At 34.0% G+C, this 72,089-nt stretch overlaps 5 protein-coding genes across 5 annotated transcripts in view; 3 read left to right on the top strand and 2 right to left on the bottom strand.

The window, feature by feature from the left end:
• Nucleotides 1-12,732: 12,732 nt before the first annotated feature.
• On the top strand, nt 12,733-33,555 carry LOC126714381 (agamous-like MADS-box protein FUL-L). The gene is made up of 8 exons (XM_050414514.1): nt 12,733-13,243; nt 28,390-28,468; nt 31,234-31,298; nt 31,759-31,858; nt 32,000-32,041; nt 32,486-32,527; nt 32,654-32,775; nt 33,298-33,555. The coding sequence occupies exons 1-8, from the start codon at nt 13,059-13,061 to the stop codon at nt 33,392-33,394; spliced, it is 732 nt and encodes a 243-aa protein (XP_050270471.1). The 5' UTR covers nt 12,733-13,058; the 3' UTR covers nt 33,395-33,555.
• Nucleotides 33,556-34,250: 695 nt separating this feature from the next.
• LOC126714380 (uncharacterized) lies at nt 34,251-41,792 on the bottom strand. The gene is made up of 10 exons (XM_050414513.1): nt 41,778-41,792; nt 41,620-41,690; nt 41,038-41,337; nt 40,091-40,284; nt 39,911-39,958; nt 39,105-39,177; nt 38,698-38,869; nt 36,884-37,315; nt 36,611-36,802; nt 34,251-34,601 (listed from the first exon to the last, which is right to left on the bottom strand). Exons 3-10 carry the CDS (start codon nt 41,294-41,296, stop codon nt 34,535-34,537), a joined length of 1,437 nt encoding a protein of 478 aa, XP_050270470.1. The 5' UTR covers nt 41,297-41,337; nt 41,620-41,690; nt 41,778-41,792; the 3' UTR covers nt 34,251-34,534.
• A 1,473-nt stretch (nt 41,793-43,265) lies between these two features.
• LOC126714379 (uncharacterized) lies at nt 43,266-47,008 on the top strand. The gene is made up of 8 exons (XM_050414511.1): nt 43,266-43,425; nt 44,725-44,898; nt 45,008-45,127; nt 45,245-45,288; nt 45,400-45,525; nt 46,170-46,254; nt 46,598-46,654; nt 46,744-47,008. Exons 2-8 carry the CDS (start codon nt 44,749-44,751, stop codon nt 46,813-46,815), a joined length of 654 nt encoding a protein of 217 aa, XP_050270468.1. The 5' UTR covers nt 43,266-43,425; nt 44,725-44,748; the 3' UTR covers nt 46,816-47,008.
• Nucleotides 47,009-49,836: 2,828 nt separating this feature from the next.
• LOC126714378 (E3 ubiquitin-protein ligase At3g02290-like) lies at nt 49,837-55,971 on the bottom strand. Its single transcript, XM_050414510.1, has 5 exons — nt 55,662-55,971; nt 54,598-54,984; nt 53,481-53,910; nt 52,359-52,468; nt 49,837-50,195 (listed from the first exon to the last, which is right to left on the bottom strand). The coding sequence occupies exons 2-5, from the start codon at nt 54,715-54,717 to the stop codon at nt 50,169-50,171; spliced, it is 687 nt and encodes a 228-aa protein (XP_050270467.1). The 5' UTR covers nt 54,718-54,984; nt 55,662-55,971; the 3' UTR covers nt 49,837-50,168.
• An 8,219-nt stretch (nt 55,972-64,190) lies between these two features.
• Nucleotides 64,191-72,089, top strand: part of LOC126714377 (AUGMIN subunit 5) — a 19,497-nt gene continuing 11,598 nt past the window's right edge. Inside the window, exons 1-2 of the mRNA XM_050414509.1 lie at nt 64,191-65,100; nt 66,074-66,613. Coding sequence (XP_050270466.1) covers nt 64,526-65,100; nt 66,074-66,613 — 1,115 coding nt within the window. The 5' untranslated portion in view covers nt 64,191-64,525. The remainder of the gene's footprint in view (nt 65,101-66,073; nt 66,614-72,089) is intronic.

Here is a 72,089-nt window from a genome sequence, read left to right as displayed (position 1 = left end):
CTAAGTTCTGTCTAACATTAAGAGTGAAAAAAGGACTTAAAAGTGTGTGTGTGTATATATATATATATATGTATATATTAAACATCCATCTATATGGATTAAGATTAAAAACCTGCGCTCTAACTTACATCAAACTGGGACTTAAGTTCAATAAAATAATGTATACCAATTAAGACCCAATAATGAATTTGATCCTAACATACTAAAGCTCCCTCAGGTAAAATATCTGACTCACATTCAAACTTATATTACCACTAATTTCTGAGGCAGGGTGAAGGTGGATCTTAATTTGACTTGAAATTAACACTCATAGGAAGCTTTGTCCTTTTGAAGAGAAATAATATACCACTGCATATATATGCGGGTTCCGTCAAGCTTAGTAGCGTAACTTGTGAAAATTGAACATTAAAGTGTTTAAAGACTTGGATTTGAAAAGGATAGGAACTGTTTACCAAAAATTAAAAACAGAAATGGATTGGCACTGACTACTGAATATCAGCATGCCTTTTTTGACATGGGTACAAGAATTCACATGGGCTAAAAAATTTAGCTTTTAACCCACCAAAGAATTACTGTCTATTTTAGTATACCCCACCTAATTAACTATACACATCATGCATCTCATTTATTTATTTTTTTTTTGGATCATGCATCTCATCTTCTATTTTAACACAAAACACATTAAAATTATTATAAACAAACCATTAAAATAATATAAACGGCTTATTAATATCAGCCACACCATGAGAGAGTGAAAAAATATTAAAATACTAGTAGTAACTTGATAAATTTTATTTTTTATTTTTTTATTTTAGCACTTCGGTATGTAGCATAATATTTGGTATTAGAGCTACTTAAAATAGCATTTTTGTTAATTTAGCAGCACCAATATGAATGCTCTAAAGACACCTCCACTAGAGAAGTACCGATTCTTAATTGTTTTAATTAAGGATGTGTATATTCCAAAGAAAATGGATTAGAGTTAATTGATCTGTAGCTCATTCCCTTTAATTTAAGGAAGTATTTCAAGGAAGCACAGGCAGATTATGAAGAAAACAGATTAAGAGTTTGTAAGAGCTCTCATTCTATCTCATCCCCAGAATAAATTTTTTGGGTATGTGTAAAATCTAAAATGGTCCCCAACTCCCCATTTTTCAAGAGCATAAACAAGTTTTGTTTTCATCAAACTTCAAATAAGTATCCACACTAATATTAGTGTACCATATGGTCCCCAGCAGTTTCATATCCCAGGACTAGGAGTAGGGGTTGCATAGCTTTTCATATTCAGATGATACAAATATGTTCATAGTACTAACGGGACCACGTTTATGAAAATTTAATAAGTTTAGACCTAAATAGTACAGCACTATAGTGAAATAATAATAAATCACAAATAATAATAAATCACAACTACCAACAACATTTTCTTAAAATTTTCATTTCCCTTAAGGAAGGACCACAAGAGCAATTAAAAAAAAAACAAAACAAAGGGGATAGAAATATCCTAATCCCTTTATCCCATAATATGTGTTAGTTGGGTTAAACTTCAACCACAAAAAACTTGAAATTTATACATCGATCTTATAGATGAGATAGTTATTAATCTTTGGTACATAATACCACCCTAAATTATTTATCTGATTATATTTTGTACCATAAAATTTTCAAATGCACATTTTGCACCCTAAATTGTTACACTTATTATACTTTGCACTCTGACATCAAGTTTATTGTTAACTTGGACTTAAAAACATATGACACCATGTGAAAAAACTCAATTGTCAATATTCTCAACCCCTTAAAAACAAAAGAGAAATTACACTTACCTCCCTAAATTATACTCCCAATTACATTTTGGATCCTAAACTTTGAATTTTCGTCCAAATTAACAGTAAACTTGATGGCGGATACAAAGTGTAATATGAAGTATAGTTTATGGTAGTAATGTACAATTTTTCCTTGATATTTTATAGGCATAAAGGGCATAAATAAATAATGTAACCCAATGTTGGGTTTCAAAAAAAAAACATCTATTAGAAAGTTATTGAATGTAAAATATTGAGAAAACATCTCATAAACTCAATGTAACACAAGTAATCTTAGAAATTACTTTAGTTTTTGTTAATGCAATTTCCATATTACCAAAAAAATCTTATAAATTACGCACAAACACGTTAAATGCGTAGAGAACATGGTATATATGAACAACAACCTTATCAATACAAAGATTCCAGGAGCCTCTACAGTATCTAACTTTCAAATAATTGGCCTTTGTAAAGTGGCCTATAAGGTAATCTAAAAACCATAGCCTCAAAAGTGAGAAAGTTATTGAATGTATAATGTACGTTGAGAAAACATCTCACAAACTCAATTAATGTAACACAAGTATTCTTAGAAACCACGCACAAACACATTAAATGCATAGAAAACATGGTATATATGAACAACAACCTTATCAATCCAGAGATTCAAGGAGCCTCTACGGTATCTAACTTTCAAACAATTGGCCTCTGTAAAGTGGCCTATAAGTTAATCTAAAAACCATAGCCTCAAAAGTGAATTAATTCTTCCTAAAATCATCAATCACTCTGTAGCAGGGAGATTTTGTCCTAAGTCAGCTAAATAAAGACAATAACTCGATGTTCACGAGGTCATTCACTCAATGAGTAAAAAGGATAGGGAAAGAAATTATTCGTGGCAACTAGACTTGAAAAGGGCTTTCAAAAAACTGGAATGATTATTCATCATCAATATCCTTTGTTATTTAGGTTTCAATACTCGTTAGATAAAGATGATTGAATAACGCATCTCAATCCCATGCAGCCGCGGCAGCACTTGCTGTTCAGGGGATTCAAATGAACCCCTAGACTTCAAAAAAAAAAAAAAAGTTTATTCTATGCTTAAAAATATTTTTGCATATATTGGCTGAAATCTTACAAACCATAATCATATATCAATACAACTTAAAACTAAATAACAATTAGACATTTAGTGTATTATTTATGTTAGTACGTAATTGAAGAAAAAAAATAGTAAAGTTAGCAATTATTCAAATATTTAATTGGCTAAGTAGACTCTTAGTGTAATATTTATGAATGAATGAATATGAATGTGTGGGTTAATAAATAATATAGTATCAATGGGTTGCATTTTGTCATTTTAGTTTAAAATATTTTTATAAAAATAATGACAACGGCATAAAAATAAATAAATGTTATACAAACTTAATAAAATAAAATGGTCATACGTAACCACATTGACAATAGATAATAAAAACTAATAATGAACTATCATGTAATGATTTAAAAATATGAAAACTCATAGAAGTTGTAAAATTTCATATATTTGCATTTTTTTATGACTCGATATATTAAAGTTTTTTTCATTAAATTTTATTTAATTTAAATTTCTTAATGATTCTCTTGAAAAAAATTCCTAGAGCCGCCACTGACGATGTCTATCTAAGAGTGCCAATGAACACCAACAAAATCCAAAAGTGAAACCTTTGAAGGAGTGGTGGAGAGGATTAAAGGCAGAATTCAAGGGTGGTAGATGAAGGTCATGTCACAAGTTGCAAGGTTCTGCTTGATAAAATTAATGGTCACAGCCTCACCGTAAATACCTAATGTCTTTCTCTTAGCGAAAAGTATGGAATTTAAGGAATTATTTTGGAATATTCCTTTCATTCTCTTGTTTGAGAGTTTTAATGGAGAGAATGAAAAGACTATTCTCTTGTTTAGAAGTTTAAATGAGAGAGAATGAAATGAGTATAAATGAACACTAATTCCCTTCCATTCTCTTAAAACCTCAAATTTTTATTTGCTTCATGAATGAAATTAAATTTAATGAAATTTTCACTAAAACTCTCAAAATACCCCTATATATCCAACCATTTAGTCTAAAATATGGGTCTAACAGTAATTTTGTCATAAAATGATTTTATTTATTTCTCTATGTGTTGCTTCCAAACAAAATTACTTACTTTCAATTCTTTTATTTTAAAACATCCAAATCAGATTAATTACTTTCCATTTATTCTGAAATATGAGATCCACTTATTTTACTAAAACTAAAATTTTTTTGCTGAAAGTACTGTAGATAAAGGTAAAAGTTAGCTGAAATAGTATATTGAGACTCATGAATAGTATCAAAAAGTGCAGTGGGGCTCATAAATAATAACAAAAATAAGCTGAATAGTAAAATAAGTTAGCAAAATTAATCATGTCAAACGGATAATTTATATTACTTAAATACGTTTCATTCCTTTATAAACTCTCAAAATGAACCGTTAGATTTCAAAAGTCATTTTGCTCCAAGCTATATCCTCTAGGACTTCTGGTCGTGGAAAAGAACAAGGAGTGGGGAAGTTTTATTTGTAATCATGGGACTCGATTTGCTAAACTAATATATAGTAGATTTGGAATATATCAAAAAGTTCCAAAACCCACAAATCAAAACACAGTTTTGAAACCCACAAATTACAACAATTTTACCCGCAACAATTTTTTTTCTTAAAAATAAAATAAAATTAACCCATAGCAAATAATAAAATAATATTTTATATATTTTAATAAAAAATATATAATATTTTTACATATTTATAAATAGTTTAGTGCAATTTTTGTCAAAATCCTAAAAGCTAAACCAATAAACACACCACCCGATAATTGAAACATGCCAAAACAGTTGATCCCTTAATCGTCAACCGTTGGAAGCAGCCAAGAGCTATGTAAATTCGTAGATGGCTTGGCTCCGATCATTAGAGCATTCACATCAGTTCGTATAAAAATTCATGTTTATTTTAGCATAGAAGCCTACATTTTTGTATTTTAGACAATCATTTTTCAAAAAAACCCACATTAGATTATCAACTCTACATTCTATTTCATTAAAATATTAATTTTTCTTGATTTTTTAAATTGTGTCTCTTTCTTCACGCACAACAACCACAAAATCCACTCTCTTCTTTCATTTTCGAGATACGTAGAGAATAAAAAAAAAATTGTATGCAAAATAAATAGTGTCAGTGTAAATTTACATAGTTACTATAGCAACTTTGTAAATTTACACATTTTTTAGCTCAACTGATGTGGGTGAGCTTAGGGCTTAAATGTGTAAAATTGAGCACCTTTTCTTTTTTACATTGACTGATGCAAATGCTTTGATGATCAATTTCAGTTGAAACCTGAACAATAGCCCTAACAGTAGATACCTTCTCATGCTTCATCAAATCACATTTAATTCATCTCATACCTCTATGTTAGGATTGATTTGGACCTTACTTTTATCACTACATCTTGTTGGCCACTCTTCTTCTTGTTTTTCCTAGTAATCCATTTAGATTTTAGGGGATCACTAAATCTTGTTAGTCTTTTCAAGATTTCTTTCTTGCACCAACCAAGAAAATTATGAGTAGATTTATCTTTATTTAATGATTCAAGATAAGTATTACAAATCTAAAAGTGCATTTGGTGATATATTTCTTTGAAAATTTTTGATAATTATATACAAGAAATAAAATTTAAACCGTAAAATTGATTCTCTCCATTTATCCTTGAAAATGAGAGAATCATTATTTGAAAAATTGGGGATCTGCCAAGGCATAAAAATTTTGACTTTATCCCATGACGAGCACCATCCTTCACTACTTGAAAGAACATTAGAGCAATAGTAGTAGCTTACCTATATTTTTCTCCCTATTTGTTACTTTCCCTATTTTAGGTAACCACTTTTCCTTTTTGTCTACATCAGATTTTCTATTCTAAACTCTGTTTCATTTAAATCCACATTAAATTCCCCAAAATATAGGTAACTTTGTAGCTTAAATGGGTATGGGTAAGCTGATGTGAAAGGTTTTGGGTGTTTGGTTTCCTATAGTCACACTTTTACCCATTTTAGGTAATCTGCTACCAATACTCTTATTATATGGCCATAAAATTTGTTATTTTGTTAATTAATTTTAGGTAAAGTTGGGATTGGACTAGCTTTTACCCTTGAGTCCAATCTTGAAAGCTCCCACTTCCTTCATCCTAATTTAATTGCTAATAAGCTAATAAAAGAGTTATGTTTTTAGACAAAATGCAACATTTCTTAATTGCATACTTATGCAAATAGTGAGGTTAAGGTCCTTAAATAACAATTTCTAGCCATTTTAAAGTATTATGATCATCTCTATTTGAAACGGGTTAATTTCATAATTCACATCAAATATTACAAACTTAAAAATAGGAGTGTGCAGCCAATCCACCGATCCACAAAAACTAACCTAATCTGATGGGTTGGGTCAATTTTTATGGGTTCGTGGGTTGGGTGCAAGTCAGTAGATTCACAAATCTGCCTAACTCAACCCAACCCACCTAAATTTAATATACATTTAAAATATATATTATATGGTTTTGTTGCATACTCTTTTGCCCATCTCCCTTAATAAATAAATAAATAAACTCCTAGCCTAGTTTCTAATTTATTTAAATCTCATATTATTTGTGTTGGTTTGATATATACACTAATCAAATAGTTTGTGATGGTTTGGTGCTATGCTTAGATGTGTAAGGTTATAAATTTGTTGTTATTTGTGTTAATTTAGTACTATGCTCAAGTTTGATTAGTGCATCAAACCAACACAAATAAGATTATAAATCCTCTGTTATTTTTATTAATAATCTTATAAATTTGTTATTCTAATGCTCAATTTTGTTATAAAATAAAATAATAACAAAATATTGTCCAATCCATGGGTCTAACCCAATCCATGTGGGTTGGGTTAAGTTAAACCCTTGTGATGGGTTAGGTTAGGTAGAGTTTTTTTCAACCCAACCAAAATGGGTTGTATTGAAAAAATCCCTCAATCTCACCCACTCATGCACAACTAGAGTATATTTTGTACAATTTTGAAGAAGTTAATTTAGGCTATATTTGTTTTAGGTGTAAAGGAAATTGGAAAAATATTTTACACGCTTGGCTTAAGGGTGTTTAGGTATTATACATGAAAATACAATGAAACTGAAAATAAATTTCAATTAACCGTAAAATAACACCTTTAGACCCATAAATCATTTTACATATTCATTTTACCTTCATTTCATTTCCGGCCTCTTTCACAACAGCTACCCGAAGAGAGAGAGAGAGAGAGAGAGAGAGAGAGAGAGAGAGAGAGAGAGAGAGAGAGCACTAGAAGCTTCTTCCTCCATCACACTGACTGTCGTCCCTTGTGCACGATCCGTTTGCCGGTGAAGGTAACCTCTTCCTCCTCTCTATTCCTCCTCTCTTTTCTCTCTCCCTCATCTCTTCTTCTCTTCCATTTTGTCTGAGCTCTTCTCTTCCGTCTCTCTCAAACAAAACCTTTGACCAACCAAGGCCGAATCAGACACTGCATGTACCCAATCTAGTGCCTACCATCAAGACCCACACCTGAAACTTCCCAATTTCAAAGCTCCATCAACCTCCCTCGCCATTAATCCACTCTCACTGACCGATCTATCACTGATCATCACTCTCCCACACATTGCCTTTCCAGCCACTTCACTCTCCCTCTGTCTCTCAAGCTCATCCCTCAATCCCACCTTAGATCCACTATCCCTCAATTTTTTGTCTCATATTATTATACCGATTAATGTGTTTCTATTATGGCCAGTTGTTGCTGAATTTTTTGGTAACCCGATTATGGCATTGTTCCTATATTGGACTTGTTAATGGTAATATATATACATACATACATATATATATATATATATATGTGTGTGTGTGTGTGTGTGCGCGCGCGCGCACGTTTGGACTTGTTACAATATATTTTTTCATGTCTGATTAGTACTAATAATGGTAATGGTAGATATAATATATGTATGTGTATTTGGATAGTTGAACAACAATGATTGTGGAGGTATATGTAGACTATGATTTTTTTTGGTAAACCAATTATAGCATTGTTCTTGTATTGGACTTGTTAAAATATATGTTTGGACTTGTTACATTATATTTTTGTTGTCTAATTAGTAATAATTATGGTAATGGTTTATATTAATATGTGTATGTGTATGTGTATTGGATAGTTCAACAACAATTATTATGGAGGTATATGCAGATTGTGGTTGTAGGACCAATGTTGTTGTGTTTGTTGACAGGTATTGTTGTGCTATTTTGTTTGTTGATTGTGTGTTTTGTGCTGTGGATTTACTATGCTACTGTAAATGTTGTATTCTATATATTGACTATGTCTATAATAGCATGCTTGTTTATATACCTCTTATACACAGTATTTTTTATTTTTAAATGAAGAAAAAAAAATCAAAATAGCACTTCTTGTCTCTCAATTGCACCTGTCCTCATTGAGGGGTTGTAATGTTAAAGAAACTGAGGTGTAGAAGATTGGCTAGAGCACCTACTGTTAATCATGCAGCCGAAAGAGAGCACTGCATAAATAATATTCTTCATAGAAGTGAGAGGCATTGTGTAAGTCAGATTAGGATGAAGCCTATAGCTTTCCACAAGTTATGTAATATCCTCATTGAAAGAGAGCTTATATGGCAAACTGCTCACGTGTCCATTAGGAAGCAAATACTGATGTTTTTACACATCATTGTTCATAATGTGAGGTTCCATGTAGTTGGTTGTCGGTTCCATAAATTGATTGAGATTGTTCATAGATATTTTAGGATTGTCCTTAAAAAGGGGTTTTGAAATTATATATATTTCTAATAAGACTACCTAGTGAAAATACACCCCCAGAGATAAGGGAAGGCAGAAGGTTTTACCCATATTTTAAGGTAAATATTGGGAATTATTGAATTTTTGTATATTATGAAAATTTTATGTAATTTTTAAAGCATGATATCTGTCAAAAATTAGCTAGGACTATGTTGGAGCAATAGATGGTACACATGTTCATGCATATGTACCACCTGAAATACAAGGAAGGTTTCATGGTCAAAAAGATGGAACCACCCAAAATGTGTTAGCTGCCATTAGTTTTGATTTGAAATTCACATATATCTTGGCTGGATGGGAAGACAGTGCACATGATTCTCGTGTGTTAAATGATGCACTCACTAGACCAAGGGGATTTACAATTCCCGAAGGTATTATAGGAAGACTTAAAGTAGTTTTAGCATGTTGTGTCATTCATAATCACATTATGGGGTTGATCCTAGTGACTATATTATGGAAGCTGCAATGCATCAAGAAGATTCTAGAAGAAGAGAACTAGAAACGCGTTTACATCGGGACTCTACTCAAGAAAGTAGAGAATGGAATGTTATAAGAGATGAGATATGTCAAGCCATGTGTTAGGAACCCATGAATAGAACTCACCCTTGAAAACCGGCTTGCAAGGGGAGGGTGCCCAAGAGCTTATAAACATAAGATTAAGCTTATATTTAATCCATGTGGGACACTAGGATCATAACACCATGTGAACTGATTATACAATGAGTACAGAATAGTAGTATATGTGTGATTGAATTTTCTATATCTTCAATGTGTAATGTATTAATCTATGGTTGATGTTGTACTCTAATATGTTAACTATGTATTGTGTAAAGACAATATTTACTATGGTCTTGGTAGGTGGATTGAAGTGACTATATTGTAGTTTGCTGTAATGACAATTATCTTATGTTTTTGTTAATTATTACAAATATTGGTTTGGTTGTTTGTGCAACTTTGAAGGTTGATTGAAGATGATAACCCATTGTTAGTGTTATGCATATTTGTATATATGTTTATTTGCTGCAGTCATTGTTAAGTATTTAACAATACCTGTTTGGTTGTTTGTGCAATTCTGAAGCTTGATTTTAGATAAAAACTCTTTGTTAGTGTTATTTATATTTGTATACGATTTTAAATGTTACTCTCATTGTGAAGTGTTATGTTTATATGTAGCAATGTTGAAAGAGAATGTGGAGTCTAAGCAATTCCGATGGTTACCACCAATGTACACTACCATGCTTACATACTTGCCGAAGAGGCTATGAAAGGAAATAAGCCCTCCAATACTTTTAAGGCAGGCTCCTTTGCTATGTAGCTAAGACTATCTCTACGAAATTTGGAGTAGAGTGTTACCCTTCATTTGTTGAGAACTGGCTCCAGACTTTGAGGACTATGTGGTGTACCATCCAAGAACTTTAGAAGAAAAGTGGATTTGGATAGGATGACAACTTGAAGATGATTACATGCGATGCCAGAACATATCAGGAGGAAGTTATGATATGCCATTAAACTCTATATGTTGAATGTATGTTGCTTTTGCTATTCTTGAGATGTGTGATGCCTTAAATGTGAATAAATATTGAAATCCATATGTTCAACATATCAGGGGGATGATGGTTACAAGTGAATTTTGAAATATATATGTTTATCTTTTCTCTTACAGGCTCATTGCAAACATGCTGAGTTCTTGAACAAAAGGATTGAAATGTATGATGAGTTGGCAATTGTTGTAGGGAAGGATATGGCAATAGGTAGTTTTGCCAAGTCTTATGTTGATCTTGATTTAAAACAAGAGAACATTGATGACACTGAGAATGTTTCTGATAATGGCAAGGATGGTGTTGTGGATAAGGGGAAGAATGGTGTACAATCATCCACCATAGGATCAACAATTTCAAAGTCCCGCAAGAGAAGTCATGCACCTCTTAGTGATGACGGTGTTTTCACTGATCTCTCTGAGCAGTTAAGGAAATTGTTGTGGCCTTGAAATCTATCAACCAAGGGCCTGTTGATTACACTCATCTTTATGCTAAGGTAATTGGCATGTCGGCGAAAGGGTATAGTGAAGATATGCTTGCAACTGCGTTTGATCATTTGTGTGCAAACAAGAAGGCAGCTAGGGGATTTTTGGCAAAGAATGCTAAGCTTCGAAATTTTTGGATGGATGGTTACTTTTTAGTCAGCTCTAATGACTTTGAATGGTGTTGACTTGTAATGGTAGGAATTTTTGTGATGGTGCCATTTTTACTCTTCACTTGTGATGGTACCATTTACATGACAAATATGGATTAACTATAAACATCAACTAGTATAACTAGGCTATGTATGTATTAGTAACCTTGGACTTTTGATGGTGGTACATATATTTTGTGGACTATTATGCTCCAAGGGATAACAGTTACATACCTTGACTACTAAAATGTAGTATGTTGTGGACTTGGGATGATACAATGACCCAACTTATGTATCTTCAATGTTGTTGTGTAAGCTTGGTGGGTATAGGTGTAACGTTCAGGTACCTGTCGTAGGTATCATTTTTGTAGACCATGGAGGTTTATACTTCCGATAGTGAATGTTACATTCGACATAGATATGTACTCATGTACCAAATATTATAAATCGTAATTCCAATGTTTATCTCTTCCATTTGTGTAGTGGATGCTTTGCAATTTTCCAAGAAGGTGAAATTTTTCTTGGGGAGATGAGTTTATATATATTTTTTTTTAAATTATTATGCACAAACCAAATATTGGAAAATAAATACTAGAAAAAAAAATTCCATCCAAGACAAACACCGGAAATCATTTTCACTCATATTTTCTAGATCGCAACCAAACATCCGGAAAATATTTTAAACTCAGAAAAAGATTTACACAGGAGCCAAACACAGCCTTAATATGAGTTTTAATAATATATGTCATTAGGGTATATATTAGTAAACTATCTTTAAAAAAAATTATGAAAAAACAAAAAAGTTACTAACTTTTTTTACAACTTTTTTAATTCTCCATAAAATATTTTTAAAAATAAAAGATTAATATATGTCGAACATATATTAATTAGACCTATTTCTTTTTTTTAGAGAGTTTCAATTTATGGCGTCCGTTCCTGATGATAGCTCTTTATCATCAGACCAAAACACCAATCAGTTTTTGGTGTAGGCGGAGATTGAACCCCATATCTCTTATACAACCATCAGAGATTTTACCAGTTGACGTAACTGGAATCCACTTAATCGGACCTATTTCATATTTAAATGACTGGACATTTTATCTACTGTTAAATCTATAAAACACGGAAGTATGATTAAATATCTTCAACCATGAAATCATAAGTGAACACGGAAGTATGATTTGGATTTATTGGTGACACTTAACTCTCAGTACGTACTACATTAATTTTTTTTGTAAAAAATTAGGTAAATGGTATATAGAAATGAAAGAAAAATAAAAACCAACTATTCTTAGTACATATATATATATATATATATTGAGTAAAGTTTCAACCCCGTCATCCAGTACAACCAGATGGAACAACAGAGAGTGACACATGGTGATACATATATGTTTTTTTCTTTTTGGGAACTCATCATGTCTGAATTGATATCTGTCAACAGTAAAGTTAGATCACTGAGAATGGACACGCATGTGTAACAGTGGCACAATGAATGCTTAGTTGAGTAGTTGCTATAACAGTGAAAGTGAAAGTGAAAGAGAAGAAGATAGAAGCGCCGTCAGCCTAGTGGGGGGGGGGAGGAGAGAGAGAGAGAGAGAGAGAAAGAGAGACTCAAAATTGCAAAAGACAGAATGCCCCCTTCTGGTCCCGCAAAACTCAGCTGACAAGATCTCTGTACGGACTTCTGTTCAAACCTGTGGCTCAAATTGAGACAGTAACGACTATGTCCCACTCTCCACCAATGGGAGCTCGACAACACAATGGGTTATACTATCCTGGTTTCCTTACCACCACCCTGTTTTCCACAATACCATTCCCACTCACTCTCACTACTTGTTTATTATTTCTCTCTCTTTCTCTCTCTGTGTTTGTGTGTGAGACTTTGTTCTCATTCTTTCTTTTCTTGCCCATATATACATAGAAAGCCTTTTGCTTCATAATATATATAACTAAAATTCCTTCCACAAACACAAAAATAGAAAGTTGCAAATATTGCACTAAAAACACTAAATACGCACCCAGTTCCCTTCTTCGTTAAGCCTTTTTGTTTATAAAATGAACTCTCTTTAGGGTTTCTTGTAAAAAATTCTTCTGCTTTTGATTTCTTTCTTTTTTCCATTGGTTGGAAATTTTTTTTTTTTTTTGGGGTTGGGAAAAAGAAAAAGTGTACACAAATTGAAATGGGGAGAGGTAGAGTTCAGCTGAAGCGAATCGAGAACAAAATCAGCCGGCAAGTGACATTTTCGAAGCGCCGGAGTGGGTTGCTGAAGAAAGCTCATGAGATCTCGGTGCTTTGCGACGCCGAGGTTGCTTTGATTGTCTTCTCAACCAAAGGGAAGCTGTTTGAGTACTCCAGCGATTCCAGGTTCTTACTTCTATTCTATGTTTAATCTTTCATTTTTCTTTTGTTGTTGCTGCTTTTTTTTTAATATATATTATGTTTGTCATGAAGCATTTTATTAGTCTGGGTTCTTTTCAGAAAAATGAATTTTCTTTTATTTTTTTCAATCTATTTGGTCAACTGGGTATTCACTATTTTCGTTGTCCTTATTCCCTGTTACTGATAGCTTTGCAAATAATATACCTGAAATAATCGAAGCTAGTTAATTCTCCACTTATGTGTCTGTAAATCATGGCCGGCCTTCATATTACACCAATATATTTAGTGTATCTTACACTGTTGTTTAGGACAATTGTTAAGTTTTCTTAGATCATACACAAGGTATCTTTTTCCTCTTGTTTCTCAAGTACAAGTAAGGCTGCTGAATAAGACTATACGAAATAGAAGGTTTTTCTTTATAAAAAAAAAAAAAAAAAAAAAAAAAAGAATGAGTTTAGTCTCGAGGGGAAGGAAGAAGGGAAAGTGGTTTCTAACCGTTGTGCTATCCTTTTTTTCTTTTTCTTTTTTGATAACCATTGTGCTATCCTTTTGTTTTGTTTTGTTTTGATAACCATTGTGCTATCCCTTGTGCTATGCTAAACAGAAGTTTGATCTTTCTTAGTGAGCAGTATAATTATTTTTTCCTATATTTCTTCTAGCAGCTACCTGAAACAAACAAAACTCTAGAGTTCTACTGATTTTGGTTTCTATTTTTGAAAGTGGGACATTGACACATTGTGTTGGTTGAGTACAAAGAAAGTTTTTAGTAAATTTCCTTTTTCTTTTCGTACAGATACTGTCACAGTCTCTAAGACACTACATTGCATCTATTGGGTTAGAGATATAGTGGACATCTTTAATACTAATAATAATGCAGTACAGGGAAGAAATTATAAATATAATACAGACACCAAGAGTCCTTGAGCTACGTGTCAATGGGGCGTGGTGTTATTTTTACTCGATTTTGTAACCTAGTATTTGCCATATCCAATGCTGGTGGTGCACCAAGGAGCTAGGAGGCCTCCTCAATGATGGAAAGGGTTGAAAATGAAAAGTTCGTTATTTAAGATCTCCACGAAGATCTTCCACCCACAACCATTTTTTAACCAAACCATGAAAGCTAGGTATAGGTTTCGTGTTACTTATAAAAACTTTTTTAGGCTATTTTTCGATTTTTTTTCTCATCTTGATTATATATGGTGAATTGCTGATGCATAGCAGCATAGTTTGCAGTGGGTATATTTGCTCTCATAAAGGGTTCTTAACTGTAGATGTCTTCAGTTAGATTAATGATGGCACAGGATTAGACAATGATTAGACAATTCAGCTATCTATAATGCCAAAATTGGTCTCATTTATTGCTGCTGTACTCTATCAACAGTAATGAATGAGGGGCTATTAGCACTGTTTTATTAGATCATAATGTAATGGATCTATAGAGTTTCAGCACGTCAGAGAGAAAGCCAACTGATCATATAATTGAAGACTGAAAAAACATAGGTGGCTCAACGCATTATAACTATCGAATTATTACAAAAAAAAAAAAGTACGGAAAGTAAATAGAATAATAGCAAAGGCTCTTTTTCAAACATTCAAAAAGGTTCTTCAAAATAAATAGGACAAGGGCACTTAATGAATAGGAACAAGCAACAAAACCATGTGATTTTCCATAAAACATAAAACCCCTCGAGTTTTGAATGTAACATTAATTTTCTTGTGATATTGTTTTACGTGTAAACGGTTAAAGATCTGAAAATAAATGGTAAGTTGCTTTATGATGACATATGTTCATATTTAAAGCAACAGTTTTATGTAAAACAATAGAGGTTTTGTGCTACACTTAAAAATCTCAAGGAATTAAAGTATATACCTAATTAACAGTTTAGGGATAAAATACAACATGAGTATTAAGTGTTAATGGTTTAAACCTCAAAGAATGTTCTATATTTTTAGGAGAGATCACCAAGGAGGTTTGTGTGTTTTTCCCTAATAAACAAGAGCCACGGTTAGATTTGAAATGTATGACTAATTTATGCTGCTTGAGTTTGTATAAACTTTTTGTGAAAATTAATTTGTTTCTATATATTGCATTCTTAAAAGTAATGGCAAAGAATTCATTCTACTCTTTTAAAATAAGTCCCAAATGGATGAGTGTGGGCGTTTTCACTAATCACTAACAAAATTATGCAATAACAATACTTGCCTTCAAAAGAAGTTGAACCAAAGAGTACATGGACAGAAGGAAAAGAAGCTACCTAGGTAATTATAGTATGAATTCCACAAGGGATTAGTTATTTCCATCAACTGGGTTCAAGGTGACTTTGGAAGCCATAGCTAACCCCTTGGTTGCTAACTGCACACACCTATATTGGGAATAAGAAGACTGCACATACCTAAGGATTAGTTAATTACTCCAATAACCTTGAATATATTTAGACGAAAGTAACAGAGATATCAAGGCCCAAACCTGTTATAACCAGTCTAGACTCAATGTACAATGACCTACCTATAGTACAGGTAAGGTAAATATAATCCTACCTGTAGTGACGTTATTTGTAGTGTAAGTAACGCAACCTTATGGTTAATCTAGAGTTTAGTATATTATATATATCCTTTAAAAAGCTCATTGTAACACATACTTAAAGACAATAAAAATAATGTCACTTAATGGCATTTCGCTGTGGAAGTAGGTTATCAAGCTAAACCACGTTAATTTTTATGTATTTTCAATTTTTGTATCTCTTTTCTCACTCTCACTCTCAGTCCCAATATAAATTCTAACATAATATCAAAGCTATGCCTCAATAATTTTAACATGGAATTAGAGCTAGCCTCCACGTTTGGCTCCCCAAAGGTAACTAACTCTATTATGCGCATCACCATAAAAATATATTTAGCTAATGTCTTCAATATCCCACAATGATATCCTCAAACAATGTCTTCCAACAAATAGTGTCGCTCTCCATTGGTCTTTGTTGTTGTTGTTGTCCTCAAACCATCATTTGTTGCTAACCACTGATGTTTATCTTGCATATGCCATCTTTAAGCCATTATTCCTCTGCCAATGTCCCCCAGGCCACCTGTATACTCCAACTATGGAAGCCATCCTTCAGCCATATTAGTCATCATTTGATCTAGGTGCAACCATCGTTTGCCCAAAGTAAGTGTCTTTTGGCCTCCATCCATCACTAACCGTTGTTGTATACTACAGCACTAATTGTCTCACTCATTCCACTCTACATTATATCCAATCCATTTTATATTCAATCCGATCCTTCATGGTCATTACTTCCTTCACAACTTCACATTCAAACTTAATGCATCTTCAAGCTTCTAGCTTGAATTTGAGGAGGGTGTTAGAGATATTAAGGCCCGAGCCCGTTGTAACTTGTAGTGTAAGTAAAGTAATTCTAATCCTACTTGAAGTACCATTACTTGTAGTGCAAGTAAAATAATCTTAGGGTTACTTTAGAATTTAGTCTATTATATATCATTCAATAGACTCATAGTAAAACGCAATTTAATATAATGTAACCACTCAAGGGCTTTAAATTGTTGACGTAAGCTATCAAGCCAAACCATGTTAACTTCTATATGCTTCCCTCTCTCTCTCTCTCTCTCTCTCTCTCTCTCTCTCTCCCCTAATATATATTTTAATATGGTATCAAAGCTACTTACCAATTTTAATGAAGGGATTGTCCCTCCCCTTTTACCTACTCATCCCACCCAAAAATAGCCTTGCTCATATAAAAACTGAAAATTTGCCTATTTTCTCCCTCCTCTCTCTCTCTCTCTCTCTCCCCTAATATATATTTTAATATGGTATCAAAGCTACTTACCAATTTTAATGAAGGGATTGTCCCTCCCCTTTTACCTACTCATCCCACCCAAAAATAGCCTTGCTCATATAAAAACTGAAAATTTGCCTATTTTCTCCCTCCCTCCCTTTATATAAGAAATGATCTCTCTTTTATTATCTTTAAGATTTCAGAAAATGAGGGAATGAATATACAATAAAAGAATGTGTTAGGGTTTTAGACCCTAGTTAATCTTTATATGGATTAACCAGGTTGTTCAATTAGTCCAATTATGCCAATTGGTAATTCACAAACACAAACAATTAAAAGCGTATGTGGAATGTGAAGTAACGTGTCCATTCAAATGGAGATGGCAATATGGTGATGAAGTAGAAAACCCAAGGAAAACCATTTAAGGGGAAAACCACTACGAGGGAAACCTTCCCCAATGAAGCAAATCCACTACAGTAAGATAAATTTTACCATCTTAGGATTTTTTTTCCCTAGACTCTATGGCTTATAAAAAACTTATAGAGAAAACATTTCATTGCACCAAAACGTCTAGATTCTTCAATCATATGGATTGCCACCACAGATGATGCACCCGTGATCATGACCAAAACCTCCAATCGACTTCAAGGACTTCTCAAAAAATTTCTTCACAGCAACAAGTTTGTGGTAGGCATTGTGGCTTTAGCTTCTTCAACTAATCTGCAAATCTACTTGAATAAGGTAAAATTTGAGAGAAACTAGGTTACAAAATCCTAGCCACACAAACATAGAGTTCTCTTCTCTAAAAAAACCTCCTTAGGGATGACTTATAATGTCTCTTTTATATCTCAACAAGTAGGGATCAAATTAGGCTTGAAATCGACAAGTTGTTTGGCTTTTTCGTGTTATTGATTTTTGTTAATTTGCATAATCTTGACCTATTGAGGTAAATTCGAGGTAGCTCAATCAATAGAGGTTGCTATCGTGCTTAGAGTCAAGAATACAAAAAGTTTGTTGTTCAAGGCTCAATCAATCAAGATGTTATTGAGGTTGGAGTTTAGCTTGCTGTAAGGCTCATATCTTTATGTATTGACATATCTAAGATCAAAACGCACTCTATATGTAATTGAGTCTTAGTTTCCAGTGTTTCAAGAAGTACAACAAGTGGCACACAATTGATATTATTTAAGATACAAGACTGCTCAAGAAACTACTCAAGAAAAGCTGCATCAGTAGGTCTTGATACCTATCAATCTATCGAGAATTAATGAATCTCAATACTAAGCTCGACACCTCTCAAACAATCGATCTTCAGGAAAAATGAATAATAAGTTCTATTTTCGGCCTACGATGACTTAAATTTCTAGAAATTTGTGCAATAGGGTTCCAGAGCATATAAAAAACATATTTTACAGTTGTCATCATAATAACAGAGAGACACATATATCAGAAGTTGCTGAGATGATTGTACACCTAGGGTTTTGTGCCAAGCTACTTTTGGTTCATCCAAGCGTGAATTGAAGAACCCTACAAAGCTACAACAATAAAAAAAAGGTTGTTATGGAGTTCGTCACGGATAGGGAGATTCATGCAAAGGAAAATTCTTTTGCAAGATCATGTCCAATTGGGGAATGTAGCTAAGATTGGTATAGCTTAGTAGGTTATACTGTAGGTAGGTACTTGGGGATAAACCTATAGGGTAAGATTCCTTGTGTTCGTAAATGCTTTTTTTGTTAGTGGATTCTTCAGGAGTGGTGACCTGAAATTCACCCAATGGAGTTTTGCCTCCGAGGGTTTTCTCCATTATGATCAAATCACCGTGTCAAACTTATTTTCCGCTACACATAATTTAGTTTGGTGATTTGGTTGTGCCTTAATCTGATTTGCATGTAATTTGACTAACTAATCAATTTGGGTAATTGGATTAATTAACTGAAGTCAATCTAAAACCCCAAAATTGCTATCAAATGGAATTGAGCTTGGTATCCCAGTTGGATTCAAGGTCACAAAAACTTATATTTCTTCGACTTGATTTTTAATTACCACACTAAGACATAGCAAATATCACAACTTGAAACATAATTTGACATAGTTTGTCAACACTAAAACATATAGACCTAAAGATAATGGAATAAAAATTAATTAATGAATTTTTTTTTTTTTTTTTTTTGGTTACTATGTTTAGTATTTTATAAAAGAAGTATAGTGTAAATCCACAGGGAGTTAATTATTGCCATCAATCGGTTTTAAGGTGACATAAGAAGCCATGGCTAACCCATGGTTGACATTCTTCTCCATTTATTTTAATAAATATCCCATACCTTGGGAATAAGAAGAATACACATACCTAAGTAATAGTTAATTACTCTAAGAGCCTTGACCACACATAGACAAAGCTAAGTTAGGCCTAAGAGATTCATTGTACGATGATATCTTTATAGAACAACTAAAATAACTATAGCCTACTTTTAGTAACTTTACTTGTAGTGCAAGTAAACAACCTTAGGGTTAATCTAGAGTTTAGTTTACTATATATACCCTTCATTAGGCTCATTGTAACACAATTCAAGACAATAAAGATGGTGCTACTCAATTGCTTTTCATGTGGAATTAGGTTTTCAACCTGAACCACGTTCATTTCTATATGCCTTTCTTTCTCTCTCTTTCTCTTCTCACTCTCGCTAACAACAACAACACCTTAGTCCCAAAATTTGGGGTTGGCTAGGAATGCTCAGTAGATTAATTAAGGTCAGCCACATATTCTTTTCATCCATTCTATTTTATCTAAAGTCAGATTCTATGTTACTTTTTTAATTGCCATGTCCTTTTAAATTACTTCTAATAATGTTTGTTTGTTCGTTTAGACCCCTTAAACCAAATTGTTTAACCTAATTAGTTAACTAAGTTGATTATTAGGTTTATTATTCAAATCTAGGTTGAACAAGCATATATCATATCATGCATAAAAGCGGAAAAGTAAATAACACCACGATATGATGACCTCATGTAGTAACTTACTGACACGACCACGTGCAAGCCCGAATCCATGAATTCTCTCTCTTCTTGGATTTACACCAACACAAGCAGCCTTGCTTATGACTTTGAGATCCCACTCAAAGGTTTCAGAACACCTTCAATAATGATCTTGATGCAGCAACTATGTTCTATCAACGCTTGATTGTAGTTCTAGTTCCGGTAGATTCTTGTGTAGTTAGAAGGTACAAAACCTCTTAGATCTCACAAAGAGTAACACACAAGTTTTCCAAAAGTCTTCAAAACTTAGTTAGGGTTTCCCTTTTATATATGGAGAAGTTAGAATGAAACCCTAAACATTTTCGCGGGCTTAGGCCTGTTTTAAAAATTCTGCAGAATTCTGTTCCTGTGATTTTCGATCGATCGAATTTAATTCTCGATCGATTGAGCAAGGCAAAACCACACTTCTTTTTTCCACAGTCAGCTGGACTTGAACCTTGAAACAAATACTTTTAAGTATTTCCTAACACCTAGACTAGACATGCTTTGTTCTTAGTTTGCCAACACAATAAAAATATGATTTTAAACATTTACACCTAAATCTTTAGAACCTAACAATGTTATTTTTGGTCTTTTCAATCTTTTTCGATTTCCTTGACTTAGTAAAATTATTATTTCTTACCAATGTGTTAATCACTCTCACTCACAATCCAATATAAATTCTAACATTGTATTAGAGGTATGTCAACAATTTTAACACGATACCAGAGCCAGCCTCCTTTTCAGGTTCTTCAAAGGTAACTAAGTCTAACATGTGCCACCATGAATTTGTCTTCAGCTAATATATTTAGTTTCCCACGATGGTATCCTCAATCGATATCTTTCCACAAACAATGCCACTCTCCACCAGTCTTTGGTGTCTTTGTCCTCTGACCATCATTCAATGCTTACAACCACCATCACCAATGTTTATCTTGCACAGGGCATATTAAACCTTATTTGATCTAGATGCAGCTATCCTTTTGGCTGAACTAATCATCTTTTGGCTTCCATATATCACTGATCATTGGCGTTTGCAACTGCAACGGTTGTGTCATGTGTTCCACTCTACATTATAAGCAGTCCATTTTATATGTATTCGATCTAATCCTCCGTCATCATACTTTCTTTCACAATTTCACATTCAAACTCAATGTCTTCAAGCTTCCAGCTTGAATTTGAGGGGTGATGTTAGAGATATTAAGGTTCAAGCCCATTGTAACTAGTTCATATTCAATGTATTAGAACCTACTTATAGTATGAGTGAAGTAATTCTAATCCTATTTGTAGTGCAAGTAAAATAATCTTAAGATTATTTTAGAGTTATTCTACTATGCATACCATTCAATGGGTTCATTGAAACACACAATTCAAGATTGTGTAACCACTGATCAAGACACGTAGCCATCAAGCCGAACCATACTAATTTCTATTTGCTTTCCTTTTCTTTTGCTCTCTCTTCTGTTTCTTTTCTCACTCTCACAATCCTAATATGAATTCTAATATGGTATCAAGGCTATGTCCTAACCAGCCCCCTACCTGCTTACCCCCACCCAAAAAAACATTGTCCATATAAAAACTGAAAAATAGCCTACCTTCTTTGTCCCTATAAGAAATGCTCTCTCTTTATGTCTAAGAGTTCGAAAATATATAAGAACGGAATGGAAATGAAAAGAATATATGGATTCCCAATGCCAAGCTACTATTGGTAGAGTTTCCAATCCTAACCATGGTGCACGTATAATTAATATATATATATATATACACACACCTATAAGAAATGCTCTCTCTTTATGTCTAAGAGTTTGAAAATATATAAGAATGGAATGGAATTGAAAAGAATATATGGATTCACGATGCCGAGCTACTATTGGTAGAGTTTCCAATCCTAACCATGGTACACGTATAATATATATATATATATATATATATATTGGTGTTGAGGGGGGGGGAGAGAGAGAGAGAGAGAGATTGTGGTTGTTTGATAGTTTATGTAAGAATTTCAACCCTTGGAAAACACAATATGCTTAACCTAATTGATTAGCCAAGTAATTACTTAGGTTAATTATACAAGTCTTAGGTTAAAAAATAATCAATGAAACAAACTAGAGTCAAGGTAAAAAAAAAAAAAAAACTAGTAGGAACTATCCCAAGCGAACAATCCACTATATCAAATTGAGATTTACAGTCAAGAATACCAATTCGTAGTAACTCTAACACAATTACTAAACTAGGCTCTGAACTCCTCAGACTTCTTTAATTTGGATCTACTTTCACATGAACCTTCAGTTCATGTCTTGATCTTCAATACACTTGATAGCTGAAGGCTTGGCTACAACTTTACTCCATTGATACTAGCAACATGAATTTGATCTCCGGTAGGTGCTTGATAGAGTTAGAAGGTACAAAATCTCACAAGTGTAACTCTCAAGACTTTGAAAACCTATATTTGGGTTTTCCTTTTATATTTAGCAGTGTTGGACTCAAACCTAATCATTTTGCGGGCTGTTGGGCTTTATTTAAAATTCGCAATTCAATTGATCGAGCTTGACAAATTTTAAATTCTTCTTTCTGCAACTTGTACATTCTTAACTTGTATCAATTTGAACAATGTCTAAAACACTTAAAAGACCCTAAGATCTAATCTTAGACAAGTTTTTGTTCTTGATTTGCCAACATTCAACATATTTAGAACCTAAATATTAATGACTAAATATTTAGAATCTAACCATTTATAAAAGAAGTTAAGGAAAATAATCAAAATAAATGTATAATTTTGTGGGTGGACAAAGTTCGGCTCAAACCAAACTCGGGCTAAGGCCCACTAACCTTTAGCCCAATCCACATGTACAAAGTCCGAACTAGGCCATCACATGAGTGACCAAGTTACAAAAATAGGATCCGAACAGACCCCACCTACTTCCCGAGGAGTGGAAATAACACTGATGAGAAATAGTGTCTTGGGGGAGTTCGCCATCCGAGCACAGGCCTCAATGCTAGGTTCAAATTACTAGGAAATCATTACAATGATGGAGTTAAGGTGACCCACCCACTTGATGTGAGATTAGACATGCTAGAATAATAAGCCAGACTCAAAGGGCCACCCAGATCCTGCAAATGACAGGGCCCACACATAGGTGGAATATTCTCATCACTACCAATACATTAACAAAAGAGTATATAAGGGGAGAAGCTTGTAGGAGAAAGGTTTGGAACATTTTTCTTGGAGAGAGAAACACGAGCGAACAAGAGAAAGCCACATGATATTTGGGAAGAAATAGTCCAGCTCAAGATACTTTAAGGGCACCTCGGCCACCTAAAAACCTCCTTGAACAGCTAGGATTACAACATATAACCACCTTACAGCCACCTCCAATTACCAAATATCAGCCCAACTCTTCTTGGAACCTTCCATTGTAAGCTATACCTAAAGTATCACACAAATTACTTGGAGGTCTAGGCCCAACAATCACCACATAGTCGGGGGGCTGTAAGACCACAAATTTTACTTTGTGATGATTGCTTGTATGAGCCTTCAACCAAAAAAGTTCATTATGCTTGTCAGGCAATATATGATTGATCCTTCTGCTACTACTCCTTATTGATACAATATCTTTGAAACTATTTAAATAATGAAATAAATACTTTTGGAGAGAACTACGTTGCAATTTTTGTGTGTGTTAAAGTATAGTTTGATTGGCTAGCTCTTGGCCCTTAGAGCATCCACAGTAGTGGAGTTAAAAATTTAGTTTTTTAGCTCCACCAAAAGTTACTTTATCTATTTTACTTATACATATACTGCAGCAGTGAATCTATTTTAGCTTTCAACACAATAAAATAATATAAGTATCACAATAAAATAATATATCCTCTATAATAAAATAATATATCCCACTACTCAAAAAACATCCACAATACCAACCACAACCACCTCTACCATCAGCCACAGCCACAACCACACCCACACCCACACCCACACCCACAACCACCACCACCACCGGCCACAACCACCACTCTACTTTGGCAACCACAACACAACATAGAAAAAAAAAAAAAACAAACAAAAACAAAACCACAACCACAATCACAACCCCATCACCACCAGTCACCACAAACCACCAGCCATGACAACCACAACCACAACCATAAACCACAAAACTCACTGCCAAAGCCAAAATTATCCACCACCACTATAACCAAAATCCACAAACCCACTGTCAAAATCATCCACCACTACCATAGCCAAAATCAACCACCACCACCACAGCCACCAAACCCATATGAAAAAACATTAAAAAAAAAAAAAAAAAAAAAAAAAAAAAAAAAAAAAAATAGCAAAGAGAATAGAGAGATGGGTGGCAACGGTGGCTTGCAACTTGAGGAGGACAGTGTTGGCGTGGGTTGGAGACGTGGATCGGCGGCTTGGGGCTTGGGTCGGCTTAGGCCAATGACGTTGAGGCTAGCGGAGGCGTGGTCGGAGAGCACGAAGAGACTGAGAGAGAGAGAGGCGAGAGTGACTGAGAGAGAGAAACATTTTTATTATTTTAATCACCGGCCAAATAAAATAATATTTTTTTTAGCTCTCGTGAACAATGGAGCTAAAAAAAAATAAATTTAGCTTCATTGTTGGAGCATTATTTTAGTGTTTGATGAGCTAAAATTTAGCAATATAGCTACACTGCTGCAAATGCTCTTACCACCAAAGGAAAGGAATGTGGTAAAACATTATAGTACCGATTTGATTGGCATTGTTGAATACTACAAAAATTATTAATTGAATGTAATGAATAAAAATGAACGAGTCTGTTAATTCTTTTCTTTATTCAACTAATTAAAATGCTTGAGATTAGGGTCTTAGGTTCTCTCACATAATAAGTACTATGTCTAAGCATCATATCAGGATATTTTACATTTACTTTAACATGAATATATGCCAGTTTATGGCAAAAGTTAGGATATGATTTTGCCAAGAGTTGCAAGTATAGCTCAATAATATTGTTTAGTCTCACCTCCGCATACTCTTGGTGTAGTGGTCAATCCACAATTATAAATTCTTGTAGAGTGTTGGAGATAAGAGTCGGGGTTCAAGTTTTCAGATGGAAGTTTTACATATATATATATACACTTAGATTATGTTAGCGTAAAAATCTATTTGAGATAAATAAATATATATATATATATATATATATAATTGTCTAGTCTCACATTGAGAGAACCTAAGTTTAAGTCTCTACTTTCCCACTTGTCATAAGGACAAAAGAAAAGATATGGATATTATTTTGAAGATTATTTTGACAAATCTAAATGTATATATCTCACCATTCTGAATAAAAGATAATAAATTCTCAGGAAAATAATAATAATAATAACTATGGCTCCATAGGCTTTAGATTTTTTTAGAATTAAATCTTTACAAACGCTCCCCCACCCCCACTTTCTAATTAATGTTTTTACTAGTGCTGTAATCTGGTAAATTCTGTCTCCTGTCTTACTGTTAGGGTTTTTTCCTTAGCTACAGGTTAAAAGGTGTTTTTTTCATTTATCTTAGTTTGTATGTAATCCATTTAGCTTTTTTCTTTCTATTTTTACAAATCTATAATATAAATATATATATATATAATAAATTTTAAACTTTATTCCAGATTTAAACTATTCATTAAATAGTAGAATATATTATTTCATATATAAGCATAAACACAATCATAATAAATATTTAATGCTCGAATATATGATGGTAAATAAAATCATAATCAATATGAAAACCTATTAAAAACTCTACTATAATTATCAAAATTCATATATAAATAAAAGATAAAAGAGAGAAAAATTATACCATTATGTTTAACTTTCTTTTCTTAAAAATAAAAATCTTAAACTTTCCCATATATTGCACAAATTATCGACTAACATATTCTAGTTGAATGACTACAAACTACTCTTCAGTTAGTAGGGCTTTAAATATGCAAAAGTAATTAATAGACCATGATGTGAATCTCTATTTTCAGCAAGCATATAAATGATTTCATTTGAGTTTTGGCAATTAGGACTTGTGGATCAACAAGGTGTGTAATCGGTAATCCTACTCAATCCTCAAGAAGTTCAATTTTTTATTAGATTATGATGTCCATCTTAATCTAGAGTAACAAAAATATTAAGGATCTTAGGGCTTTTGGAATTTAGGATTTTGTTTCAAGGTACCATGGGAGAAGAGGAACCTTAAAAGATAAACAGACAAGTAGGCAGTGAATTGTTAACTAGCATAAACTATAGACATGCATGATGCATTGATGCATCATACAAAATTACAAATCAATCAAGAAATTGAAAAAACCAGTGAACATGTTCATCTATTCAAGAACATTGCATTTGAACCATGTTTAGGTTCCCTAATAACATTATTGGATTCGAACTTTAGTACACAAATTCCATGTGATTCACACTTTGTTTCTTTTTTTTTATCTTTTCTCTTCGCTCCTCACTACTTGAATTGCCCTCGTTTGGACTTTCCATCATTTTTTTCTTTTGATACTTGCATCTTGGTTATATTGGCTCTCCTTGTGTTCTACGTGTTCTTTGTTGTCCTGCAGTAGCTGGCTTCTTGTCTTCACTTAGGTTTAGTCAAGTTGAAGGGGGTGAAAAAAGCCTGCTCTTTAGGCTCCAAAATAAGCAAATACTGTGTTACAAACAAGAAATCAGGAAGAAAGTGTAGGGCAACCGTACCTTCAAAATTCAAACTCAAAACAATATACCAAATTTTAATGCCTAATGTTACATGGTATGAAAACCTTTTTTTTTCTTTGATAATTCCATGGTTATAAAAGGGAGAGAAGATTTTATGGCTTGTTTGGAAGTTTAAAAAAGGAGGGGGAGTAGAGTAGAGGGAGGAAGAGTAATTCAATTACCTTGTTTGGAAGTTTTTTAAGGAATGAGGGGGAAGAGTTTGGAGGGGTTTCAACCACTTCTAACCCCTCATTTTTAACTTCCCCAAATTGGAGAGATTTGGAGGGAGAGTAGAGTAGATAAATTATTGACTAGATAAATTTCCTAATTTACCCTTTCTAAATTAATAATAGACCAATGTTGCAAGTCCATTTTCAAATAGGGGTAAATTTATCTATTTTAATCATTTCCTCTCATCTCCATCCTAATTTTTAAAACATCCAAACAAGGGGAATGATTAATTACTCTCTTCCCCCTTGCTAATTTTAAAAACATTCAAACAAAGTGATGGGAAATCATACCCCTTTATTCTCCTCCCCACTACTCTTCTTCCCTCTACTCCCCTCTACTCTCCTCCCTCTCTAAACTTCCAAACAGGCCATTAACCTTGGATACCTCAATTAGAAATATCAGAATGCACCAATTGAATTATAAAGCTCATGACAAAAATTAAATTAATACATATATATTTACTTAAAACTTCAAAACATCCATTTTGGAATCATCCAAATGCAATCTCAGTAAAGTAACAAAAAACTACTAAAAACATGCCTCAAAAGGAAGGATGTGTTAGAAGAGAATAAGATAAACAAGAACAATAAGGCTCAACTAATCTACGAGTTGTCGAGTCATGCGGTCAAGAAGAAGAGAATATAATAATAATAATAATAATAATGAAGCAACTCTATATATTTCATCTTAAGTTATTATTAAATTATAATAAGTTATTTTCTTAGCCTCATGCTTTTATTATTCTGATCTCAATCCTTGTCTTAGTTGTCAACAAGAAACTCAACTAATTATATACATGAATCCTGCCCGAATAAACCAAAAACAAAACCAAATTCATAGAATAGCAAATCCTAGCAACCAATAAACATTATCTTTCAATTAGGTTGGCTATTCTAACCTGGCTAGCTTTCTATTTGATGGTCTTATAGTCCTTTTATTCAGGCCTCCACCAATATCAATACTATTTGAGCTATAAAGGCTACTTCTAGTTCGGTGAAACAAACTATGCCTGCTTTCTTGTTATTGAAATGAGTCAGATCCTAGCTCAACACAACTCCATTCGAGCATTTATACCTACTTTCAACAAGCAAATGTCAGTTAGTCCACGTTAGATCTTTCTCTATGCAACTTAGCTTCCTTCTCATGTTACAATCTTTCCTAAGGATTATTTTTCTTAAGACCTTTTTTCCTTTGTTGTGGAGGTACGTAGAGGTGTGGGGAGTTAGTATGCTTTTATGAGAACTCTTTTCTCAACCTTTCTACTTGTGGCAGTTTTATTAAATTTACTTATCTTTATTTAAATTTAGTCTTATGCATAACAGACTCTACATGCTTAAAGGCTTCATGATGTTTAAACTTAGACATATCCTTTTGTGACAGCATGGAGACTATTCTTGAACGATATGAAAGATATTCATTTGCAGAACGACAGCTTGTCGCCACTGATTCTGAAACACAGGTATCAACTGATTATGCTAAATGTCACCTAAACATGACCTATCTTGTGTTCCATGCATCCTCTCTATGGATATTAACAAAGATACACCCTACTGCCTAAATCATTTTGTCTCTACCCATCAAGGATTGCTACTATATGCAAGTAAAAGGGAGAGAAAACAACACACAGAATTTACTTGGGTCGATAATGTTTCAATATTTTAAAAAGAATAAGATTTATAACGTATATATACTGCCCCAGTTAAAACTCTAATTTGAATTATTAAAATTTCCAAGATATCCTCATTGAATTGCCTAGAACCTTGCTCCCCAAACCCTAACCTATTATTGGTCCCAAGCATAACATACTTATTAAGTTGTAGTGGGCCTCAAGAGCTCGCTCTGCGCCACTACATTGGCTTACACTCCTCCCATAAAGGCATAGTATACAAGATCAATGTTACTTTCTTTTATTTCTTTTCTTTTTGGAGAAATAATTACAATATACTGCTAATTTCACAGCTCGAATTATTTCCTCCCTTAAACCTCTAAGCACTTTATACATGGAAAGGTGTCAATTCAACTACAAGACCCTTGACACATCAATACGTTACTTTCTCATTTAGAATATAAGTCACCATCTCTAATGCTCTCCACCTAAGACAAATATTCAGTCATTTAGGAACTATCAAATTCTTATGTCTCCACCTTTGAACCAATAGGTGGGGAAGTTTCTCCTTTTGATATAAAGAAGCACTAACCAAGTCCAAGAAATGCTTGAACTTGGTTATGGGAACAGACTTTGACAACATATTAGTTGCCTTCTCAAAAGCGTGAATTTTTTTTCCCAAGCACCATGCCACTTCACCTAGCTCTATTACAATCAATTGATTTTTCTTGTGAAACCTCAAACCAATATGCTATACTCTGGCATGGTGCTTTGCCAACTAAATTGCATTCTAACTGTCACCATACATCTAAACTCTACCTTGCTCTATTTTAAACTGACTTAGCCTCTTCAACCACATTACTTGTTTAGTATCTTCAACCATATACAATGTATTCAAATTTTGTAGTAAACATTGCTATCAAGGGTTGTAACATGGATATCCAACAAATAGGTGCACTTGCTAGTGAGAAAACATCGCTGTAATGGACCTTCTATCATCCAAATCACCTTCATATTCTGAATCTACAAATCCCACAACTGATGCACAATCTTGTTACCTTGCAAGCAAAATTTCATAATTTGTTGTTCGCTTAAGTACCTGAAAATCCACATGACTACTTTCCAGCTCCCTCTTCTTGGGTTTGTCTTGTACTTGCTAACCATGCTGACTATGTGAGCCAAATCAAGCATGGTACAAACCATTGCTGCCCCAAAATCCTACTATACTAGCATATGGAACCTGTTACATATCTTCAATTTCTTCTTCTAATTTTGGGTATTGACTAACCAATAACCTGAAATTCGTCACCAATGGTATACTTATCGGTTTGGCATTCTCCATACCAAACTTTTCTAACACCTTCTTGACATTGATTTTTTTAGACACCCATAAATTTTTTTTTTTTTTTTTTGAGAATATTAAATATTTTTAACGCACATACAGAGAAATGAGGAGATCTTAAAAAAACTTAATTACAGTAGTGTATATTCAAAAGAACCTATCACCCATAATTTTTGACATCCTTATCCCTATGAATCTGCATACCCATAATCTTCCTAGTAGCATCCAAATCTTTCATATCAAAATCCTTGCATAACAAAGATTTAAGTTCGTCAACCTCACACATGCTCTTTACAACAATCAGTATATCATCCACATAAAGAATAGAAAAATATGAGAACCATCTGCAAGAGCTATAAGATAGACACAACAATCATACTCACAGTGCTTGTAGCCAATTTGAATCCTATGGGAGTCACTACAGACAAGGTGCATCATCTTAGGTTAGATTCTTTTCTAACTTAATTTCATTTTCCTGTAGCAGGACATTGATTTATTGTTTTTGCTTCCTTCTTTCTCCTTTAGTTGCAATTTGAGACTAATAGGAGCACATTCACATGAATAAAAAAATAAAACATCCACATAAGACAACAATAGTTAATGTGGTCCAGCCAACTCTAAGTTTACATCCACGGGCAACACCAACCGAAATCCATTATTAATGATATGTAGTACAAGCATTCTCAACCAAACCTTACAAACCAAACTCACATACTCACACAAACATAAACAATATCTCTAACACAAATTAACTCAAACTTCACACACACAAACTCACAATTTTATAACCCCAATACCCAATAACTATCACACAAAAAAATAGAAAAACACTCAAACTACTCTTAAAAAGACCTAATTTATGATCTTCTAACAGTCTTCTCCTCTCCCCATATGGAAGGCCCTTTAGGCCAAAGCCACCAAAATCTTTACAACAATACCTATTTATAAGGTTTCAATTCTATTCTTTGATGTATCAGGAATGCTCAACTCCTTGATCCATCATCATGATGAAATCATGGAAATATTATGTGTTAGCTTCGCATGGTCTTTTTCTTCTTCTTTTTTTTTTTTTTTTTTTAGTGAGTAATTTTCTGCGTATTGAATTAAATCTAGGATCACTCTGTATTGGTTCTGAAATGCACTCAAGCACTTTGAATCCTGTGGGCTGGCTCCGTGATCCTCCAAATGAAAATGATCAATTCGTATAAAGCTTATTAAAAGCATTTGATGTAAAAGAATACTGTTAAATCTTAACCTTTTTATAAATGCTGTCTAGGGAGGCTGGTGTATGGAATTTCCTAAGCTTACCGCTAGAGTGGAAGTCTTACAAAGGAACATCAGGTAATGTGACTTGAGTTTTCATGTCATTTTGAACGATAATGCCTTTGTATGGGAATTTAAAGAATTAGAATGTACAGGGAAAAAAAGGCAGAAAAGTGATGATATCTTGTCCAATAGATTTTGTTCAAGGAGAACTGCTTTCAAGACTTTCACACGGCTGATCTGTTAAGTAGGGTTCACCAAAAGTTGAAGAAAAAAAATTATATTGTGTATCGGGTATTTGTCAACCATTTTTTCACACAAGAATGGAACTTAGTCTCACCCCTATGTGAGAGGGCGGTTACATATACCCTTTATATTGGATATTGGGCTTGAATCCTGAAAATACAATTAAGTGCCTGGCACAAAACATTGCTAAATTAATGTAACTACATGCTTCTTGATTGGATGAAGGCATTATTGGCCAACTTTCAGCAGGATGATGATAAGACTCAGATATATTTTACACTGATTAATGTAGGAACTTCATGGGAGAAGATCTCGATCCCTTGAGTTTCAGAGAGCTTCAAAATTTGGAACAACAGATTGATGCAGGTCTGAAGCGCATACGAACAAGAAAGGTAATTAACTTGGTGCTTCCTAATTAAGTTTTCATGCCATTTTTTTCAAGACACACATGCACATGAGCAAACATATTTGAATTTCACTTTCTACTATCATATGAATCCAAATTAATGTATGAATCACTTTGACGTGTGCAGAATCAACTCATGCATGAATCTGTTATGGAGCTGCAAAAGAAGGTAAAGATGGTTATGCATATCTGACCTGTTTTCAGAGTGAAATTTTATCTAAGGTTATTCAGCTTAATAACTTCTAAAAGACATGGACAGCAAATGATAATTAAAGAAGACTAGTATTTTACCTCCATACTGGGAAAAACCAGAAAGTGGCACTTTTGAAAGTCCAGATAGTAAAATATGGCAAGAATTTGCCTGTCTAATCATCAAATGGTAACCTTTACTGCACCCTCTTAAGCCCCCAAGGATGCACCCAACAGGTTTAGAGACTAGGTTACCATGTGAGGGATTGCATGTTTAGTTAACATCCTAAATAAAATTTGGGCAATGAGTTCTAATATAAAGAGCAACCATATGCTTCAGACTGTACTAGATGTAAACTATATACTGAAAAACCATATACTTGTGACGGTTCAAGATGTAAACTAACATTGTGGCTTGTGACAGGAAAAATCCTTGCAGGAGCAAAACAATTTGCTAGCGAAAAAGGTAAAAGCTACTCCTTATTGGCCAAAGAATGGTATTCCATAGTAGGGACTTGTAAGTCACTTCCATTTTCCATTAGGCCATTACAAAAATTATCTGATGTTTACAAACAATTTCTATGACAAATAGCTCAAAGAAAATGAGAAGAACATGCCTGAGCAAGCACACCAAGAGCAACCAAGCTTAGGCCTGCTATCCCTACCGCAGCAGCCAATGCCATCAACGCTACCACTTCCTTCTCTAACTATCGGGTATACACCCTCTCTCTCTCTCTCTCTCACTCTCTCTCTCTTAAAGGTACATGGTTGGGAAGAAGGAACATGTGTGTTAAATTGAATGACATATGCAAGTTTTAATAGACTGCATTGAAAATACAATTAATGAGAAAAGTAGCCTTGACCTCCAGGACGATGGTTTCTTGGTCAGTGTTCACAATCTCCTTTAGACATGAAACAGTGTAGGCAAATATGCCTGGAAATACTACCATCTGATTAACATAAACCAACGACCTCTTACACTATTGACAAGGTATTGATGACACTAGTGGTGATCTTAATGACATTAGATTTATAGTTTTGGGTTGAAAATTAGCAGTAGCATATATAGCCAGATCTCTAGCATCAGTTTTAATGGGTCTAATCTCTGATTATGCATGAAAACTGCTAAGAAAAAAGAGTACATCGAAGTCCCATCGTAGTGGCTCTCCCTGATTGTTCAAGAACACCTGAGCTAATATAGTTTTTTTTTTTTTATCTTCAAAATAAATCATGCAGAGGGGCTTTCCAGGAAAGAGCAGCAGATGAAGATGTTGGAGTTCAGACTCGGCCTACACTCATGCCACCTTGGATGCTTCGCCATGTGAATGGATAGAAAGCTCTCCCTAGCCACCCAAATGGGTTTTGGCAAGATATGAAATTAAAGTTCTCCATGATCACAAAATTGCTGTACCACATGACTGTATTTTGAAAATCGAACTATTTCAACGCTGCACCTTCTAGCGTCAATAATAATTTTATAAGGTCTAAACTTCACGTTGCATGTGACTGTGGCTTGCTTGCGTGCACAAGCGCATTAAAGAAGCCATGGATTGAGCGAAGAGTCCAACAGTCCTAGAAGGGCCGGGCCCTATACAGCTGGTCATTTATGAAAAAGTTATCCCAAACAAACAATAGAGCAGATATGAAAGTTACCCCAAATGAACAAGCTCAAGTAGAGCTGATCTCTCCTTTTTTTGGTAAGTAATATAGAGAAGATCACTAATCAAAAAGTACATCAACCTCACTGTTCACTGCTATGGATGGTGGTTCAATGGTCACCAGGCTTACTCAAGTGATTTGGTGGCACTAGATCCTAGTTTTTGACTCTCACAATGGGAAGCGCCGGTGAAATACCAGCTTAGCGCTCATTGTTGCCCCCACTAAACTGGGATAGCTATGACTCATTAAACTCAATAGGTAGGATGTTATTATGGTCACACAGGCCCACATAGAAAAGCCACCTTCAGTCATCCACCTGTCGTGAGCAGCTTGCATTAACAAGAGATACTTTCTCCTAGTATAGAATCCACTCTAATAAAAGCCATGATTCAACAAGGAAATTCAAACCCATGTCTAATTGCACTGCAGCTCAACACTACGGTTCCCAAAAAATGCACAAAGTTACCGATAACTAAGTGGCTTTTTGTTTTTTGGGTTGCTGAATAAGAAGTGGCTAAAGTTAAAAACTCTTTAACAAACTGCTCGGGTCCAGTAACCTTAAAGTTTCAACAATACAAACTTCACAATCTTATTATCGTTCTTGACTTAATTTTCTAATCAGATTAGTATCAGAATTACAAACTGGGTGAATTATATGTTTCATTAAAGATGAGATTCCCCTAACCCATTTGAATAAAGCAGTACTTGATTTTACAGTCCTAACCAAATTGGTCTAATAAAAGAGACCAAAAGGAAATAATGACTATAACAAATTAACAATGATCAGCCATCTTAAGCCAATTCAATTGTTTCTTCAGTTCTGCATACCATTGACCTCATCAGCTACATGTTCACTTTCACTGCCATCAAGCATATGTTCCCTGTGAAAACAAAGAAGTTAGCAATGGCATCTACATCACGCCTCCCCCCACCCCCTTCTCTTCTATATATTGTTTGTAACACATGCAATGGTATCTGTATCATACTTAAGCATGGCAAGCATGAAAAATAAAACAAACACAAACCAATGAGGAAATTGCCACATAATCCCAGTCTGAGGCCACACAACTGGTAGCGATGGATTATGCAATAACTACATTATCCACTCACACAAACTAGGCAAATGTCACATGTAAATAATGCATGTGAGAGGAAAATGGTTGGGTTTGGGTAATTGTGTGTGTGTGTGTGTGAGAGAGAGAGAGAGAGAGAGGTCACTGAAGTTAACTACCCAACAGAACTCTACTGGGCAGTTTAAATGTGTGTTTTATATTTAAATATATGATTTTGATATATAATGCTAAAGGATGAAACAAATGCAAATAAAAATTGGCTAAAATACATTTCATTCCCTTCCTTGAGCTTGAAGTCAATTTGGTCCTTCAACTTTCAAAATTAACAATTTGAACCCTTTACTTTTGAAAGGATATCAATCCCTTCCGTCAAAATCAATTAACTGCGGACTGTTAAGTGTTCAACACATCATTTTTCAAGTTTTTGAATTTTTTCAAAAATTTATAAAAAGTAAAATAGATAATAATAATGGTGGAAGAATTCAAGACGTAGACATTCTGATGTGGAATTTTCCATCACAATTGAGGCCTAGGCCAAGTTTAGAGGAGGAACAATTAGAGGGTCTTTCATATTAGATGGAAGAAGAGGAAGGCTAGACCATGTTTTTGTTCTTGTACATTAAAAATAGCAGCAATAATGAGCATTTATTCAAAACTAGGAATGACAGCATCAACACCTTCAACAAGATTCTACGCTTCAGCAGTTGGGTTAGGTTTGGACCCAACAGGAGCTCATTTTGGGATGGCTCCTCTGAAATGTGTGGATATTAATTTTTCCCTTTTTTTTTCTCTTTGACTTTTCAAACTCTTCTTGTGCTCTTGTTAGCATTAGGCTGATCAGCCTTACAGAGATTATTTTTGGTGTTTTGGTTTTGTTTGTCTCAATTCATGGTTGTCATGTTGCTTGGGTGCCACTTGAGTTGTCAGGATGGCCAATGGCCATGGGTGTAAATTGGCTAACTTTGGGTGGCGCCAAAAGGATTGGATTTTGTGCATTTCAGGTAATGAGATTTGGGTATTTTTTGGCCATTGAGCTGCTGTGGTGTTTGTTTTGGGTGACTAGATTTCAGATATTTGGGTCATGAATAGTCTTAGGAAGGCAGTGAGCCAGTGACGGTTGTGGAGGGCAACGGTGTATGGATATGGATGTAACCATTGGTATGGGGGACAGTTCTTTTTTCCATAAGCAGCATCTAGTGGCAACCGTTAAAACAAAGTCATTTTAGTGGGGCATGTGGCCATCTTGGTGGGCGATTTACTTATTTAAAAAAGCATCAAAGATTGTAAAAATTAGAAAAAATGCATTGTTTCACAAACTTAACAGCGGAGAAGTTGACAGAGCATGACAGAAGGACCAAATTAACAATTCAGAAGTTAAAAAGTGTCAAATTTTCAACATTGATACTTGAAAAACCAAAACGACAGCAACCTAAAAGTTAAGAGAAATAAATTGTATTTTAACCTGCAATTTTATTGTATATTTTTGCAGCTTTTTCTTTATTAGTAGTATATCTGGGCGCATGTGTGTAAGATTCTTTACACAAAAGTCATAACAATTTTAAGAAGCACAAGGAAAAGTATAATCCAATAACTTTTTTATAACAACCCTTTGGAAACCCTAAATTTTGAGCACAATTAATTCCCCCTAGGTTGAGCTTCAAGAAAAAGGAACTCATGGCATGAGCTCTTGGTTTAAAGAGAGCAGATATTAATAATGTGAAGAATAACCTTGGTTATTCTTCAAGCACCTTTCAGTTTCCAAATACTCAAATGTAGACATCAATGCAGATATCCATCAGCCATAAACAAGAGATTACCTTAATCTTTCACAAAGACGTGCCAAAGAATCTGATCCTGTTCTGGAAGCAACATCCTCAATCTCAGAAGCATTTGATAGAGTCACACCATCTGCAAGGCTAAACTCACACAACTCCTTTAAGGAACATGCATCAGTCAACACAGCTGAATGGCCACCACCAGCTGCTAATTTTCGCACTTCCCCAACACACCTGCAATGTAGAATTTTCATCAGCATAGGAGGCAATATAACTGTGAAAACCTTACTGATCATGATATTAGCTATACCATACCAGTCGATTGGTGATGGAAACCAAGCATATGTAGATTTATCATTAGCTGCCTGACCATAGTTATTGTAGCCCCATCCATGGATTCTTCCATCCCTCATGGAAATTAGAGTGTGGGAATGTCCACATGCAACAAGTTGCACACCATTTGGGACAACCAAAACAGGGAAATTGCGGAAAAATGTATTGGAATCATTAGGAGTGCATGAAAAGAATCCAGTTTGGGGGCCAAGGCCTAACTGCCCTGCTTGACCACCACCCCAAGCATAAAGAGCTCCCTTCAAAGTCACAGCACATGTATGTACACCACCACAAGCAACATCCTTTATGAATATTCCATCAAGGGCAACCACTCTCCTAGGCAATAACTCCTTATCCCCAGACTGGAGGGAACAATGCCCAAGTTGACCCATATTTCCTAAGCCCCAAGTATAGCTGTGATGAGAAAAGGAAATTATCATGATCAAGAATTCTATGTAAGTCAAACACTAACAGTTGTACCAAAAAAGTAAGAGGAAAAACAAGAGAGCTTTGAAGATCTAATCTTATTTAACAGAAACCTGTCATTATCTAATAAAAAATCCAATAATTTTAACTTTGTAAGTGCAAAATTCATGATAATAAGCCAATGAGCCCTAGCTCACTGGCACCTCCTCCCCTTAAAAGTGCTTAGTGGAGGGTGAGGTCATGGATTCAAGACCCATTGGATGTGTGTGTAACTTACCAATCAAAAAAAAAAAAAAAAAAATCACAATAATGAATGTAGGGGTCACTGAAAAACAAATCAGAGCACGCAAGCATGGGTGCGCACACAGGCACGCACGTGTGTCTGCATCCCAGCCAAAAAGAATCACTTATTCTCTATGGTAATTATTATCCATTTTTTAATGTTTGTCTTAAGAGTTCATTTTTATATCACATATTTATGAATATAGTCCCATTGCAGAGAAGGGATATTAGTGCATCTCACAAATGGATGCGCATATACAAACGCACACATGCACACACAAAATCACATATTTACTATCTTTCTAGCATTCTGTGATGTAATAATAACCAAATCAATTCATAAAAGATGGTGAGAATTTCAACTTGAGAGTTTTAGCCAACTTGGGTTATCAAGAAGAACAATTGAGGAGAACTACAATAACGTGTGTTACCTCTAATTTTGTCCAAAATTCAATTCAGTCTTGTAACTTCTGATTTATTCATTTTAGTCCTATAAATTCCATCCATTTTTCAATGTGTCCCAAAACGATGTAGTTTTTGTTATTTATGAATTTCCAAAATGATATCATTTTAGGACACCTATTGACACAATATGACGAAATTAGATGGAAGGACAACATTGAATAAAAGTAAAAATTATTGGACCGACTGACATGAATAAATCAGAAGTTACAAAACTGAATTGAATTTAGGAAAAATTAGTAATTTGTAATTTAGCCTTATAATACAAACCACTCTGACCCTACAGAAATTTTTTTTTTCTTTCTATTTTTGGCAGCACACCTATAGCTCAGGATAAAATTCAAGCATAAGAGTACTTTAGCATGATTATGAGTTAGTGGCAGAAACAGCTATATAGCTGTAATGAAATTAAGCTTTCAATGGTATAACCAAGTTAGCAAGACGGCAGACTTGCATATCAAAAATGCATCCCAATTCCATGGCATCCGTTCTCCTGACTAGGCGTGAGATTCCCATAAGAAGATTTTGTCAAACCTTCAGATTTACATGTGCCATGCGGATAACCACAATTTTCATGCTTATATGTAGAACTTATCTCCACCTAAAAAGTCCTACAGATCACTTACACCTCGCCTATTTCAGATATTGCTGCAGTGTGGTACTCCCCGCATGACACTTGGGTAATCTTCACAAGCTCAGGAGCTTCGTCAAGGAACTTCGCATAAGCATTTATTACACAAGCCCCCTGTAGTCCTTCACAGGTAACACCTCTGCCAAGCTGACCATATTCATTGTAGCCTGGTTTTTCAGAACAATGATAAAATTCTGATTAATATGTATCAGGAAACTAGAGTACAAACACAAGTTTCCTTTCCTATATCGTATGACCCATCTATTACTAAAAGAATGCACAAGCATAAACATCATAAGAACAAAGAGTTATGCATAGAACTGCCAGTGCTAAAATAATTACATTGTTTACAATTACTTTAATTAAAACAATGGTAACTCATGATTTTAAAAGACACTTTACCCCACGCTTGTAGCAGGCCATCCTCTGATAAAGCCACCACATGCACTGCCCCACAGGACACTTGACGGATAATCTGTAATAAATGTACTATACAATCAGGTTTAAGGGACAACTAACCAAGAAAAACATAAACAGAGGCTGACACTTGACAAGAAATTACAATTTAATTATCAATTAAAATGATGATCAGCAAATTTAAAAGATTTGATGGCACAAAACCCATGATAAAAACTTCCTCTGTTCATGAACTAAACAGTTTCAGTAATGCCAATTGTGAATATAATTTTTCAAAATTGGGAAACCTAACATGTGAAGTCATGAATATGACTCTTAGATATATGTTCAAGCGAAAGGTATCCCCAGCATATACATTCTACGAAATAGATGACTGTAACCCTTCCCTTGATGCTGGGAAAGAACAAATAAATAAAAAAGTAAACGTTTAGAAGGAAACTTTTTTATATTTTCTTAATACCTATTTTTCTTGTAACTGACAAGAAGCAATGGTGCCTCAAAACTAATCCATATAATATCAAGAGGACACATCCAACCATAATAGCTAAAAATTATTGCACTTAATTGAGGACAGATTGTCTTCTATCTCAAGCTACTTTTAATGAACTCTATAATTTGCTTCACATATACGGTCCTTTCTTTTTCCTAAGAAATAATTTAAGTAGATATTTTTTTTATAGTATCCACAACCAAAAGTCAACAATTTGGACCTCCCCTACCAAAAAAAAAACAAAAACAAAAACTTGCATAAATAATAAAATCAAACTTAACAAGAAAAATATATAAAATACCGTGTTAGGAGAAAAGGCCCCCCAATATAAGCGAGGAAAATTTGATCCCTGTATGAGAAGTAGAACAAAATAAATAATGCTATAAAATATTATCTGCCAAAGAACATTTAGTTGGGGTGGGGGGGGAGGCTTGTGGGGGAGGGGGTGCTGTGGAGGATGCAAAAGAATTACAGATACTACCTGATTTTGGCCCCAAACCCAGAGCCTACTTGTTGAGATGGTTCCATCATTTTCACGAGGTTCTGCAATACAAGCAGTACATTGTGCTCCACAAGACACAGATTTCACAAACTCTGTCTGCAATTGTTTCACTTTTCTAGGGTGCTTGCTTCGCTCCTCAGTTCCATCTCCCAACTGACCAAAGTCGTTGGCCCCTAGACCATGGAATACATTTATAAAGATTCTTGGTCACTTATGCTGTATAATCAGTAAACAACATGATGATATATGCAGTAAAAGGACACGATGCTATCTTAGTGATAATAATATTACAACCAAAAATAAAACAAAAAACCCATTTCTGCAAAAATAAAAATAAAAATATTACTACCCCATTAAAAAAATTTAGCAACAACCACAAGTAAAACCAACTATAACCAAGAAGAACATGCTGTCACAAACAAAATGGCCTTCAACCAAACTATTACTAATACACAATTGCTAAGCACGTTGTTCCACAAAATTCGCTAGATATAAAATGGCCAGAATGCCACCAATAGCTTTCTAGCCTAATGGCATCTCCCGAGCTCCCCACAGAGGTGGCAAGGGTTCAAATGATAGAGAAATTTTACCTATCTAGTCTATGTATTAAAATAATGGCTACGAGATTAAATTCACTATTTCCTATCATCTTAAGCTTCTCCGACTAGCTGTAATCTACCACTAGGAACAAAATCCTCTCCATTTCACCCACTTCATGGAAACTATTGGTGCATAAATTGCCACATCGTTTAATTTTTAAATAATGGGGCATTCTATACAGCTTGAAATGGATCTATTTCAAATGGCAATGTGCTAAATACATTGTACCCAATAAAAAGAGCCATAACATTATAATCATCTCATCATGATAAGCAATGAACAAACATAAAAGGGTATGCAATGCAATGAAGAAATATAAATTATACCCCAAGTGAAAAGCGACCCATCAGAGGCGACAGCCGCGGTATGCTCACGACCACAAGCAATATCAAACCACCGTGAATTGGGTCCCGTGGCGGCCGGACACCCGAAAAGCTGAGGAGGAAGCTGTCTAGGGATCCTCAATTGCCACTGCTTGCCTTTCCTACCAGTCTGTCCAGACTCATTGTAACCCCACACATATATTGCACTCTTCTTTGTTGTTGTTTCGCTTATTGCTCTTCTTGTCCCAAATATTTCATCCATTTTTTTTTTTATTAATTATATACACAAAAATTAGAGATAGCCTGAATATATTTAAAAAACAATCACATCAAATGATTTTTGAAAACGCACAGAAGAAAAAAACAAACAAACATAAATTGTTTCTGAAATTAGAAATGTGGTGTGGTGTTGTGATTTTGCAGGAAATGAATTAAGAAACGGGAAAGTCTGTTCCGGCGACCAAACAGAGTTTAGCTCCCACGTGTTGCATGTGATAACAGAATGCAAAAAAAAAAAATAAAAAAAATAATTCCGGGGAATTAGAAATTGGATGGTGAAAATGAATCTGTGAAAACAGCACGTACCTGAATCTGGGTATGTGAATTCCTGGAAATCGGAATTTGGAAAACTAAAAACTTGAGTTTGTGTGAATTGAAGGCACGATTCGATGGTCAATGCACAATATGGCGTAAAGAATCTGTCTCTTTCTTTTTCTTTTCTTTTTTTTTTTTTGGATTTATAAGGCCTAAAGAATCTTCTAGACAATGAATACCCGGTCTGATACGTTTACGAAATTCACTTTCTTATAAATATAGTAAGAGTTTTTTCAAAAAATAGAATAGAGGTTAAAATCCAAATTGCCGTTCAAGTAGGTAGGAGTTGTAAAAATGACACGACTTAAGAGACGGACAAAATATGAAATTAGTAAATTAGAAATTGAGATTTAATGGTTTGTATCATATTCGAGTTGATAAGACTGATCCGTTTAATAAACGGATTAAATTAATATCCATCATATGAAACTCGTTTGACTTATCTAACTCGTTTAATTAAATGACATTTTACTAATATACCTTCAAACCCTAAGTATATAAACCTATTAGTTGTAGTGGTTTATTTTTTTTAACATATTATGATTAATTATTTGTGATATTGAGATATACTTTAGTTTTGAATGATTATTTGTGATGCAGTTACTCGTTAGTTCTGAATTTTATATTAAAAAATATTTATTTATTTGGTTTTTCATAATTCATATCAATTTGAGTAATACAAATTTTTTTTTCTTTTCATTTTCATAAAATCTATTAAACAGATCGACACGACTGACCCATTTAATAGGGTTATATTACGATTAAGGAATCATGATCCTTTTAATAAATATGTCGGGTTAGGACTGACCCATATAGTCAAATACTTATGACTCGACATGACACAAATCCAACACGCAAACATAAATTGCCACCCTACATTTAAGTATTGAAATGAATTTGAATAATTAAACTTTATTCCGGTTTATTTGACTTCACTAAGTTTTAAATTTATCCAATTCAAGCCTTTTGTCCAATTTTATTAAAAAATTTCCATTAAAAATATATTTTTCTCATATAAAATTAATATAAATTTTTTATATTAAATTTTTTCATTAATTAATTCTATATTTAACAGCAATTTTTTTAATGGAATTGATCCAAAAACCTGAATTGAATAAATTTAAAATTTAGAAAACTCAATTGAAAGAAAATAAAAATAAAATTAGAGGATTGAAATAAATTTCATTAAAACTTAGAATGTACCATTTGTGTTTTTAACCTAATATAAATATAGTAACATACCAATAAAAAATATGATAAATATTGTTGCATACAAAATATAGGATAAAATAAGATTAATATTGTTTCAAGTCATAATTTTAATTTCTTTTTCAGTTGGGAGTAAAAGTGAGTATACGAAACACTGCTTTAAAAAATATATAAAAATAGTAATAGAGCAAAGTTGAAAGTTTCCACCTTTGCCTACACAAAAAATCATACCCTCTCCTAGAAGTGTATTTTTTTTTTTTTTTAAGAAGATTATTTAAATAATTACAAAAATATGTTGGGCATTGCAAATATGTGATTAATCATTTTCAGCGTACCAATAACAATTTTAAATTCATAAAAAAAATAACATTTTAAAAAATACAAATGTATTAAAAAATTTTATTAAAAAAAAAAAAACCCTAAACGGGGGTAGTTGGTAAAAGGTGACGTGTGAAAATGAAAACGGTCGTCTCTTTCATTTGAGAAGATCAAACCTCAATAAGTATATATTGAACTGGCAATGCGTTTGGTGTGAGCCAAATCCAATCTCCTCCACAAAGTCTCACCTTCTCTTCTCTTCTCTTTCAGGTAACATTTCTCTATTCCTTACCATTTCCAATACCCACTTTTTCAATTCTTCTCATTTTTCATTTCTCTTTTTTTTTTTTTTTTTTGAGAATCTAATTTCCAATACTTTATATAGTATTCTTCTGCCACTATATGATGCTTTGGCTGAAATTCTGCATTTAAGAAGGAAAAAAAAAATCAGTGTTCATCTTCTATGCTAAAAATATGAATTATTTTTTTGGGGGGTTTGTCATGTGAAGTGAAATTCTTGGAATAGTTGTGTGTAGCAAACTCATGTCCATTTGTCATGTTTATTTTCTAATTTCTTTCTTTCTGATATGTGTAATAATCCAAAGAAAGAAAATCTCCTAATTGATGTTGTGGGGTAGCTTTTAATTGTCTTTGTTGGTGCTAAATTCTTAAAATGAGATCATTTTGATGAACCTTTTTCTTTTCCTTTTACTGTGTTGCGAAATCTGATTAAAATGGCTAGATTAGATAAGGGTTGTTGGAAGATTTCATTCTTAATTTTCACAAAGAAAGGGTATGTTTAAAATTTAAATTAAAAAATAAATAAATAAATATAGGGCTAGATTAATGAGTAAGACAAAAGGGTACCTCTCTGATAATGAATGAATTTTTTTTTTTTTTTTTTGATAATTCAATAATTGGGCTAGGGAGGATTTGAACCTTGAACGTCTTCGTTGAAAATACTAAGAGGTGTCAAATGAGCTATAAGACTCCTTTGTAGAAAATTTTAAAAATAAATAAATAAAAATGATTCCTTTTGTTTTCTCTGCTTCTTTGTAAAATTAGTAATTGAATATGAGGCATTCTGGAGGAGAGTCCTTGAGTGGTCATTTGAATAGCATGCAGTTTCCTTCTTCTTTGTCATGACTAGACCTTAAGTCCTGTTCTTCAGGTAGCTCTCAGGTTGCTTAAAAGTTAGTGAATTTGGGGCAGACGTACTACTGGAAGTAGTAATAATTTACGTAGATGTAAACATCAAGCAGAGTCTCACAGAAAAGAAGGCCCTTGCTTGGACTGAAGGGCAGGATTTATTGACATATTTCAACTGCTTAAAATTAGGATTTATGTTTAATAAAAAGTTAGTGCTTTGAATAATAGAGCTTTTCAAGTAGTCATGGGTTATGCACCTGGCTTCATTTTGATCCAGGGGTTCCGATTCAAGAGTACATGTGTTTTGTAATTTGTTCAGTTAATAATTCTTTGGTAGAAAATGTTATCTTGAGTTATAACATGTGAAGAAGAAAAACTACTGTACTTCACTGCATTCAAAACTGAATCAATATATTTCAGAAAGCTTGCGGACACAAAGGCATCATGTCTGCATCCGAGTCAGTTGGAAACAACACTCAGAAAAAGCTTATAAAAATAGATATCAGTTCAGACACTGTGTGTCCATGGTGCTTTGTGGGCAAAAAAAATCTTGACAAAGCTATAGCTGCATCTAAAGATAACTATGACTTTGAGGTTTGCTCTCTCTCTCTCTCTCTCTCTCTCTCTCTCTCTCTGTGTTTGCGCGTGCATGTGCACGAATGTTTGTGTTCCCACTCTTATCTTTTATCAACTACATTTGCAGATTAGATGGCATCCATTTCAACTTAATCCTTCTGCCCCAAAAGAAGGCATCAATAAGAAAGAGTATTACAGGAACAAGTTTGGATCTCAAACTGAGAGGATAGAAGCTCGGATGTCGGAGGTTTTTCAAAAATTCTCTGAATCACTTATATACATATCATTGATTGGTTTGCATTAAGTTTGATTTGGCTGGTCATTGTATGCAATAAATAATTATGACTGCTTTGCAAATTTTCAGGTTTTTAGGGGCCATGGATTGGAATATAACCTTTCAGGACTCACGTAAGCATAAAAACAGTTTTAAATATATGGATAACTTTATATAGGTGAGGAAGCTATGAAGCGACTTTAATCTATTGGAGATTCCACTAACATTGTCTTAAATGCACACAGGGGAAATACTCTAGACAGCCACAGGCTTATGCATTTCGCTGGGCAACAGGGTCTTGATAAGCAACATAATCTTATGGAGATGCTCTCTCTTGGCTACTTCACTCAGGCAAAATTTATTGGTGACCAGTAAGTTTGGCTGTGGAACGTTTGATCTTTATATTTTCTAAATGTTTAGGCTGTTTGAATAAATTTTATTTTCCTGTAAATAATGCTTAATATTAATTTTCTTATGGATTGATTTTTGTTTAACATGAATACCATGTAGAATGCACCCCCCCACCTCCAAAAAATTAAAATAAATTCTTTCAAAGATCATGAGTTATTAGAGACTAAACAACTGGACAAATCCTCGTTTTGACTTGAGCTCCACATGTTCAACTCACTTATCAAAATAAAATTGAAGAAAATATATTGCTTTCTAGAACCAAAATTTCTGCAATTATTGACCATTCTACTTTAGTTTGACATGGCACTGGCAGTCAACTAAAACTGCTGGTCCCCAGTTGGTTCTTTCCTGGAAATAAAATCCACTATGAGAACAATGATACTCTAGGGGCCAGTATTTGAAAGTTAAAAAACAACTTGGGAAACACCATTAGTCTTGCTATTATTTAACCTGAGTTGTTTGGCATGAAATGTTCCTCACCAGGGTAACCCAATAAGGATATAAGATCCTCCTGTGCAGCAGGCTTATTTTGTTTATTATCAGTGTAGAGTTGATTATCTTTGCACATCTTACCTCAGATATTAACAAACACCAATATTCGCAGGGAATTTCTTCTGGAATCTGCTAAAGAGGTTGGGATAGAGGGGGCAGAAGAGTTTCTTCGAGACCCCAACAATGGGTTAAAGGAGGTCTTTTTCTTTGCTAATTCTTATGCTGCAATTGGTTGCCAAAGATGATATAATAGGAGAAAATAAAATCTGACTTATTACTGCATTTTGGGGTTGAACTTTTTAAGTTTTAGATATTTTTTCTTCAGCAATGTGGGCAATCAACTGGAGCATCATGCACATTTTTTCTTCTGTGCTCCTTTTGGTTGCTGAGAAAGTAAAAACTTATAATTCTGCAAATGCATACCTGTCTCAATGTTTGTGAAAATCATTATTTATTTTCAAATTGTATTCTCCATAACACGCCACAAGTTCTCCTTTGATGTTTTTGATAGAACTAACCTTACTCCTTTTGTCTGCTAAGGTTAATGAGGAGCTTGAGAAGTACTCAGCAAGTATTTCAGGCGTCCCATATTTTGTGGTGGGTGATAAAAATTCACAATTTGTAAACTTTATTTTTCGGTATAATTACCAAGCAGGTCCATTCATACTATTGGTTTTTCTTGACAGATTAATGGAAGCCAGAAATTGAGTGGTGCCCAACCCCCAGAGGTCTTTCTAAGAGCTTTCCAAGTAGTCTAGTTGAGAACCTTACAGATTAAAGCTTCTATTTCAGTTGTTAATAAAAGGGCAGCATATCTTTGCCTGCTTTAATATTATGATATGTGTGGTTGAGATACTTATTGGTCCCTGTATTATGCCTTGTGTTTACAGTTATAGTGACATGTATGTCTTATAGTAAAATGGTGTGAATAAGATTGTCTTCATTTAATAATGCTTTGCAAGAACATTTTCAATGATTTAAATTATGATGAGAAGTCTCCAAGTTGACAATTTTTACATTGCTGACTGTGAAATGAAAAAGGTTGGAGACTTCAAAAGAGTTTTTTTTTTAAATAAAATTAAAAAAAAAAAAAAAAAAATTTGAGATTTGAAGGGCTGTCAGGCTCAAAATTTAATCTAGGGATATAAAGATAGAATCACACCTCCAAGTTGACAATTTTTTTTTTCTTGATAAATGGTGTTTTTACCACTAAAGAGCATTCACATAAACTTATATTTATATACAATTTCTCTAATTAAACCACCAAAAACCTTACTTTTTCTAAAGAACCACCTAAAAGAATATACCCTACATCTCATTCTATATTTTGCAATGCATTGTATTATTATTTTTTTTTTTTTTCTCTCACAAATAGGATCAACACAACCCAAATCACTCAACCACAGCTACCTATCACAAAACCTGATCAAAACATCTCAAATTACCCAACCATCTTGCCTCTGGCAACCCAACGCCACCACAACCTGTCAATGCAAAACCCAGCGCCACTGCATGTCTGCAACCTAGCAACCATGGCCAACAACCTGCAACCCACACCCAACATTTTGCCTTCTAAATATCTCAAAGATAAAACAATATTTATATTAAAAAGTAAATAATAAAATAAGGCCGAATAGAATTAATACAAGGTATAGGACCTCGATTTCTACCCTTTTTCCTAGCAGTTCCTCTATTATTCGAGTTTTTAGAATTTGAATGATTGTTTGATTTGGTGACTGAACCTGAGATCTTTTTCTCAAGCTGCCTACCTACTCTTTTGAAGGGATCAAGTCATAACATAGTTCTTGAACTACTACACCCGCACATACCTCTTCTTGCTTACTTCACTAGCAAGGTCTTCCCAACAAAGATCTTAACGTATCTGCCCTCATGAGAATATATTAGGATTTGAAATCCCTCTTCCTCCCTCTATTTATTCTTAGTTGTCTTTCGAGGAGTGATTGGTCTACAAGACCAACCCAATTAAAAACACAAACTGCAACTGAGTAACCCTCAATGGTGCAACTAGTTTACTTCAACGCATTTGTGATAACCACCATGAGAACTACCATGCATTTGGTTTACTTCAACGTGTTCACGAGGATCACCATGCCAACACCGCCATGTTGATGGGGAACTGAGCCTCGATGCCAAGAGTGAGAAAGAGGCTAAAGAGAGTCTTTTTTAGGTTTTTTAGGAGAGAAAGTTTGAATGAAAAAAGAAAAAGTAATAAATACAAATGCTATAGTGCTCCAAATTTAAAGGAGAATTATATCATTTTGCAAAATTTGACAATAATAAAGAACCAAATATATAGTGTTTTCTGTAATCTTGTGAACAATATCATCTTATTTGGCTTTTAATGGATTTTGGAGGATCGAATGAGAATGCTCTAAGTGTTAATGAATTTGGTTTGATGTAAAAGCAAGGAGACAGAAAATGATAGATTAATATATTTTGTTCTTGTTTGGTAGGGTAGAATGAATGAAAAAAAATTACAGTTATTTTCTATCCATGTCCATTTTTAATCTTCATAAAGTTAAGGCAAATTTTACAAGTAAATACATAATCTCTGTGAATGCTTGGTTTTCTCTAGAGAAATGGGTCCATAATTCGTGTGAAAAATATTAGAACAAAGTTTAGTTACAAAATTAGTTGTAACCTAAGGTTACAATCTTAATAAAATAAACATTACTATATATTTTGAAAATCTAACCATTGAATTGCATGTTCTTTACGCTCTTAATACACATATCAAATTTTGGGTCAATTGGATATTATTTACTATATGATATATAAACTCATATTTTATGCATAATTTTAAACTAAAAAAATTTACAATTTAAACATTACTATAATTTTAAACATTACTATATGCAATTCAATAACCATTGAATTGCATGTTCTTTACGCTCTTAATACACATATCGAATTTTGGGTCAATTGGATATTATTTACTATATGATATATAAACTCATATTTTATGCATAATTTTAAACTAAAAAAATTTACAATTTAAACAATTTATTAATAACGTAACGATTGATCTTTAATTTTCTAAAAATTTTGTAAGCATAGAGAATATAAGAAGAAAATGTAATCCAATGATAGATTTGTCAAAAATCACCTTTAATAAAAAGATATTGAATAAGGTAGCTAAACTTTGTCCAGAATATTATTCAGCTTCAACAATTTAATTATAAACTTAATAACCTAACATAAATTGTAGTAACTAATAAAGAGTTTAACTAGACTCGACAAAGTAAGAAAGTCATTATTTAAAAAATAATAATAATAATAATAGCCCTAAAGTAATCAATTTCAATTTCTTTGGAATAAATTAATATTTTAAAATAAACAAGTAAATTATAAGAGGAAAAAACCCTTAATTATTTGAATATTTGATGTAAACAAGAAAAATAATATATGCCATATGATTGAACCCCATAAAATTTATTTAGTGGGCTCAATTATAAAAGATTTAAAAACTGTCTAATATTTTATTTATACCCTATATTCTTTTTAAATATGTGGCCCTGCTATCAGTGCTATGACCTCAAGTCCTCTCTCTCTCTCTCTCTCTCTCTCACACACACACACACACACACACACACACACACACAAACACAAACACAAACACACACTGATCACTGATGCAAAAACAAATGTGACTGCCTCTTGTGCATCTTTCTTTAATAATTAAAGTGAAAGCCCTGTTCAAGCTTGACCCGTCATCTACCAGATGTATAGCCAACAATGCAAATAATAACACCAAAATATAAAAGAAAAACCCAAAGCTATACAGTTAGACCTAGAGGGACTTCAAATGCTTCTCCTCAGTCCATTCATGAGACCCTGTATAATGCCATACTGAAGAAACCATAGCCGTATTTCAAATAAAATTGCAAGCTTGTTTCAATTAGAAACAGTGAAGGAATTAAGGACATTTGGAACACGTACTCACAACAATCGATATGAGGAACAATTTTTAATATTTACTATATATAACAAACACTTTAACCTCTGATATTCACAATGACTACACTTTGGTTTTCTTTCTCCTCTCCGTGTGTTGCTGGCTTCCTCTACAACGAAAACCTTTCAATCAAGATTATGTTGTTTCATCGAATACCATCACCTATAGAAGCCAACCAAGTAAATACTAAGTCAGAATAAGTAAAGATTAAGGAAACAACATAATTTGTTAACAAAAATTTAGAAATATGACTTCTTGAAATTCATGCTTTTTTTTTTGGGTCCAATAATAAGCCATCCAATTTCTACAACTTACAAAGCATCATCAGGAATGAGTGATGCAGCTATAATGTCACCATTTCTGCAGAACTACCCAATCCAACTTGGGTTACTCATAAAATGATGATGAAACTTCACATATCAATAAAACGTAAGGTCACCTAAGCATGAAACCTTAATTGCTTTGCTTGAAAAAACAGTTGTTAAATACATAAAACACGTAGGACACCTACATTTAAGCTGCAAAAGCTCAGCAAACTGATTACCTCTTCACTGCACATGAAGAGCGATACCTCAAGATGCTAGCTGTTGTGATGCAGTGCATTAAAGCAATTGCATACACTCTTGTAACAGCTTGTGCTGTCTTTTTGTAACAATTACTTCCTTCTTGTAACAAATTGTAATTGGTATATTCAAGAAATCTTGGCCAAGAATTACTTAGTTAAAGATTAGCCAAGAATTACCAACAAGTAGTCATAAAGTAGTTTAGCCTGAGCCACACAACTTTGCATCTATAAAAGCAAATTCTAGGCATTCATAAAGGGGTCTTTGAGTGAATTTTACAAACCATTCAGTTTAGAACTGAGTTTTCCTAGAGCGATCTTAAGGAGTTGTTCCCTTAGTTTCCCCTGTATGCAACTTAACATCCTTCCCATTCCTTCGTTATTTTGTCTATTGCATCCTAGCACATCTTGCACATACTCTGGTTCTCAGGTGTTCTGCAAGTTTTCTTATCCTCCACCCCTTTTCAAATAACTTTGCAAAATGCTCCTCACATATTCTATTCCATCCAAACAACCTACAAAATATCTGTTCATCTGATAAACCAATACATATTCAAACTCTGTTTATATATATATATATATATATATATATATATTGGGTTCTGATAAGTAAGCTTTGGCCCAAAACAGAGGGTGATGGGAAGATTCAAAGTGGTGAACTCCGCTTCATGAGGTATAGTCCTCAGCTGATTGTGTTACCCTCACAGTTAATAAGAAATATCAAATTTCAAGGACCCATCGATTTCCCTTACAAGAGACGAATGGATGGAGATATCATGGATTTAAACCATTGAATTCTTAAACCAATAAATGACAAAAAAAAAAAGCACTTATAGTATTGGTTGTAAATCAAATCTCTAAGTGGGTTTTCCAAATGGCAGACCTTGATCCTCAAAAATATGCACACAGGGCATGTAGAACGTTTGTTCAGTACACAGGGCATGTAGAGTGTTTTTTCAGTATAAATGCATTTTGAGATCTCATAAGAACATCCAGTATAAATGCATTTTGAGATCTCATAAGAACATGTGTTTTTTTTTTAAAGAGAAGATCTAACTTAGTGAGAGGGGAAAAAATGATTTCATGGATTAAAACTTTAAATAAATGGCCTTTTCTGAATAGTCAATTACCTTTTCAGGTATTTGAAAATATATTCAAGGGACTTGTTTGGACTTTTCAATCATATAACAACAATTTTTAATTGTGCCTTGAAGTGATGGAATGAGATCAGCAGCCAAAAATTTTATGCAAGCGGTAAAAACACTTGTCTATCCGAAAAACCCGCGTATATTAACAATATAGCCAATGGCATGGGTCTTTTCAACAAAAATTCGACATCCTATGTTAACAAAGAAAGAGAACTAATGTGACAAGATATCTACATATATGCTTCTAGAGCTAATTTTCCATCTGATGCAGATCAGGAGCAATAATCTTTCTTCCACTAGTAGAGTAATACTATCATGATCAGAAAAGAAAAATGAATATGCATATACTAAAAAGAAACTAAGGAAATTTGAGGATGGTAGGGAAACAAACCTTCATCACAAGTTCCTTTAAAATTATAATGATGATGCCATACCTTGCTTTCAAACAAATAAATAAATATACATACATAAATGTGCCCCCATGTAGACACATGCATAGATACATACATACATTACATACCTACATACATATATGAATGTGTGTTGTGTGTATATACAATGAACAAATATGCATAAAAGAAAATTTTACCTATCAAAAAAAAAAAAAAAAATTACCTTGCCACAAACTGGACAACTGTCACTTCTCTCCATCCACTCATAAATGCAACCCAGGTGAAAATGATGAGAGCATTTGGTCATTATCTTGGGGTTCTCTGTAGTATATTCTGCACATCAAATGTAAGTTTCAAAGCTGTGAGAATTTACACAACAAAAGATGTACTCCATAAAAGTACATTTTCGAAGATAAGGTATCAATTGCAACACATATCACAAATCCACAAAATGCGGCTCCGAATTAACAGATTGGATTATATGCCCTCTGTCCTTACTAAGATAGCACTCTTGATCAATGCACAATCAACAGGTCTATGCCTCCCACCTTTGAGCCTAGTTTAGCTAAAAGCCAAAAAAATATGGAGATATAAGTGAACTGTGTGAAACATTCACCATTGATTCACCACATTTTAGCTTCCAGCTTCCACAGAAATTACCCTTATAGATCAGGCTGTTGGGGAAAATCTGCTATTGCCCTTTCATAGGAGGTTTGGAAGGACATGAATACTAAAAAAATTTAAGGGTTAAAACTTTTCTAAAATAGAAATAGAAGAAAATTTTTTAAGATCTGTACTGTGATTTTCAAAAGTTTAATAGCTTCCAATAAGGTTATCTATTTTTGGGGTTTTTTTTTTGGCCTGTAATATTAACAATGCTCTCAGGCATTCTTGAGCACGGAGATCCAGTTTTTCACATCCTTCATCCTTTCTTAAGATAAAACAGTTACATGCATCACAACCTCTTAAATTTGGAAAACTACACATTTTTCTAATACACGATAACTGAATAATGAAATGCTCAAATATACAAAATAAACTTAAAACAAGACTTGTTAAACACTTGGTGGATCACACTCAAAGTGGACTAATTCATGAATGGAATCAAATGGACCCTTTTAACTAAGCGGTAGAGTTGTTCTTTTTAAATGTAGTTCTTCAGAGAGGTGTCAAAAGAAAATAAACAAAAATACTTATTAAATTCCCAATCTTGCCCTAGCACTTGTCAAGTCATGTCTGTGTCAATTACCTTCCAACATATTAGAAAGTAACAGAAAAGTTGCTACAATTATATGTTCTCCACAATGCAAAAGTGAATATTAAAAGAAGAATTAAAAAATTTTACCTTCAAGACATGTAGGACAGACGTCCTCATCTTCTGATGATGTATAAAAGTTTCCAACTCCAGTTATAGTAGTTTTTGCTGATGAGATCTTAACTGAGGATTTAGAACGGTATTCTTTTGATCCATCTTCACAAGCAGATTCATTCCATTTGTCTCCTGAATTTAAAGATTCCGGATCTGTATCAACATCACTTCTTAGAGGCTCTGTCTCCTCATGTGAATGACTTGATCCCTTCTCACGTCTAGAGACAAGTCCATCCCGCTGCAAGCGGAAATATCTGGGGTCAGCATCATAAGGCAAGGGCCTTGGAGGAGAACGATACATGCCAGATAGAGAGTTGTCCAGTGATGCTGTAGAAGTCATAGATGCTGCCCCCTGAATAGACGAAGGGATGGAATTCACTTCCCCTCTTCTAAATAGTGATGTATACTACAAAATATGAAAAGAACCCAAAAGTCAAAAGAAAAATATATGTTTTCCTACTAAAGGTAATGATCTCATCATTAACATTAATATCTTCGTGAATAATTTTAGACTAATATGTTCTTCATAATGAACTTGCATCAACATAAGCTTGTCCTACAAATTCAGAATAACAAATGCTGCTGAACATTCCTAAACTGAGAAATGTAAAATAATCTTTTAACATGTTTCCATTTCTTTCAACAACCTTTGTATACAGTTCTTCAAAGAAATAAGCAAGCAATACATCAGCTTTCAATACAAAACCACAGCAGAGGGCAGGGGTTAAAACAATAAATAGTATACCTACGACTCATACAGTAAAAGCAACACTTTCCCCGTGTAGTGTCAAAATTAGATATAATCTTCTGTATATTACAATGCTGAAATGTTTGTAAAAAGAAAACAATTGAAGATGCACGTGCTTGCACATAAAATTCTTAGGCTTGATAATAAGAGAACAAACTTAAAGACTCCAACAGTAAAATATAGCAATAGAAGGGAAATGCTGGATTAAGTAACAGTATCATAACTGCAGGTATTGAATGTAAAATTTGTAATTCAAACAGATATCGCCCACAAAGAAGACAGATCCCCCTCCCCCTCCCCTCTCCCAAAAAAAAAAAAAAAGAGTAATAGGAGTTAGATACATACCACATTAAGAAGGTTCTGAACAAAGCAACTGAGACATGTACAGTTCCTATATACAGCACTAGTTGGATTCACATACTCTTCTAAGTCATCATTATTCAAACAACAACAGACGGCACCCATTTTGCCAGCCGTAATCTTTTTCTTCCACTTAAATTTCTCCACAGAAACTCTCCAATCTCATCAACAGAAATCAATTGTGGTATGCATATGCCTTAAGAAGAAACAGCTCCTGTCGCAATAAATCTACTTTGATAAATAAGAAACAACAAATAAGAGAGGCGCTCAGCTCGCAGAAGTCCCACAGCCTCCACAAACCAGTACCCTCTCTATTCTGTTTATAAATCACAAATTTCTTGATACTACTAACTTATGGCTATATTTCTTCACCTGTAGCAAACGAAAATAACTAAGTTAAAACAATTATGTGAATAACAGAAATCAAAAGGAGGCGAAAAAGGTGTCCTCAAATCAAATTGATGAATCAAAATAAGCAATGTCCATTTACAGAACCCAGAAGCTACTCTCTAATAACGTAATCAGAGTTCACAATTCTTAGAATAATCCAGTTATCCCCATCTTAATCTTCTAAATAATAATAATAATCTTTGGGTGCTCAATTGCTGCTGCAATTCTACAAGCCAATTATCCATACAAAGTTTGACAAATCAAAAGGGGAAAAACTGTCAAAATTGGTAAGTAATTACCAGAAAATTCAACAAAAAGTAAAATTTTCCTGTCAAGATTTTTACAGTTCTTCAAATTTAGGAGAAGGGTTCTTTCTTTTAGCAGCAAGGAATGGTCATAGTATCACATCAAACAACGGCAAAAATCCACCCACAAACAAAGATGATAATCATAATTATGGAACATATAATTGAGCCAAACGCATCCATTCCATAAAAAGACACGGAATTGAAAAGAAAAACAAATAAATTTCAAATAGCATTGAAAACCCAGGAAAGATTCTATCAATTTAGGACGATCAACCAAGAGATAACACATAGAATCATCAAAATAAGAGAGACCCATTTGAGATAATCTATGAGAGAGAGACCGAGCAGTACCTTTAGGAAGAGCTGAGGACTTGAAAGGAAGAAAGAAAGAGAGATTCTAGTCGTGTTATTGTAATTTATTTTTCGTTTATTTTTTGTTTATTTTTTTTTTATTAATGGGTTTTGTGGGAAAGACAAGGACAAAGAGTCAAAGACAGAGAAACCTGAAACTCCGAAATTTGGGTGGTCGGATCAGATTAGATTGTTACTAAACTTACTATATGCTTTGGAAAATCGAATACTATATATGGGTTTGTGCGTGTGCCTGGAATTTTTTTTTTTTTTTTTCTTTCTTTTGAGGAAAAAAGAAAAGCCTATGAAAGCGCGCAATTAAAGCCAACCCTCTCTCTCTCACTTTTGTCTCTCTGTGTGGTGGGTGGAAGAATCTAATCCAACTTTATTCATTGAATGATTAGAATTAATTTTTTTTTACATGAAAGTATTGTATATTGTTGGGGTAAAGATAAATTTGAACATTATTATAGTACCATTTTTTTTAGTGGCTCAATTAATTAAGGATTCATTACTTTGTCTACTTGTTAAAAAAATATTAGTATTAAATATGAAGTAGAGCATGCTTAAAAAAGACAATACTAGGTGTATGGGTTCTAATAAAGAAGTATTCATAGGATACTTAGACCTATCAAAGGGAAAAAGAAAAGTAGTATACATAGGTATTTTTAGCTTCGAGTATCTATAGGTCTTGTTTCATGCTATGACACGTTAAAATGAGAAAGAATCATTAAAATATCTTACAAAACAAATGGTATATGAATATTGTGCATATATATATATATATATATATATATATATATATGTGTGTGTGTGGTTTTATATATATATATATATATATGGTTTTTGTTTAGCGATTAACATGCACCTATGATCTTATCAAAAAAAAAAAAAAAACATGCACCTATGACTTTAATATGGTTTTCTTTATTATCGCTTTGGGCTAAAAAGAAAAAATGGTGTGGCATGGTTTCATTTACGATGATTTTGAATTGATATTCTATGAAAGTTAAATTATTTGAGTTCATTTTGACATGTTAGTGACATTTTTTTTTTCTTAAAATTAGTGACATGATTTCATTGACGATGAGTTTCAATTGATACTCGATTAAAAAAAAAAATGGTAGTGTACCCTTAATGCTACATACCAACAAAAACTAAAAAGTGACAGCAAAGTTATAATTTATTGACAAATATTTTAGGATAGACATTGTAGGGTATCTAACACCTTATTCACATGAAATAAAATTTTCAGGTTATTATTTTTGGTTGAAGGTGTTAAATTTTACCAATTATTCCAAAAGCTTAAACTATTAGGAAATGGTGAGTTGAATCACTTAACCATAATTCTAACACTCTCCCTCACTTGTGAGCCTAAACTTCCCCTTAATAAGTGGGAGTCCAACAAGTGGGAATTTAACATTTTAAATAAGAGGTAGAGTGAAGACAGGAATCAAACTCAGGATTTTTTGCTCTGATACCATGTTAAATTATCGATTGTCCCAAAAGTTTAAGCTATTAGGAAATTGTGAGTTTAATCACTTAACCATAATTCTAACAAAAGGCACTTGTCTCCCTTTTAAGCTTAAGAATCCTTATGATTCCCTTAGTTAATTCAGAAATAAAATAAATTAAACATAGGTGACCAATCATACTTAAAAGCTCATAATTGGCAACGACTCCTAAAAATAGAAAAATAAACAAAATGACTCATTAATGAACACACATCATTCAAATGTCTACACAAGTCACCCATTTTATACACACATGTCGCTAAGAACTCTCAAAAGAGTGGTAAGTGCCAAGATTTGGCGTCAACATGAACCATGAGGGGGAGTTTGCTACATGAGCTTGTAGATGGTGAGATCTTATATGTATGGCCTTAGAGAGGAAGATTGGCATATGAGAATGGAGGAGGTGAGGTTAGACATATGGACCTCGATGGGAAGATGTCCTTGTCTCAAAATCCATAGGGAAAATTATCATCTTAAGTTACGTCCTTATTTCTGATTCTATCTCAACTGGGGGATTTGAAACTTCAACGCCATTCATTTTTGCATGTAGGGCCTAACTTGAAGAATTTTTGCATTGAAAACTATTCTTGACTTTATTTTCATATTGAAACTTTAACTTGAATCATTTTAGGTCAAAAAGTAACTCCTTGCTAATTTTCACTTTAAAACTTTGATGTCATTCATTTTCGCAATTAAGGCTCATCCCGATGAATCTTCACACTAAGAGTTATTCATGACTTTATTTTCACACCGAAACTTTCACTCGAGTCATTTTGGCTTGAAAAGTGACTCCTCACTTGCTTTTGCACCAAAACTTCGACTTCATTTATTTTTCACAATTGAAGTTAACCTGAGTTATTTTGACCTAAAAAGTACCTCCTCACTCATTTTTTCATGGAAACTTCAACATCATTAATTTTAATTTTTGTTATAGAGCCCCAACTTAAAGATTTCACACCAAGAACTATTTTCGATTTTATTTTCACATCGAAACTTTCACTTGAGGCATGTTGGGTTGAAAGGTAACTACTCGCTCGTTTTTGTAACAAAACTTCGATGTCATTCATTTTCTCACCAAGGCACAGCCCAAAGAGTCTACACACCATGAGCTATTCTTGACTTATTATCGCACTAAAAGTTTCATAAGAGTTTTTTGGCTTGAAAAGTAACTTCTTACTTGTTTTCGCATCAAAACTTTGACATCATTCATTTTTCACATGCAAGGCTCAGCCCAAAGAATCTTTGCACCAATTGATTATTATCTTTATTTTCATACATAAAACATTTAGGATATGTTTGGTAACGATTTCTTTTTTCTTTTTTCAAAAAATTGTTTTTGGAAATATAAAGAAAAAACAATTTTCTTATATTTTTGAAATCAAAAACATGTTTGGTTAGTTGAAATTAAAAAAATAATTTTTTGAAGAAAAAAATAGAAAATACTAAAATATATTGTTACTAGGATTTGAATTCTAAAGCTAACTCATTAAATGAAACAGATTCATTTAATTAAATGCGTGTTTTCATTAACTTTTGAAAACTAGAAACTGAAAATAGCCTTTTGCACGTTTTCAATTTCCTTTACAAATTGAGTTTTGAGAACAATTTTTGTTTTCCGTTCATTTTGGGTTGCCGAATAAGTTTTTAAGTTTCAAAAATAGAAAATTGTTTTTGAAAACAGAAAATAAGGGGAAAAACAGTTACCAAACATACCCTTAATCGTCTTGGGCTAAAACTCCTCGATAGTTTTCACTTTGAAACTTTGGTGGCATTCGATTTTGCACTCAAGGGCCCGCTCAAAGAATCTGCACAACAAGAACTATTCTCAACCTTATTTTCACAACGAAACTTTCACCCATGTAGTTTTTGACTAAAAAAGTTTAACTCCTTGTATTCGTTTACACATTAAAACTTCAATGTCCTTACTTTGATTATGATCTCTCTTCCTACTTGAGAGAGAACATTTTCCTTCCATCCCTATAATCTATTCCAAGCTCGCTTCTTTAATTTTGTGAAGGCTTATCTTTTGGCTCTTCCAACAGAAGATGACATTACTAAGTATTTCTAGTATTGCTTATTGTAAACATTCCTAGCATTGTCTTGATTTTTTCTTGTACGTGCTCGAATATTTTGGCTTGAAAAGAGTGTGGTATTCTATTTGTTTATTTATTTATTTGTTATAGGAGGCTTTTTCACATTCGTAGAGATCTCTTGAATTTTTTGGATCTCACATTTTGTATATTTGCAAAAGAAAAAGGCTAATATTTGCACCCCAAAAAAAAAAAAAAAAAAAAAAAAAAAAAAATGTGAATAAGTTTTGATCCTTTTATGTTCGTTACGATCCCAAGTAGTTGTCTTTCCTCCTCTAATACAAACCCATCGGTATAAACTCACTCTTTAAAACCGGCTTACAAGGGGAAGGTGTCTAAGAACTTATATACATATACAATTAAACTTACACTTAATTCATGTGAGACATTAGAATCATAATATCCTCATCTTCCATCAAAAGTGCAGGTAGTCCTTCTTTCGAGCTAAGGCTTTTTGTTGCCGTTATTGGGTCTATAGATATATATGAGCTAGAGTACTTTGTTTACTTCATCTGCCTTAAAGTCTTGTGTGAGCACCCTATTCATGTCATTTACAACAAACCTTCTTTTTTTTAATGGGACAAACCTCCTTCAACTTTGGAGGATAGGAGATGTGTTTTAGGCATGGTTTTAAAAACTGGACCGGACCGGCCGAGAACTGAGTACCAGTTTGGTTCAATAAAAATACCCAAAACCGGTAAAAAATTGGTAAAAATCGGGAACCAGAGGCAAATCCGGTTTTGCCCTAGTCCAATTTTTAAAATCATGGTTTTAGACTAGAGTAAGTAAAATTATTTTTTTATCAACCAAACAACTTACTAATATTTTTGAAAGCAATAAATCAATAATAATATAGCGAGTCACTTAATAGAAAGTGTAATAAAAAATCAAGTTGTAAATTCTGTCCGTTTAGGAGGGTAGAAATTGAGTTTAATAAATATTAACAAAATAGACATGTTCCTATAATAAAAAAACAAAAAACAAAAAACAAAAAAGACATGTTTATCACTACATGCAGGGAAAAAAAAAACTAATGGACTTTATTTTTTGGAGGAAAACTAACGGACTTTGTTTTTTTTGGGATAGAAAACACACAAACTTTATTAATAATTAAAAGCAGTAGATATATCATGGAGAAGAGTCTGTACAAGAAAATAGGGACTCTCTTCAATCCAAACAGAAAAGTCAAAAATGCTTAAAGCATGTTTAGCTAATTGGTGAGTAGATATATTGCCGTTCCTATGAACATGAGACAATAAGACATTCCAAAACTCAAAAGAAGTAACCTGCATCCCATAATTCAGAGCAGCAATTGTTGAAATAACATGAGAATTTCCACTAAGAGCATGAACAATATTAACTGGATCTCCTTCTAGAACAAAGTCTTGAATACCCATATCCTTAGCAAATTCCAAACCAGATTCAAAGGCCTTTGCCTCAACTTCAATAGCTCCTAAAGGACATCAAAACTTCTTGCTAAGACCTACAATAAAATTTCCAACATGGTCTCGAATTACAACCCCCACTCCAGCTTCTTTTTGTTCCTTAAAAACAACACCATCTATGTTAACCTTATAAAAAGGAAAAGCTGGAGGCTCCCATTTTGAAACATGAACTTGAGAAAGCTTCATTGGGACTTCCATAGCCGCCCAATACTCCTCCAGGTAGTGAGTACACACCATAGAATCAGTTGCTTCCCATTCTTCCTTAATCCATCATACTGAACTTCATTCCTATTTGTCTAAAGTGCCCATAAAATTGTGATTGCAATAGCTTGATCTTCACACAACCAATCTGCCTTCATCAAGATAAACCATAGGAAATCCATAAAGCACCTAAACTGCACAGAGGCAAAGTCATTGAAATTTTGAAATAACATCCATGTTTCACGTGCCTTAGGATATTCCCAACAAAGATGTAGCAAGGATTCAAAATTATCACCACATTCCTCACAACCACCCTCCAATATAACATGTCTATGTACTAGATTCACCTTTGTTGGGAGAATATCATGGGCTGCCCTCCAAATAAAGTGTCAAATCTTATGAGGAACTTGGATCTTCCAGAACTTTTTCCAAAATTGCCTCATGCTATCACCATTCGAGCTTGAAGCAAATTCGATAGGCTTACTCAAATCCATAGCAACTTTATAGGCACTCCTAATCGAAAATAAACCATTTGAAGTCTCTGCCTAGATTTGTTTATCTTCAAGAAGCGGGGTACTCAATGGAATACCTCCTATAATTTCTGCCTCAAAGGGAAGGAAAATACGTTTAAGTAAACTAAAATTCCATCCCTTTTTACCAACATCAATCAGATCACTAACCATAGAGATTTGTGGATAAAGAACTCTAGGGGAGATAACCTTAAATGAAGGAGAGTTAGGAATCCACTTATCCTCCCATATTCGGATTTTTTGATCATTGCCAACATTCCATCTCATCCATTTTTTAACAATTTCTTTGGCTGCATAAATACTTCTCCATACATATGAAGTTCTATTTCCCAAAGAGGCATGAACAAAATCACAATCCTTAAAATAACATGCCTTAAAAACTCTATAAACAAGAGTATTATTAGCCATTTGAAGTCTCCAGGCCTATTTAGCCAAAATAGCCAGATTAAAAGGCTTAAACAGTTTGAAACCCATCCCACCACATGATTTAGGCACACACAACTTCTCCCAACTCAACCACGGCATCTTTCTTTCATCCTGTTTTTGTCCCCACCAAAAATTTCTAATCAAACTAGTCAGATCATCACAAAGGGAATCAGGGATTTTGAAGCCGCTCTGGTGTATGTTGGGATAGCTTGAGCAATTGCCTTGATCAAAATTTCTTTCCCGGCTTTAGAAAGCAACTTCTCCTTCCATTCAGCTAACTTTTTTGCCAATTTTTCTTTCACAGCATTAAAAGTATTTCTTTTATTCCTCCCAACTAAAGATGGAAGACCAAAGTATTTTTCATGCTATCTTATAATCTGAGCTCCAAACCTTGTCTTAATTTCTTCTTGAAGTTGCTGATCTATATTGCTTGAGAAAAACAGAGAGGTTTTAGCCCTATTCAATTGTTGGTCAGAAGCATCTTCATAAACTTTTAAGACATGCTGCTAAGAATCACACTCCTCCAAGCTAGCCTTACAAAAAATAAGACTATTATTTGCAAAAAAATAAGTGTGAAGAATAGGAGCACCACGACAAACAACCACCCCTTCCATCTTACCTTCCTGTACAGATTTTTTAATCAAAGCAGAAAGACCCTCTGCACAAATTAAAAAAAGATAAGGAGACAAAGGGTCCTCTTGCCGTAAACCTCTTGAGGGATTAGTATTACCTCTAGGTTTACCATTAATACGTACAAAATAGGAAACAGAAGAGATACATTGCATCATCAAACCCCTTCACATAGAATTGGAACCCAATTTTTCCATAATTTTATCCAAGCAAATCCACTTCACTCCACTCGATCATATGCTTTACTCATATCCAATTTTAAAGCCATCTCTCTAATTTCCTCCCCTCTTAGAATTGATGTGATGCATAGTTTCAAAAGCTACCAAAATATTATTAGTAATTAACCTTTCATGCACAAAAGCACTTTGAGTATTACTAATAATTTTTGGTAAAACTTTTTTAAGTCTATTAGCAAGAACTTTAGAGGCTAATTTATAAATCACATAACAAAGACTAATAGGATGATAATCAATAATATGCTTTGGATCTCTATTTTTTGTTACTAAAACAATATGGGTTTCATTAAATTTTGGTGGAATAGTACCAAGATTAAGGAAATCCAAAATAGTTTTAGTAACCACACTCCTAATAGCAGGCCAAAAGTGTTGGAAGAATAAGGGAGGCATACCGTATGGACAAAGAGATTTAAGAGGATGCATTTGTTTAAGACCTTTATGAACCTCTATTCCTTGAAAATCACCTGTAAGTCTTTCATTCATATCTGTAGAGACCTTTGGAACAATGGCTTCCAATAATTCAGCAAAATCTAATGGGTAAGAAGACTTGAACAAGTCAGAATATAATATTTAAGCACCACACCCTCCACAGCTCTATCACCCGCCTGCCAAATTCCCTCTTCATCAAACAGCCCCTCTTGAAACCGCACATCTATATTTTCTTAAGTCAAGTTTCCATACTAGTTGTTATAAAAAAAAGAAAAAAAGAAAAAAAAAAGAAAAAGAAAAAAAAAAAAAAGGTTTCCATACTAGTTTAATAAGGTTTCCATACTAGTTTAATAAGGTTTACATCAAGATAAATCATAATTTATGTTATGAGATTCAACTGCTATATACATCGATTTGTGGCATCAACCTGGTCAGTCTAACCAAAGTCTCAACAACCGCTTTTTAGTTTTTACCTTTTAACTAATTTTACCAAGTCATCCAATGCTTCTTCTTCCTTCTTCGTTGTTTTTTTTTTTTTTTTGGAGTGTTTGTGGTGATGATTGCAATAAATTAGTGATCTTGTAAGATTGTTTATCTCAATATATTAAGATGATATCTAAAAACAAAGTTATGTTAATTTATGTCTTTATTTTTTGGTCAGGTTAACCAATGCTCTTAAGATATTTTTTTAATGAACTAATTTAGATAAATTTTGATAAAACTTTCATAGAAAATATAAAAAATTATTAAAATAATAAATTAAAATTTTTTTTTCCATAAAAAGTCTATAAAGAGTATTTCCTAAGCAAATGACTTTAGGAGCAAAGTAACAAACATTATGGATTGAATGTCTCCAATTAAAATGATAGTAGATAAGATAACATCAGGACCAAATTAAAACATTTGAAATTTAAGTAATAAAATTAAAAATTACCCCAATGGGAGACTGTAGTGTAGTCTGTCTGTACATACAAATACAAGAGCGGGAATAACATACGGTTTAATTTTATATATTTTTAGCAATTTTTTTTTAAAAATATCTGATTCTGATCTCTTCTTCTTCAGCCTTGAAGGACAAACAGTACACTACAGACACAGACACAGACACAGGGACACTCACTTCTCTTTCCTTCGCCGGCCACTCTCTCTCTATTTTATACTACTATATATTAGCATTTTCAAATTTAAGAATTACAAGTCGTATTCGCAGTTCCAATTTGAATCGGATCTAACTCGAATTCCACGAAATGCGAACAACTCCGCTTTCTCGTTCGATGGATTTCTCTCAAATTTTACCCTAATGCCGATTTAGTCGCCGATCGAAGCAAGCCCTAGGGTTTTGGTTGATTCACTCACAACAACAATGCAGCATCAGGGCTCGACGAGCTCGTTGTCGTCGTCGTCGTCGGCGGCGGCACAACCGGAGGCAATACTGGAATGGCTTCAGAAGGAGATGAATTACAGACCACTAGGTCCGTACACCGGGTCGAGCAACAAGTCACAGTTACCTTCCATTGACTCGCTCCGCAAGATTTGCCGCGGTAACATGATCCCCGTCTGGAATTTCCTCCTCACCCGCGTCAAGTCCGAGAAGACCGTCGAGAATATCCGCCGCAACATCACGGTTCATGGTGGTGGTGGTGGTGGAGAGAGTGGAGGCGGCGGCGGAGGTGGCAGTTCGGTGAATTTGAGGAAAGAGGAGGGTAGGAGTAGAGGAAGTGGGAGGAGGAAGGAGAAGGCGGTGGTGGTGGAGGAGGGATTGGGCGCGGCGGAGGCGAGGGAGGCGGCGTTGCAGGAGAGGGACGCGGCGGCGAGGGAAGTCGAGAGGTTGAGGAATATTGTGAGGAGACAGAGAAAAGATTTGAGGGCTAAGATGTTGGAGGTTTCGAGAGAAGAGGCCGAGCGGAAGAGAATGCTTGATGAGCGCACCAATTACAGGTTTGTTTGTTCACTTTTTATAAAATGTGTCATTTACCGTATGTATTTTTTGCTTGTTGAACAGATTGAGGAATGGAATGAGTGTATTATGTAGGGTTGTAGTTCTACACATATAGTTATATTGACTTAATATTTTTGAACACATTCTTGGTCGTTGGAAAGTGGATAGAGTGCTAAGAGCCTTGTAGTTTAGTGGCGTTACTGGGTTTCTCCCATGTAGAGAATCTGAATTCAAATCACCACAACCCACTTATTGTAAGCAAAGAGAAAGTGCGCTGAGTTTGTTGAAGTAGATGGAGGATGCCAATGAGTGATAGCTCGACTTGCACTTCCTGCTCTGATAATAATGGGGTGGAGGGTGAGGATTTGATTGCAAGACCCATTGGGTATAATGTGTATAATTTATCTATAAAAGAAAGAAGATAAGCAGCATTAGTATGAATTACCATAAACTGAATTGCATAGACCTTTTCCTTCCCAATATTGGTAGTTAATGTTTTAACTGTGTTACTTTTTCTGTTGGTGTGTTTTCGTAATTTGTCAATTTAATGTTTAAACTCAATCCTACAAAGCAATATACTGCAATTAATTGGGCTGGCTTCATAGCCTATTTACACCTACCCCACTTGCAATGGATATTCAAATAATTAAACATTACGTGTTGGTCTTGGTAAATTTTATTGAAGAATCAGGTGCTGAAGTTGATGGTGTTTTCAAATAAGCTACCATCTTATTTCTTATTCAAATATGTAGAGAATCTATTCCATATAAAAATAAATAAGTGCATGGCTACATGTTCAAGAATAAAATTGTAGTGTTGAATTTCATATGATTATGTATATTTTTGAGATATGTGGACCACATTGATATATGAAATTCATGGCCTTTTCTGTGAATGGATCTTTCTAAAGGGTACTATGTATCTGGAGTTTTCTATGTGGACCAGTCTCATATATGCTTACACATAGTGCAGGCACAAGCAGGTGATGCTGAAGGCTTATGACCAACAGTGTGATGAAGCAGCAAAAATATTTGCAGAGTATCACAAACGTCTCTGTTGCTATGTTAATCAAGCAAGGGATGCTCAAAGGTTAAGTGTTGATTCTTCAGTTGAGCTTAACAGCTTCAGTTTAAACAGTGAGAAAGAAGCAGTTTATTCAACTGTTAAGGGCAGTAAATCTGCAGATGATGTCATTGTTATCGAAACCAATCGGGAAAGAAATATCCGAAAGGCATGTGAATCTCTTGCTATGCATATGATTGAAAAAATACGCAATTCTTTTCCTGCTTATGAAGGAAATGGCATTCATTTGAATCCTCAATTGGAAGCAGCCAAGTTAGGATTTGATTTTGATGGTGAAATACCTGATGAGGTTAGAACCGTTATTGCAAATTGCTTGAAGAGTCCTCCTCAGTTGCTTCAGTTAATTACTGCATATGCTTTACGGCTGAAGACTATTATTTCTAGAGAAATCGAGAAAATTGATGTTAGAGCCGATGCAGAAACTCTAAGGTATAACTAAACATTCTTTTTGTGTTCTATTTGTGCTCATATGACTCACTTTAGTCTTGGTTCTGCGTTTTCAATGTTTGACTTTGGTTGTTCAGTTGGTGATACCTAATTAAAGTCTTCTACTTAGTACTTGTGGGAATCTTCGATCGTTGTTTGTTAAAGAGATTGTTGCTAGCCTTATCTACTGTACATTTAAAAATTTTTTTGTTAAGATCTTTTGAGGTCTTCTTGAATGATCTTTTATGGTGTATTGGTGTTTGACTCAAGGAAGCCTGGTTATTGATTTACAAAAATACACTCTTGACTTTAGGAAATTAAATAAAATAGTTAACTTAATTAACTAATAAGACCTTAAATAAAATCTACTTGACTAATGAATATGCAATTGACTTATAGAATTGAATAAAAATAAATTAAAATAAAATGTTCTTTATGCTTCACTCATCATTGCTTTTAGATAGAGTACCCAAGCTTTGTTGGTCCTGTTAGAATTGTGTGGTTAAATGATTAATTTTGCCATATCTCAATAGTTTAAGTTTTTGGGACAATTGGTAATTTAATATGGTATCAGAGTATGAGATCCTGAGTTAGATTCTTGTCTCCTCCACTTTACCTTCCATTTAAAATCCCATGTGTTGGGCCTCACCTATTAAAAGGTAATTTCGGCCCACACATGAGGGGGAGTGTTAGAATTGTGTGGTTAAATGATTAAATTTACCATATCCCAATAGCTTAAGCTTTTGGGACAATTGGTAATTAAACAGGTCCTATACTATACTTTTCATATTTTACTATATGCACCCAAATTTATAGCAAAGCTTGGAGCAGGTTTTGATATCTACAATGGAATCTATATATAATTGAGTTTTAATGGATCACAGTGTTGCTCACAGAATTGAACCATTCGACTCATCTGTTTGATTCGACTTGACCCAATGGCAAACAAATGGTTTCAACTTGACCTGCATTGGGTTGTTTTGGCCTTTAAACTTGACTTTTATCGGTCGGCTGGTGGGGTGTAGGTGCCTGCCACCTGCATAACCCAACTCTCCCATATATCCCCCACCCTTCTATGGTGGCCCCTCTCTCTTGTTTCAAACTTCCAATCGGTCTTCACTATTTTCTTGTATTATGAGGCTATTCAAGGTGCACCAAAAAACTTTTTCCCTGAAAGAGTGCTTGTTGTGTTAAGGCTCTTCAGGTCTCATCTATTGTTGGAACAGCAGCTTGAGGGAAGATTCTTACTTGTGATAATCTTATCAAGCGAAGACTTACCTAAGTTGGATGGCATTATATGTGTTGGTGGAGTGGAGAGATGGCAAATCATTTGTTGATTCACTATGATGTAGCCTATAATTTGTGGAGCTTGGTTTTTAGAACCTTTGGGATCCAGTGGGTGTTACCAAAGCATGTGGCTGATCTTTTGTTTGGGTGGAGGAATTGGTTTGGGAGGCAAACTTTGGAGATTTGGTACGTTATACTGTTATGCTTGATGTAGTTATTGTGGAAGGAGAGATAGAACGATACTTTTGAAGATGCAGACAACTGAAAGAATGAATCAATTGGAAGCATTGTTGGTCTTGTACGTGGGGTCTTACAGCTAGCAACAATCTTATAGAGTTTACAAAATCACTTTCATTTTGTGCATACTTTTTTGTAGTTCTTTTAGGTTACATAATGCTCATCATTGTGAGCATGAAGTAACTTGTTTTATTAATAAATTTTATTACTTATATAAAAAAAAACCTTCCAATTGACCTTGGCACTAGTGTCCCTATATTTGGCTTCGGTAGTGTTAGGAATCCCAAATATAGTTTAGATGGATGAGATCCTAAGGGTTGAGTTAGATTAGGAAAGTTAGTTTCAATTAGATAAGTAAGAAGCTGGTTGGTAGTCTAGCACACTAATCACTTTTATCACATGTGTATCTTTTAAACATGTGATATTAGTTAGAGCACATGGGAGATTAATTAACCAATAGTCTTAAGCCATGTGGGCCAATTAGACTAGGGCTAGTTATCTATAAATAGATCCATGTAGTCCCCTTTGTATCGTGTTGAATAATAAAGCAATTTGTTGCTTTAGGCATTTCCTTTCGCTTTTAATAATTCTTTGGAGGTTGAATAAAGTGAATTAAGTCAAATTCCATATAATTTTCATCCATTTCCATACACTTCCCATCCATCTCCTTTAGGAACCACTGGGTTCCTAACAGGCAGCCCCAGATCCATCACCAATGATCCCAGATTGGCAAGGAGCAATGCCAAACTCTCCTCTCTCCCTTGTTGTTCAACCGCCATCCCCACTAGATGAAATTGTCGTAACCTACTGGTGATCTGAACACTCAATCCGGTTGAGTGGCCTAATTGTGTCGATTGGTTGCAGGTTCGTATCTCCCCTCGCTTGACATGGTTGGGTTGAATGGTGGCTTTAACCCCTTCCTGAGCTTGACTTACCGGTGAACAGCCCTAATGGATCTCTATATGGTGACTTAAATTGCTCTTGCTACTTCATCAACAAATGCTCTTACTTATTCTGTTCCCTCATTATTCCTCTATTATTCCTTCTCATACACCAATTTGGATAGCATGGGCTATGCTACAGGGTTGTGTTGCTGGAAGAAGGTGGAGGATTTGACTATTCATTTGAGTAAAGCTTTGAGAATCGGAATTTGGTATTATATTTTGGGTTAATGCTTTAAAAGTTATTAATTTGGCAACGATGTCAACTCAAGCTTCTTGGAAATATGTTAATTTGTTTAAGGTCCTTTATGGGATTTATACTCATCTTTGGTTTAAAGGCTGCAATGTCCCTATTTAGCATCCCTATGGGGTAGTGTATATAATTTATTTCTCTATTTGCTGACATGGGGTCGTTTTCTTCTTGATCAAGTTAGATTTGAGGGTGTTCCACTGGTTTTATTGCTTTTGTTTCATTCTTTGCTAAAGAATTCATCATTTGTGCTTATAGTTCTCATTTTTTCTAACTAACTAAAAAAAATGGTTGTTTGAAGACATGCTTTTTATGAGCCAGCTTAAATTTTTTCCCAACTGTATCCAAAGTTAACCCTGATTTTAGCCTTTTTATTCATGAACATCAAGTGTTCTTTTTTTCTTGGTTATTTTGGCTCTTAAGGAATTAGTGTTAAGTTGCATGGAACATCATGCTGCACACCAATATCATAGTATATCCCATATGTTTTACACCTTCAGCTGACTTTGGCTTTTATTCAGATTGGAGTTTTTGTGCCAACTTTGGAGTGTATATTCAGATTGTGCTTTTGTTTGTAGTGCTCTGTCTTGTGTGCCATGACTAGATATTAGGACAAAGAAAAATTCTCTTTGCCTCCATTAAGAGAGAGCGTGATTTGGTGTACCCAGTCTCCTTACTTTGTTAGTGAAGCTTTGTCTACGCTGCCCATGGATGTAGGCATAAGGCCAATCACAGAAATCTTGTCTCTGTTATGATTTATACTTCCATTTTACCTAAACTTGGCATACTTGATTTCACTCACAACAGAGTTTTTTCTGGAATTTTTATTAGTTAGCTGGTCTGTGTCACAAATTTAATGGATTCAGTTACACAAATTTTGTTCCCTTATTAGGTTACATCTACCTCTACGGTCTGTTATGTTCCTATGCTACATCTGAATATCTGATGGAGAAGGATTGAAGCCAATGCGTTAATCACTAGAAGTTAGTAGGTTTCAGTTATTTGTTGAGGTCTGGTATGGATCTCTCATTATCTTTAGAACACCTACTATTTCTTTCCCTTCAAAGACACCACATTAAACAATGGGGAACAATTATTGGATTGGTTAACTGCATTGCGAAACCAATCATTCTCTTCTTTTCTTGATTTTCTTGATTCTTGTAATTTTTGTACTTGGTTTGTTGACACTTGTACACTCCCTGTGTACTAAGGTGTCCCATTTCTGATATCAATAAAACTTATTACTTATCAAAAAAAGGTTTTAGTTGTTTAGTCACTAATAAATGAGAGCACGCCAATGAGTCCCATTGTAATGACTGGGCTTTAAGTGTCATGAGCTTTTGAAGATCTAATGACTGGGCGTTAAACTTCACAATCTTTTGAAGATCTTTCTTAGATAATGTGCCTATATGAAATGCTATTTTTGGTTTTAAAATTAACTCATACATAGTGGTATATATAGCAACATTACATTTCTTATTTTTTATTTTGATTTTAATTTATAGGATGCTTGCTATTCATTTTAATTGATATCTTGTTGTGCTCAAGAAATGGATCATAATTTCCAATCAATTGCCCATCTATGTGTGTCCACAAGTTGAAGCGGATAATAGTCTGTTTGGCTCCCTGTTTTCACGTAGTAAAAGTGCGTTTTTAACAAAAAAGGTGAAAAATATTGTGTTTGGTCCTGTAGTTTCAAAAAAATTGTGTTTTGTGAAAATTCCCAAAGCCTGCATTTTAAAATCTGAGGTCACTCCCCACTTTTTTGAAAATGCTGCTTTCAAATTGTATATCTATGTTTTCACACTGTTAGAATTGTGTGGTTAAATGATTAAATTTACCATATCCCAAAAGTTTAAGTTTTTGGGACAATCAGTAATTTAACATGGTATCAGAGCATGATATCCTGAGTTTGATCCTTATCTCCTCCACTATACCTCCCATTTAAAATCCCACGTTTTGGGCCTCACCTATTAAAAGGTAGTTGTAGTTTTAGCCCACACATGAGGGGGAGTGTTAGAATTGTGTGGTTAAATGATTAATTTTACTATATCCCAAAAGTTTAAGCTTTTGGGACAATTGGTAATTTAACACATATAAAATTTTTTAGAGTGTCAATTCCAAAAATATCCTTAAAACATTTGCTTAAATGACCAAAATACTAGAAGTTGGTATTTATGCACAAAAATATCACGTAACCATCATTGTAAATAGTTAACAAAAGATCTCACTAGTAAGGATTCCATACATGACTCAAATCTCAATCTCGTACTCTGCAAGGATTCAGAACTCTACTCCATAAACCTTACAGCAATCAAATTTGAGTGCTGGGCTCCATAAATGGCTTACTTTGTAAATCAAACATGATTGAGGACATTGAATTTTTCACGTTTGTGCGAGTTAATAAAAATATTGGATGTCTAGATAGTAGACTGAAGTGTTAGACTTTGGAGGTGGTGTGTAAGTTAGACATCGAAAAAGCCTGTGATCATGTAAATTGGGACACTTTGTTCTATTTGTTGGAGAGGATGGGCTTTGGGGGTCGATCGAGGAGATGGTTAAAGGCTTGTGTCATTACTGTTCGCTTCTCAATTTTGGTTAATGGATCTTTTGCTGGTTTCTTTGGTAGCTCTAGAGGTCTAAGATAAGGTGATCCATTGTCTCCCCTTCTCTTTCTTTTGATCATAAAGGTTTTAAGTCGGATTCTGAAGAAAATTGAGGAAGGTGGTCTCATTTAGGGTTTTCATGTGGGACCTATTAATTC

The sequence above is a fragment of the Quercus robur genome, chromosome 2 (assembly GCF_932294415.1).
Source record: "Quercus robur chromosome 2, dhQueRobu3.1, whole genome shotgun sequence".
Classification (NCBI taxonomy): domain Eukaryota; kingdom Viridiplantae; phylum Streptophyta; class Magnoliopsida; order Fagales; family Fagaceae; genus Quercus; species Quercus robur.
This window is presented reverse-complemented; position numbering and strand designations above follow the sequence as displayed.

Excerpts from the sequence above, each read along its gene's own strand:
- LOC126714379 (XM_050414511.1), top strand. The coding sequence starts at position 44,749 with ATGTCTGCATCCGAGTCAGTTGGAAACAACACTCAGAAAAAGCTTATA. Across the intron at positions 44,899-45,007 it reads AAGATAACTATGACTTTGAG|ATTAGATGGCATCCATTTCA; the intron begins GTTTGCTCTCTC and ends CTACATTTGCAG. Across the intron at positions 45,289-45,399 it reads TATAACCTTTCAGGACTCAC|GGGAAATACTCTAGACAGCC; the intron begins GTAAGCATAAAA and ends AAATGCACACAG.
- LOC126714380 (XM_050414513.1), bottom strand. The coding sequence starts at position 41,296 with ATGGATGAAATATTTGGGACAAGAAGAGCAATAAGCGAAACAACAACA. Across the intron at positions 40,285-41,037 it reads TGGGTCGCTTTTCACTTGGG|GGGCCAACGACTTTGGTCAG; the intron begins GTATAATTTATA and ends TCCATGGTCTAG. Across the intron at positions 34,602-36,610 it reads CGTCTTTGTGAAAGATTAAG|GGAACATATGCTTGATGGCA; the intron begins GTAATCTCTTGT and ends TTGTTTTCACAG.
- LOC126714381 (XM_050414514.1), top strand. The coding sequence starts at position 13,059 with ATGGGGAGAGGTAGAGTTCAGCTGAAGCGAATCGAGAACAAAATCAGC. Across the intron at positions 31,859-31,999 it reads AGCGCATACGAACAAGAAAG|AATCAACTCATGCATGAATC; the intron begins GTAATTAACTTG and ends TGACGTGTGCAG. Across the intron at positions 32,776-33,297 it reads CTTCCTTCTCTAACTATCGG|AGGGGCTTTCCAGGAAAGAG; the intron begins GTATACACCCTC and ends TAAATCATGCAG.
- LOC126714378 (XM_050414510.1), bottom strand. The coding sequence starts at position 54,717 with ATGGGTGCCGTCTGTTGTTGTTTGAATAATGATGACTTAGAAGAGTAT. Across the intron at positions 53,911-54,597 it reads TTCAGAACCTTCTTAATGTG|TATACATCACTATTTAGAAG; the intron begins GTATGTATCTAA and ends CATATTTTGTAG. Across the intron at positions 50,196-52,358 it reads GTTGTCCAGTTTGTGGCAAG|GTGATGGTATTCGATGAAAC; the intron begins GTAATTTTTTTT and ends TGGCTTCTATAG.